Source organism: Cardiocondyla obscurior, linkage group LG14 (assembly GCF_019399895.1).
Source record: "Cardiocondyla obscurior isolate alpha-2009 linkage group LG14, Cobs3.1, whole genome shotgun sequence".
NCBI lineage: Eukaryota > Metazoa > Arthropoda > Insecta > Hymenoptera > Formicidae > Cardiocondyla > Cardiocondyla obscurior.
Genome location: NC_091877.1, coordinates 4,447,797 through 4,519,885, shown reverse-complemented (window position 1 = coordinate 4,519,885; position 72,089 = coordinate 4,447,797). Strand labels below are relative to the sequence as shown.

General features: G+C 35.6%; 5 protein-coding genes across 5 annotated transcripts; 3 read left to right on the top strand and 2 right to left on the bottom strand.

Annotated features, from left to right (window-relative positions):
• Nucleotides 1-16,482: 16,482 nt before the first annotated feature.
• On the bottom strand, nt 16,483-17,080 carry LOC139108211 (zinc finger CCCH domain-containing protein 10-like). The gene is made up of 2 exons (XM_070666302.1): nt 17,059-17,080; nt 16,483-16,967 (listed from the first exon to the last, which is right to left on the bottom strand). The coding sequence occupies exons 1-2, from the start codon at nt 17,078-17,080 to the stop codon at nt 16,483-16,485; spliced, it is 507 nt and encodes a 168-aa protein (XP_070522403.1).
• An 8,944-nt stretch (nt 17,081-26,024) lies between these two features.
• LOC139108210 (uncharacterized) lies at nt 26,025-26,591 on the top strand. Its single transcript, XM_070666300.1, has one exon. It carries the CDS (start codon nt 26,025-26,027, stop codon nt 26,589-26,591), a length of 567 nt encoding a protein of 188 aa, XP_070522401.1.
• Nucleotides 26,592-27,679: 1,088 nt separating this feature from the next.
• Nucleotides 27,680-28,252, top strand: LOC139108209 (uncharacterized). The gene has a single exon (XM_070666299.1). It carries the CDS (start codon nt 27,680-27,682, stop codon nt 28,250-28,252), a length of 573 nt encoding a protein of 190 aa, XP_070522400.1.
• A 9,043-nt stretch (nt 28,253-37,295) lies between these two features.
• LOC139108208 (uncharacterized) lies at nt 37,296-42,041 on the bottom strand. The gene has a single exon (XM_070666298.1). The coding sequence runs from the start codon at nt 42,039-42,041 to the stop codon at nt 37,296-37,298; it is 4,746 nt and encodes a 1,581-aa protein (XP_070522399.1).
• A 14,548-nt stretch (nt 42,042-56,589) lies between these two features.
• On the top strand, nt 56,590-67,797 carry LOC139108206 (fatty acid synthase-like). The gene is given in 19 exon segments (XM_070666297.1): nt 56,590-56,752; nt 57,011-57,255; nt 57,698-57,926; nt 58,010-58,428; nt 59,599-59,892; nt 59,962-60,175; nt 60,248-60,408; nt 60,481-60,798; nt 60,916-61,415; nt 61,491-61,795; nt 61,869-62,264; nt 62,345-63,372; nt 63,438-63,682; nt 63,816-64,509; nt 64,785-65,613; nt 65,730-66,183; nt 66,631-66,946; nt 67,133-67,390; nt 67,476-67,797. Coding segments are annotated over 19 exon segments (7,185 nt in total). The 3' UTR covers nt 67,593-67,797.
• The last annotated feature ends 4,292 nt before the right edge of the window (nt 67,798-72,089 follow it).

Below are 72,089 nucleotides of genomic sequence, written 5' to 3'. Positions count from 1 at the left end.
TACTCAATTATCATACAATAACATTTACACAGAATTTGTTATTTGATATCACTACTTTTTCTGAGACAAACTTTTTTAAAAGACGATTAGAGTTTATTTATACGATGGATTTATTATTTTGATTTTTCTGTTTTTCTTGAAAACAGCTACTAAATAAATTATTAATAAATGTTTAATAATAAATAGATATTAAAATATGACACAAATGTTATAAAATAATTGTAAATAGTCTTACTTTTGCATCATTTGGCTCGGATATTACAATGAATGATTTGTTTCCTAACCGGAATTGAAAAGGTGATAAATAATTTTTTGTCAGCTTTATCACAGTCTCTAAGAAATCTAAAAATATTATTGCATATTAAATTGGTTCATAATAATATTAATATTTTTTATTACAAATTGACTAATTTTCTATATTAAATTATTTATAAGAAGAACATGTATATTTGGTTTTCTTTACTTTTTTATAAAAAAATAACTTTTTTATTAAATTAATAATCCAAGAACGTTCTAAATTTTAGAACTTTAATAATTTTAAATCTTATTAATTTTATTTTACGAATTTAATTAAAAAAATTTTTTGTTGACCTTTATAAATTTTACAGTTTAAAATGTTAGAATATAAGTATTAAAATTTATACTGTATAATGTAGTAATATAATAATATATGTCGTGTAAACTGAGTAGACTCACAAGGATCGTATACTCACTACGAGAAAGAATTTAAGACTATAAAATAAGGAAAAGAGAAACCTTTCTGTTTCGGATAAGGTTTTTTACTTAAAAAAATGTTATGAGTAATGTCAGATTCAATTCTCCTAAATAAATTTACCAAGTTAAATTTTTTATCTTTGCTCAATTTGTTTCTGAAAATTTTACCCAACCATGTATGTTTTAAAATAAAAAATATTTCTTACCATTACTATTCCAAAACACATAATAACTACCAATAAATGGTAAATTTATTGGCCCTGGTAAATTATTTTGACTTTCGGTAAAAAACACTTTTTGACAATAATTCCAAAATAAATAAATAAAAATAAGAGTTATTAAAAAAATCAGTACACCGAACATCTTAAGTAATATTCACTGTAATACTAGTGCAACTTTATAATTCAAATGTAACTATTAAAATGAGAGTAATATTAACTCATGGACGACTCAATCAATCACTGTCTGACGATATGATCTTGTATCGTACTAGGAGACCGCGCGAAATAAGGTCGGCATTATAATAGCTCAAGTTTACAGTGTTTAATTCATTAGAAGATACTGAATTTCGACGCAAGCGCGATTTGCAAACAATTAAAAATTAATAAAGCGAATATTCTTGTTAATTGTTAGCTAGCATTTTTCAATCAGGCACACTTTTAAAATAATACAAAGAAATATAGATTTATTTAAGTTTAATCGAGGGGTAAACCGCTGGCCAAACTCTGTATGCAGTCGCAATTTAAATCTTTCAAAATTTTTAAAAACGTAACGTGGGAAATATCAATAATTAAATTTCGCAATTACATTAAACTTAATTTTTAAATTAAAATCGAATGTAAAATACACGTTGACAATTTAATTTTTTAAGGTCTTCTGCTAGGTCGCGTTTAATTTATAAAGCTAGCGTTGTAATAATACAATTTATAATTTATTATTTGCATATTTAAAGTTACTATAAAAATATTGTTGGTCCCTTTTTTTTTAATTTTTTTTAATAGTTGAATTATGATTATTCCAATTATATTTTTCTCTGGGTGTATGGCCGAGAAAAGAACGGTTTCGCTCTGAATGAAAAACGAGTCTTATCTTGCAAACTCATTCCGCTTTTGTTATTAAATAATAAGTAATAGTTATCAGAATTATGCGACCGCAATCTATCCATATTCATGTTATTCAACACCTTGTTATGTGCCTTGTCGGTTCATTTAAATACCGAGTATGTAACACAAGATGAATCGTCATCGTTATCGATCGTTAGTTGTAATGATTTAATTAGCATGCTTTTCGTAGAAAGCCGATACTCATCCACGATCTCACCTATCGACGCAATCCGGCTTGTGTTTTTCAATCCAATTATATCGGGATTACAGCGCGATCAAAATTATCTGTTGCGAATTAATGCGCATGTCTGGCTTTTCGGAGAAGGCGACGCAATAGGGGCGGGGTGAGTTTTAATGAGCGATTAACCCGACGTTAGGCAACGAAATTAATTATCTGCCGATAAATGCCTTCCATGGAGGGTGTATTAACGATCGCGATAAACTCGCGTGGCAGAAAACACGCGACAGTACAGATTATTAAACAAACGGGTTTGCGACAATTAGATCAATCACTTTATAAAGCCTAATTTCAAATATAGATGTAGATAACGTAGAGATATATCGTATTCTCTAAAAGAAATCAATAAGCCAATCGAATTATTTTGGATTAATTAAATTGGCTTATTGATTTCTTTTAAAGAATACGATATATAATTATTATTATTCAATTATATTATTATTACGTAGCAAGGTAAATTTAATAAATTAATAAATTATGTTAGAAAAAACGCTTTGTCCGTTTAAACAATAATAATAGCGATTAATTTATAATTTTATCTATTCCCGACGGTAGCTAAATTCCTACGCTTTTATATATAAAAAAACCTTAAAAAAAAAAACCTAGAAAAAACCTTAAATTTCATGCCCTATTAAGATATGAAAGTAAATTAAATTTAAAACATTTGTAATAAAACTAATGTTGTAAACCTTAATGTACATTTTAATAAAATTAATTAAAGTATATAAATGTATTAAATATTAATACATATTTAATACGCAAATAATGAAAACAATTTTAAATTACAGTACATTAAATACATTTTAATGTACGTGTATATTAAATTTTAGTGTAATAATTATACAGGGTGTCTCAGCCCATGTGTAAAATCCTATACAGATAGATAGGTCTTAGGGAGATAAATAAAAAAAGTTCTTTAACGTTTTGAAAAATTCTCAATATTTATTAAAAAAAAATTAATTTGTCTAGCGCAAGAGGACAAGGAAGCTATAGGTGAGTGAGCGCGATAGGCGACGGCGCCATTCGCCTGTCGCGCTCACTCGCCCGCAGCTTCCTTGTCGCTCTTGCGCTAGACAAATTAATTTTTTTCTCAATAACGGTTGAGAATTTTACAAATGACACAATATATTAATATTGTATATATCAATGATATATATAATTGATATTTATTGTATATTATATATCAATATACAACATCATCAAATGAGAAATAGTAGGCGGAAAGCGTATATAAGAATGAAAGTGAAAAAGGCAGCAACGATAACATAGATCTACAAGGGTCATGTTAATGAAATATGTTACACCGCGAGGGTGCCGTGGGGTTCGTTCTCCGGAGGGAAGTCTTTTTGGAATAAAGTCGTCTTCTCGTTATATTGATTAATTTCTTTTATTTCCTGCTTTTTTTTACAGACTTACACTTGCACTAAATATTCGGTATTATATAGTCCACGCGAGATACTTGTTAGCGACTAACTGTCCGGGCCGCGGCTGCCCCTATATATTTCCTACTGTTGCTATGCCAAAATTCATAGCAATCAGCGGAATCGCGGGTGACAACCGCGACTGTCCTCGGACTTCGCGTCCCGGCCGGAAATGCCGGGTTACCTTAATCGGCGGTATTCTGCCGATCAAGCTAAATGGTCGCGCGCGTGCGACATTCCGGCGTTATTCCCGAGCCTCTGTTGCTAAGGGCTCAGGATATAACATCCCTCCCCCCTAGGGAGAAGAAAAAGGGTTGAGTGTTTTTAATTTTTTGTTCAAGCCTTTTTCTTTTACAAGTTCCCTTTCCCTCGGGGAGAAAAAGAAAGACGTTGAGTTTGTAATGCGTTTTTTTTTTTTTTTTTTTTTTTTGGTTAGTTATAGTTTATTTTTATTACAGTATTTTTTTCTTATTATAGTAATAGTTATAATAATGACCGTAAGTACGGTTAATGTTGTACTTAATCCTACGGAATATATTATTATTGTTTTTGTTCTGGACGCAACATTATTATTATCTAGTTCGGAACGCATTTTGTTTAAATCTAAGCTTAGTTGTAGTAGTTCATTTTTATTTCGTACAATCGGTTCCCTTTGTATATTTTTTAATTGTGACGTAATTTTAGCAATGTTGGTTCTATCTTTAATTGGTATCATAGTAATATTATACGTTGGTATACAAATATTGATGTCGCTTTCTCCTAGAAGGGTTTTCGATTGTATCGTGAGGTCGTTCGTACTTAATTGGCACGCGTCTCTTAGTATTATTTTACTTGATCTGATTATATTTATTTTTTTACTTGGCTTATGTTTACATCGTAGTTCAATGGTCTGTGACGCGGTCGAGTATAGCCATGCTTGGGGCTCGTTTAGTGCCGTCCATATGCTAACATTAGATATGATATGGCGGGTTTCGCATTTCTCGGGTTGATGTCCCGGCTCGGCGAGTGCTAAGACTTCGCAAGGTGCGTTATCCGATATGTGGTACGTCGCGAAATTGTTTTCGCATATAAGTTTTTTATTTCCGCGGATACAATTATTAATTTCATCGCGGGTTAAGGTTATGTATTTGTTGTTTTCTTTGTCTAACGCGATATATTCGTGCGCGGTTTTAATTGTTTTGAAAATGTTAGCGTGGTCATACACGGGGAACGGTATGACCGCTTTTAATTCGTATGTCGTATCGGTGACGACTGGGAATTTAATAATTATCATAAGAGCATTGTGATCGTGGTAATGCGCTGTAATCGATATATATTTTTCGATTTGATTCCAGTTCTTAGGATTGGTATCGAACGGGAATTGTGACCTTTCGGGTAATTGAATCGTTGCATGTAGTAGCTCTGTTATGATCTTGTCAATCGGTAATAGCCGTGTGTTAATGATACCTTTTTTAGTCCAGGAGATAAAGTCGATGGTGTCTTGTATGTCAGTCAGTAGGTCAGTCACGAGTATTCTTAGTGTGTTAAGATGTTCCGTCATCTCCATTTGCCGCGTTACTCTATCTATCTGCTGACTTAAGAGGATGGTCGCGTTCGTTAAGACGCGGTCGTGTTGCTTGAGTTTAATCTCTAATTCTTGTATATGGCTTAGTGTACCGTTTAATATTTTAAGTTGATTTTTCGCTACGTGTTGAGTCGTTTGCTGGCTTGCAATTAGCAGTTGTAACTGCTCTTGAATAATTTTTTCGTCATTGGCGTCCATTATGCCGAATAAAGTTTTCCCTACTGTGCCTACTAAGTCTATGAGACCTCTTTTAACGTGTTGAATTTCATAGGTCGCGGTTAATCTGTCTAATGCGGTTATTAGTTTATTATTTTGCATTGTAACCAACATTGCTAAATTATGACATTTATCTTTTAATAATTCGCCGTTATATGCTTCATGTAGTTTATTACAGGCATTTTCCGCGTCGTCGACTTGGTTTTGTAATTTCTTAAATCTAATTTCAAAGTCGGCGATGTTTATTATTAATATTAATTTCCATGTAGTGTCGGATAGATGGAGAAGTCCGTGATCTTCATAATATAATCCGGGTTCGTGGGTGAACTGTGTAATTGTGTAAGGTGCGGTTTCGATTGCGCCCTTCGCGGTGGTGAACGTTAATCTGAAATGTTCACTGGTTAAATATGTGTGTGTAAAGGTGTTAGCATATCGTACTGGATAGGTGTGTGAGTTTCGCGGGTCGTCTTCATCGTGGGAATGAAGATGCAGCGTCGGCTAAAGGTACGTACTTTTTATCTTTGGTATAGGGTTTTATGCACGGATAACAATTACTTTCTCGGAGCTTCGGTTTATCAAAATTCGCTCTCGGCTTCAACGTTAAGGTTTTTCGTTTGTCTCATTAGTAAGCCGCTAACTGTCGTTATAGTAACGTCGTGGTATTTGTTTCTTAGAGAGAGAGAAAGAAAGAGAAGAAAAAAAAAGAGAAAAGTAATTGTCAATTCGTGTATAGTTGTAGATATGTATGTGTGTGTGTTCGTGTGGTTTATTGTTATTTTTGTGTTTTTGTTTTTAGTGGAATCGCAGTCTTTTTACTATGTATGCGAGAAATGCTATTTAGCATTTCGGCCTCGTGTTTGTTCCGAATGCGTGGGGTTGCGGAGTCGCCACCGAATTCGTTACTTGTGGCACAAGTTGGAGCCGCGTTTGCGGATGCAAACAACGCGGGACTTGGAGTGTCGCCGGGTAATCGTGGTCCCTGGTGACTTCATTGGTGAGTCGGATTATTTTGTTTTATTGTACTGTACATGGTTTTTTGTTGTTGCTATATTTTTTTTTTGCTTACTAATTTGTTTTTGCTTATGCTTAATGCTCTATGAACGCTTTTAGTCTATTTGCATGTACTTTTATTATTTTTCTGCCTTTTCTTATGCTAAAGTTAACATCGCTATGCTTTTGTACTACTATGTACGGTCCTATCCACAGCGCATCTAATTTCTTGGACCGGCCGCGTCGAACCGTTTCGTCGTAAAGAAGAACGGAATCTCCGACTCTGAACTCACGTTTTCGGGAATCCTTGTCGTAATTATCTTTTGTCTTATATTGAATATATATATCTTTTGTCGTATATTGAATATATCGTATATTGTATATATCGTCGCTCGCTCCTCCAGCACCACTCTCCGGTCCTTTCGACTCCGCAGCCGCTCCAACGTCCCTCCTCGGTTTGTGACACAATGTATTATGTCGCTCGCCGCAACTTCGGCACGAGCTTGACTTGCAATTTCTAACGAAATGGTCACTACTGAAGCAATTCAAACATAGCCTCAGCCTTCGAATCTCGTCAATTCGGCTCTCGACAGACAGGCCGAGGAATTGCTTGCACGTGTACAGAAGGTGATCCCCCTGGCAGAGATAACACCTTCCTTCTCGCGACGTCGCGGCCATCACCGTCCGCGCCGCCCTCGCACCTTTCGGGTTGTTCAGCTTGCCTTTGTCTCGCGCGTCGTTCCTTGCCGGCTCCTTGAATTCAACGCCCATCGTCGCTCGCTTCAAAAACCGGCACTGCCCTTGCAAAAACTCGAGCATCGTTTCCGTCGTCACGCTTTCTTTGGACTCCACATGCTCCTCCCAATGCCGCCTCGTAGCTCCATCCAAATTTCTTTCGATGAGGTGGATGATTAACGCGCCCCAGGATTCCGTCGGATGCCCCATTCCTTTCAATACGCGCATGTGTTTCTGCGTGTGGTCCCCCAGTTCTTGGATCGCGCTGGCCGACTCACGCCTCACTGTGGGCATCTCGAACAGGCACTGGATGTGTCGCTTGGCTATGCCCCGGTCATCGTCGTATCTCTGCTTCAACAGCTGCCATGCGACGTCGTAATTTTCCTCCGAGATCTCGATGGATTCGATTGTTTTTGCGGCTTGATCTTTCACTGATCCTACTAAATATTGAAATTTTTTAATTTTAGTAAGCTCACTCTCATGGATCAGCGTTCTGAAGGTGTCATGATACCGCTTCCACTCCTCGCTTTGATCGTTAAAAACCGGCAAATTAATCGTTGGTAATTTTACATGAGCCTCACGTACGGTCGTGCTCGACGATCGCGTGCTCAATCTCTCAAACAACTGGGCTTGCTGCTCCAGCACTCGCTCCAAGGCACCGCTATCGGCTCCTCCGACAGGGCGTTCCATAAATTGCCTAATCATCTGGGTTTGTTGGTTCATCATCTCCCTCATCATCGCATCGCTACTTGAGCTCGTCGAAGGCTGCGCGGCACTCGCGGGCGGCGGAAATCTATCGATAAGCTTCAATAAGTCGGACCTTATCGCAAGGTACCGCTCGTCAAATTCGATCTCCTCGTTTAGATCCGCCTCCGTATATTCGTCATCGGTTGTCGCGGCCACCAGTTCGCGACAGGTCTTCTGAAATTTCTGGTGAATATCATCCGCGACGGTCAATCTTGTCGACATGTCCGCATACTGCAAATGCTCGATATCCGCCGTTGCATTTGTAATAAAGGTTCGGATACTGGTCAGTCTTCCCTTAAATGTTCTCTTTTGTCTTCGATGATATGCCGCACTCATGTTTGCAATTCAAAGTTAACGTTTTCTTTATGATAACACTCGTCGTTGTTCGCGCTTTGTTTTTGTCCCGCGCGATCTATAGATCGTTCGGCCGCGCGATCCGTAATTTAACTCGAAGCCAACTCGAATATGAATGCACGCAATTTTTATTGCACGCAATGTAACACGTTGCCACTCCGATTGTATTATGCGCGAATCTCAGATCCGGCTCGAAGAACCATGTTTAGGATTCAAAGAAATCCGTTGCGATAAAAATGTTCAAATTAAAAATCAGTTTATTCCGAGATCGCGGTTACACGAATGCAACGTTAGTACAATATTAATTAGTTGATATAAAAGAATTACAAACTTAGCTAATATGCGGACCGAAAATTTAATTATAGCTTTTGCCCTTGACTTGGCGGGTTTCTTTCGACGACTGACTGCCGGTGTATTTTTCGCTCGATCCTCTCCTTCGTTCGCACACCGGCAGCGTTTACATAATTTTGAATATCGTTGGTTTAACATCCACGCGTCTCGTGCTCGCACATTACTTATAGATATTTCGCACGTGTACAATTCGTGTTCGTCAATTCCATACAGTCTCGGTCGAGTTCGGCACGAGATATCGCTTGTCGCCGTACGGACTCAGAGCGATCTTTGTCTCGGAAACGGTGTACACCTCGTGCAATTTCGACCTGATGCACAATTGGTCGCGAGTCATAGCGATCTCGTCCTCGAGACACCTTACGTAATCGTCGAACGTTATAGTTCGCGCCACGACTCCGCTCTTTACGCCCTTTGCTTTTTTGGTGTCTTTTCTACTGTCTAGCCTGATCGCATACATCTTAGCTCTGAGTCCGACGAACTCTGTGACGATCGCACCGTTACACTCGTCCTTCATTAATCCGGGTATTTTTTTGTTCGCGAGAGGTATACCATACGCGTTATCGGGCGGATAGTCGCTCGTGTCGAACCTCGCGATATCGCGTTTCATCATCTCGTATACGTCGTCGCACTCGACGCTGTACACAAGACTGTCCGTGTCGATATACATGATGCTACATTTGTCTCCGAAAGTCGGTATCATATACTCGTGATGAAACTCGTACAAGCATACTTTAGATACGTCGAGTATAGACATACCGACGTATATCGGCTTGGCAAATTTAATTTCGAGTTTACGCAATTCCACGGCTACCAAATTTTCCGCAAATACGCTTCTGCTGTGAAAATTCGGTCTGGCGATCATCGCCTCCACACCGCACCGTCCGTCCCACTGCGAGAGCAAGCGAACGTCGACGCGATTTCGTACGTTCCCCATCGTTTTACCGAACACAGCGTTGTTCATCAGTTTAAACAATTTTTTCTCAAAATCGTTGGTCGCGCGAGTTCGATGTTGCGTGTTGAGCTCGATGTAATCGCGCAACCATGCCGATTGAGTGAATCGCAGCACGCGGTAAACCTTGGTGACGCGAAGACCGTGACGCGTGCACAGCTGCAGATTGCGATAGTGGATGACGTATCGCTTCTTATCACACAGCGTAGCCAAAAGTTTTACATCGTGTTTCGCCCCCGGTGGTTTCTCTCGCGTGGGACAGAACGGCAGATCGGAGTGCGCGTCGTGCACGCTCACGGGATACTCGAGATCCACCTCGAGAATATAACCCGTGGGCGAGTCCGCGGCGATCGCGTCTACGTCGAGGTTCGCGAGGTCGTTGTCGTCGACCCATTCGAAATCCGTGTACGGTAACGGCTGACACATGGCTCATCCGTACAAGTTATTTACATCGTAATACACAATGTACGACGAAGGTTTTAACGAGTCGTACCCCGACCGCATGTATCTGTTATTGGCTCGCGCGTATCTGTTGGAGCATTGACTTAGACCGCCGCGTATACCGCGTTCGACGAACATCACCATGTCGATGTCGGTCAACAATTCGAAATTTATGCGCGTATGCTTGAGCATCGCATCCCACGTGAAACCGGGTAAGGTGTAGTAATGCGCGGGATCGAGTCCGTAACTCTCGACGCATCTGTCGCGAAAATTTTCAAATACGTCAGCCAATAACAGTACATCGGTCTTGAGGTACAGATCGCTGTACTCGCCCAGAGTTCGAACGGAGAACCGCTGCCATACGGTCTCAGCGTGCGCGTAATCTGACTCGGTCACCGTGTCACCGGTCAGCGAACTGAAGAATGAGTCGCGCGACGGTAAGCTTGACTCATTCAATTTTTCGACGCTGTTGACGTACTCGTACGGAAATACACCTTTTCGCGTCAGAAGATTGAAATTTTCTTCTGAAAGTGTCGCAAATTCAGCGCGCAAGATTCGCAATTTGTCTTTGGCGAGTAGAGACGATAATTTGTCGAGGCTAGCGTTCAAAAATTTGTACGAGTCTATAAAGCGCAACTTTATCGCAGTTCGCGAGTCCTGTCCCTCAGCCGTATCGTCAACGTGTTTCGTAAAGGAGATATATTTCTCCTTCGTTATCGGTAATAGATTAATTTTACCCTCGTACGCTGTGGCGATCTCCTTTATAACAAAGTGTGCATCGTAACCCGACAGATTGTGAAATACGGGGATGTAACGCGTGTCGCGGTATTGCAGGTTACATTTTGAGTGCGCGGGACCTCTATACCGACCGGTCAAATGACAATGATCGCGCACACGCTTCTCGTCCGCCGCAAACGGATTTTCGCATACGTGGCACAGCTTCGCGTTCTCGTGCACCTCGAGCTGCGCATTCGACAACGTCTTCATCGGGACAACGTTTGAGATTACGGTTTTTACGCGATGAGCTAATCTCACTAGCCGCTCGACGAACCACTGGACGCAATCAGGTTCGCGACGATATTCGTATCTCGAGAGCGACTCGTCGTACAAGCATCGGACGTAGTATCCCACGCTGAATACTTCGTGATGTTGATAATTAAACGTCGTTTGTTCGGGCGATAATGGTGGATCGATATTTCGCAGCACGCACTCCAGATCGGCGTAAACGATGAACGGCACGCGCTCCTTGTTGTCGTGATTAGAAAAGCTGAGCCATTTGTCGTCCTCGCTGGGTAGTCGTATAGCGCAGTCGTTTAATATTCCGCAATCCATGACGTGAGCCTCGAGCTTCTCGCTCGAACTAAAGTAATGAAGACACCTAAAAATAAAATATTTTTTACAAAATAATAATTTTAAAATAATATTTTAAAAATCAATTATATATTTAAAACCATACGTACCGATCACAAATGTGTTTCCGATGCTCGCGTCCGCTTAGTTGCGAACTGACGAGGCGTGATAGATTACTGATACACGCAAAGTGTCCCACTTTCTGGTTATCGTTGTCATCGTTGTTATCGCGTTGCACGTACAATAAATTTACGTGTCTCTTTTTCTTCTCATTGCTGAGGCGTATAGGTAGAACGTTTATTTCTTTTCCACGTGTCTTTGTGACGTACACGTTGATCGAGATATCATTCAATCGTTCGAGTTTCGCAACGTCTTTAAGAGTCGCGGGAAACTCCACACCCTCGACGTTCAGCACCGTTGCGTAATGCGGGTACGACGATTCCCGATCCACGTGCTGCTTTACGGGATACAGAGCTGCCACCACCGACCACGCGAGACACTTGTCATCCATCGATTTTACGCATATCACTGCTTTTTTAGCGACTATTTTCCGCGACAATGTAACGTGACATCCCGCACGCATCGGATTGTACTTGTTTACGTTGATCAACAAGTTCAAAATTCGCGACAACGCCCATCCGCTGTCGCGCTCCTGAAACTCCTCGAGAGAAGCCAGCGTGGGTTCGATAACATGTAATCGGTACCACTCGCGTACATCAGTATCTTGAAAGATCTCACAGTTTTTCGTGGTTATACTTTTGTTGGCGCGTTTGTCCCCGGCCGTGAATTCACCGTTGAACGCGGTGTTCACTTTCACGCAATTAGTTTTACGCACGATGTTCTGTACGCGCTCGCACACCGCGTTACCGGCGTCCTCCAGGAATCGCAGCGGCTCGATGTAGTTTGTGTTTATTACCACACCCGCTGCGATACGACTTTTGAACGCGGTCTCGATCTCGCGCCACTCGAGTTCACCAGCTGCGTTGTCACCATCACCGTCGGCAGCACTGGTGCTCGCATACTCGCTACCCTGGTGCACGTAACGTCCGTACAAATGTTTCCTGGCACCCAAAAGTCGCGCGATACTCGCCACCGTGGATTGCGCGCATCCGACGGATACGCGCGTTCGCTTGGCGCGACTGCGTTCCTCGAGTCGATTCACTAGGTCGTCACATCTCTCAAGCCACACGAAAAATTCTCCCAAGGTGGTCACGGCGTCAGCCTGCACCAGGAGTTCACGCTCTTCCTCGAGAAAACTTTGATCCATTTTTTAATGATTCTCACACCGATGCTTGCACGTTAATGTTTTTTTAAAAAACGACATTAGCAATAAATACAACAAAACAACGACATTAGCAATAAATACAACAAAACAACGACATTGGCAATAAATACAACAAAACAACGACATTGGCAATAAATACAACAAAACAACGACATTGGCAATAAATACAACAAAACAACGACATTAGCAATAAATACAACAAAACAACGACATTGGCAATAAATACAACATTAGCGATAAATACAACAAAACAACAACATTAGCGATAAAAACGACATTAGCAACGTGAGTATGGAAATCGAAGTACATTGCTCACGCATTCGTGCATACCGGGCACATATCGCACGAAATTACAACGAATGTTGCGGTTCTACAGTTCAAACACCACGTACCGCTCAGACTATCGTACGATCCTACGACGTGTTTACGAATCTTGAAGACGGAATCGTTGAAATCGTTTCGCATCAACACCAAACAAGAAGCGCACACGTTGTATCCTCGCCCGTCACAATAATAAAAATATATGGCACAAAATTTCGTACGCAGATTAATCGCGTTTAAATTCCGTAAATTGATCGTTTTGCGCGTAGTACTTTCAACCGTTTCATCGTTGTCATCGTCGGTTTCGCAAGCACTATCCTCCGACAGGGGATGAACCTCTTCGATTTCCTCACCGATTTCTATTTCTATTTCTTCACCGATTTCTTCACCGATTTCTATTCTCACGTCAACGTTCATTATCGTCGATCGCTCGTCCACTAATGAGATTCGCGCGTGGTTACAAGAGAGGCCTAAGGAATGCTTTATATTCTACCCCTACTCCTGATTAATCATGTGACACATTTTTTACCCTCTCTCAAATTATAATGAGTCATTTCATAAGTTTCACTTTGCAGTATTTTAAAATTGCTATCTTATCTCTGCCCGACAAAAGAAATGTACACCCGCTAAATAGCAACTACCCCGTTTGCAGAGTCTTTGAGTTTAGCCGCATAGTTTTTGTTATCTGAGCAGTCTATTTTTCAAAGATGTGGGGGAACGAAAATCGTTACCTTATCTCTTTCCGAGAAAAGAAATGCACACCTGCTAAATAACAACTACCTCCGTTTGCAGTCTTTGAATTTAGCCGCATAGTCTTTTGTTCTCTTAGCAGTCTATTTTTCATTGATGCGGGGTAACGTGAGTGGCAACGTGAGTGGCAACGTGAGTGGCAACGTGAGTGACAACGCGAGTGAGAACGATAATTTTTTTTATCAGTATAAAACAATTTGGATCGAGATGAGTTCTTCAACCGTCGAGCGATCAGTTCCTTGCAACCAGGCATCGGTAACTGATCGTCGCCAATTAACAAGTAACAAAAAATGTAAGTATCTTTTCTGATATTATTTTTAATATCTTTTCTGATATTATTTTTAATATCTTTTTTAAAAAAAATTTCCGATTAATATAAAATATTTTTTTCAGATGATTTCCAACATCAATATAAGGCAACTTACCCGCTGGCCGCACGAAGTACGCGTGATACGCGTACAATCACCCACGCTATTTTGGGTAAAGTTAACAAACGGAGAGAAGGCTCATTTGGAGATGCTTGAACAATTGACTGCATTTATGAGGATTGCAGCAGCCAACCTCATGCTGTTACCACATGAAGTTACAGTGGGAACCCTTGTTGCTATCCGAGAAGGTTTAAAGTGGCAAAGAGGAATCATCGATGATGTTAGTGCTACGTCGATTACGGTACATCTTCGCGACTGGGCTCGCAAAACCTGTAGACTACCTTATGAGTGTTTCCGACTGGACGAACGATTCTGTGAATTAAAGTGGCAAGCGATACCGTGTGTTCTAGACGGAATCTTGCCTCGGCGAGCCCAGATATGGACGGAGCAAGAGATCACACTCGCTAAAATAATCATGGAAAAAGCGCGGGGGTGGATTACCGTCAATGATATTCTCTCTGGCGATGCGGCTCTTGTTTCGTTAATTAGAGTCGGGCAAACAGAAAATGTGGACCCGGTAGATATGTCAACTTTATTCATACACCTGGGTATTGCAAGAAATTTCATCATGTGGATCGATACGCCGGCTGAATGAATTACACCGAAAGGGCCTTAAGTCCGTTCGTATATCCGCTTCTTTAAGCATCATTCATTGTGCATTTACGAACACACATATGGAAGCGGATAGAAACGCAGCACGTGATTTTCAGTCGGTCGCTCGTCAGTCGGTCGCTCGCCAGTCGAGGAGTACACATCTCAAAATTGCTAGTATTGTTTTTATTGCTTCTGTTGTTTTTATTGCTTATGTTGTTTTTATTATTGCTGTTGTCGTTTTTGCTGTTGTCGTTTTTTTGCTGTTGTCGTTTTTTGTTGGCTATTGTTGTTTTTTTTCACAAGATCTGTTTTTTTTTAATTAAAACAAAAAAAAATGAGTTGCCGAGATTATTTGATGAAGGTGTGCGCCAGGAGTGACTGCAAGATGTTCCACGAGGTCCGGCGGTGTACGAAGTCGGTATGCCTGTCAGGAACCACGTGCAAATTTGTCCACCTGACCCAGGATGAGGTGGACGAAATTAATAACCAAGTGCGGCTGATTTTAGAAACGGCGTTTTGCGAATTAAAACGCCTGGCATATCTACTTCGCGAAACGTACCCGCCGGATCAGAGGCCTCACTCATGCACAAAGAATTTACTTGGAGAGTGCATGTGGGAGTGCCTCTCTTGCGAGAATGGGACATTTCCCAGTAAGTTTTTTTTTTTTTTTTTTTTTTTTTTTTCTTTTTTTAACTTTTTAATTTATATTTTTTTAAAATTTACAGAGGATAACACGCCGAGATGCAACTTCTGTCAGGTGCAACATTTTAAGGGGGTCCAGGCCCTAATTTGTGGCCACTCTTATTGCACACCGTGCAAAAAAATTATACCATTTGCCATGCAAGGCCAAGTGCCTAAATATCTCTGCACGGTGTGCAAACAGTGGAAGGTGCAAATAAATCTATGTAAGTATATTTGAAATAAATTTTAATTATTTAATACATTTTATTTTATATGTTTTTTAATTCTTTTTTTTTGTTTCAGACAATGACTAAGGACTCCAAAAATTAATTTATAAGTTTAGGTTAAGTTAAGTTTAAGTTTTATTTTTATTATTTTCATTTTTTCATTTTTCATTTTTTATTTTTTCTTAATACACCTTTAGTTTATAAGTTTAGGTTAAGTTTTATTTAATATTTTATTTTTATTATTTTTGTATTCTTTGTATTCTTTTTTTATATATTTATTTTTATATTTTATATTATATATTCATTTTTGTATATTTTTTCATTTTTCATTTTTTATTTTTTCTTAATACACCTTTAGTTTATAAGTTTAGGTTAAATTTTATTTAATATTTTATTTTTATTATTTTTGTATTCTTTGTATTCTTTTTTTATATATTCATTTTTATATTTTATACTATATATTCATTTTTTGTATTATATTTTCATTTTTTATTATTAATATATTTTATACATAAAAATAAAATATGTTTTTTTAAGAAAATATTTTCAATCTTATTTGATACCATATACCAATTTTTATTTTCTTTATATATTTATTTTTTATTATATAGTCACTTTTATGTATTCATTTTTTTTTTTTTTTTTATTTTTTATATTTAAAAGTAATTGTACACAAGTTTATTAGTTGTAAGTTTTTTTAATCATTAAAATATATTTCATACATAAGAAATAAAATATGTTTTTAATATAATATTTTTTATCTTATTTAATACCAAAAAATTATCATACAAACATAAAAAAATTCAATTAAATTAAAAATTAAATTAAAAATAATACAAGTATAAAAAAAAAAACATAATCATAAAAATACATAAAATTACATTAAAAATTACATTAAAAATTACATTAAAAATACCTTTAAAATTACATTACATACAATCAACGCAAAAACGACAGAAGCAAAACAACATAAGTAAAACAACATAAGCAAAAAAATACAATATACGCAAAAAACAACATAAGCTAATGCAATTGTTCGTAACTAGCGACGGATCGGCATACCGGGCACACAACCGTAAGCATAGTGTACGGACGCGGGGGGCCTTGGCACTTTAGGGCACACGTGTAGCAATACACGTGCCCGCAACTGGACGCCCCGAACGTGTCTAACACAATTTCGCCGCAGCACACTATGCACTCAAGTTTTTCGTCGTGCCCGATATGCCGACGTTGGCAGTCCGTCCTGTTGCACCTGCCGGCCTTGTAGTCCCCGCAGATGATGGAATTCTGCAGGGTGCGTCCAACTTCGTAGCGTAATTTCGCTGACGATAATCCGGTGGCCTCGTAACGAGCCTGCTCCACACTCGTTACATGCAAGAATCTGCATTGCGCGTTTGTGCACTTCTTATTTTGGTAATTGAAACAATACCTGTAAGGGTGCACAAACGCGCAATAACTGTTCGAGCAGGCTCCTCGCTGGAAGTCGCGGCAGAGCTGTTGTTTTTGAGCTAAAAACATAAAAATACATATTATATATTATTTTATAACAGATTAAATTATTTTTCTAAAAATTATTATAAATTCTATTATAATACATACCTGGTTCCCCAAAATATGCCATTTTTACTATAAGTTTTCTTCACTGTCAAAACTTTCTTCAAAAAGAGCTCCTGCACCAACGGATGTGAGACTGAGAGTGAGGCATGGTCACATCGTCGTCGTCGTCGTCGTTCTCATCAATAAACAAAGAAAATAGACGCCGGGCCAACGAAAACGAAACGTGATACAAAAGATTCCAGACGCCAAAGATTTTTGTCGCATAGGCGTGTAGAAAGAATCGTCCATATCTAACGAAGGCATCTTGAAACGATTACTAGAAAAGCATGAACGACACTTGACCAAGAGAAAAACGCAAAAAGATTTTTTACAACGTTTGAAGCCCATACAAACGCAAAAGATTTTTTGACCACACGGGTATATAGAAAAGAATCTAGCGATAGCATGTTACGCATCTGCAAACGATAACTAAAGAATGCGAGTGAGAGCGTGAAAGGGTGTGAGCGAGAACGCGAATGGCACTTGAACGAGAAAATACAATTTTATATTTTAACGATATTATCTTATACAATCGATATAATGCGAGCAACGATGACGACGACGACGACGACGATGATGATGATTGCAATGAAGACGCCGGTGACGTTGGCTTTACGCAAAATTGTCCTTCTGTAATATTAAAATTTTACGGCTACTATTCGTACGAATAAAAATATTTTTATTTTATTTATCTTTATACTTACCCATTTACGGATTACATGAATCGCACAGCTCTTCGATGATTGTCTTGGGCAAGGAATCAATACCACATGAGCGATTGATAAACACGACATTAGCGAACCTATTAAAATTTTTTCTTATCGTAAGAATAATAAGAAGAGGAAAATACACTCGAGCCGACAGTTGTGCATCCTCATAGTGTCAACTTTTGTTTAATATTATATTTCAAAGCGGCATACTACGCATGAAAACTACGAGTCGTAGTCGATGGTGACAAACGCGTGAACGAGAACGAGAGGGAACGATAGGCGGCGCGAACAAGTGCGAGCGAAAGGCAACGATGGGCGCGCGATCCTTTGCGATCCGCCGCCCGCCGCTCGCCGCCGACGCCTTGACTAAGACTCGCGTGAAAAATGGGTAATATATTTTAACGCATATTCATAAAATAAATATATAATTTTGTAATCGGCACGTATCATTTTTAATCGCTTCTATTCCATCCTTCATTTTATTATAATTGTGAGTCCGCCCTCGTTCGTATGCAACATACGTATCTGAGTGAGAGAGAAATCAGATAATAAGGAGGAGCGATTAGCCGGGGGTGTACGTGCAGCGTCACCCGCATTCGAATCGTATGAGCGTGTACTAAATTGTTTATAAACAATAGGCGGCGCGAACGGGTGCGAGCGAGTCGTAGTCGATGGTGACGAACGCGTGAACGAGAGCGAGCGAGAGGGAACGATAGGCGGCGCGAACGGGTGCGAGCGAGACGGAACGATGGGCGCGCGATCCTTTGCGATCCGCCGCCGCCCCGCCGCTCGCCGCCGCCGACGCCATGACTAAGACTCGCGTGATCACCCCCAACACCCACCCCCACCCCTTTACCCCCTGTAAAAATAAGACCCCCCTTTCCCCTTTCCCTTTTGAAAAATGCCAACCCTTTGAAATTCGCGATGCCGCAGGAAAATACCGCGGCGCGATAACGCACTTATTTATTTTTTAAAAATATCAAATTACGTAATTAAAATATCAAATTACGTAATTAAAATATCAAATTTCATAACTTTTATGTTATTGTTATATTTATAAACAATCGATTCCGAGAATCGCAGACAAAGGAGCGATTCCTGGAAAAACACCCCTCCCCGCGTGACGTCATTACCTCTCGCCCTAGGTCACACGGACACACTAACACGAATTGGTCCAGAACCGGCCTATACCCATCTACTGATTCTAATGACTTGCTTATCTTAAATAACTCCTCTCACACTTATTTAAATGTTTTTAATAACTACTCCTCAACTATAGATCTCTCAATAGCATCAAACGGCATCTCTTTGGCCTGCGAGTTTGATATTTTCGATGACTTATTTGGCAGTGACCACTTCTCTATCTTTATTAAAGTTAATTCTTTCATTCAGCCCTTTTCCAGATATAATTATAAATTCAAATTAAATGAAGAAGAAATTGTGTAATAGAATTAATTTAGTTACGGTGAGATATCCTAGATCTTACGGGTAGCGCGGAAAATTTATCACGCGAGAAGCCGAGTCAACCTGATGGCCAGAATGGGCCACGTGCCACCAGGATGATTGCGTCCGCGAGCGTCGACTATTCACACGATATCAGCGGTCCTTGATTACTTAAATGAGCAATGAGTAAACCGGCGCGGTGATTAACACAAACGAGTAGTCTTAAGGAAATAAGACGTATTCCGCAAAATAAGCGTGCATAGCGAGAACGCCGTGAGCATATGCTCGAGCACGTTGCTACCACGTGCACAGACAGTGAGGCTGTATCCGTACTTTTCGTGAGCCGACTGCCTTTACAATGAATGAGAAAGATTCTCGCACTTCCTGACTAACACCGCTTGACCACCGGTCACTTTATGAATTGAGCTAACACCACAAAAACTATGAGAATTCAGAGACACTTCGAGAGCCGTCTGTACGCACTGACATTCGGAACAAAAAAAAGCATTAGAACCAGCAAATGCCGCACATGGCGCGGATTATCGATAAATTGCCGGTCTGCGACGTGGTGCCATCGCGTAATTATGCGCGACACTAATCAAAAGCGCGGTCTCTCCGAGCGTTAAATCGCGAACAAATTGAATCGTTAAGTTATTCACTAAAAATCAATTCTCCGGCCTTAATTGAAAATTATTCTGGCAATCCTTTGGTTGATTACAGCTCCTTCTCCAATTTTTTGGAAGAAAACATAAATTAAGTTTCCGAAAGACCTCAGAAAAAACAGGGTTCTTATATTCCTCGTTCAAATTTCAGCCTTGGCCCTTGGTGGAACGAAATTTGCGAAGCAGCTGTTAAAGAAAGAAAACAATCTTTAAAGGCTTTCAGGTCAAATCCTTCTATCTCTAATTTTAATAATTATAAAAATGCAAATTTTTGTTGTAAAAAGGTTTTAAAGAAACAGAAGACTTTAAGTTGGCGGAATTTATGCTCTGACTTTAATAAATTTACTCCTTCCGATTTCTTGTAGAGGTTGATTAGAGTGTTTGGGAATAGGAAATTTAACGCTTTGAGTGCTCCTCATTCAAATTTCATAACTGATTGTGAGGCCTCTATCTCTAAGATATGCCCCTCCTCATGTAATCCGGATCTTGAAAAGGCTCTTGCTGCTCCTCAGGTGTTGGATCAATCTAATTTTGTGTGTCAGGCATGGGTGGATGAGGCCATCTCTTTGGATGAATTTAAAATATCTCTTAAATCCCTCAAACTCAATTCGGCTCCTGGTTTTGATAGATTCGATAACAAAATTATAAGTGCAATTCCTAATTCTGTCCAATCGGTTTTGTTAAAAATTTTTGACCAATTCTTTGATCAGGGTATTATCCCTCATTCATGGAAAACCTCTCTTATAATTTTTATTCCAAAGGCAGGTGGTAAAGGGGTTAGACCTAATTCTCTCCTGTCCTGTTTATTAAAATTATTTGAAAAATGTATTTATCTCCGTTTAAGGTGGTATGTAGAGGCCAATTCCATTCTGCCTGATTTTCAGTTTGGTTTTCGTCGCTCAAAATTCTGTCTAGATAATCTTGTAACTTTGACAAACGATGTTAGAGCAGCTTTTATTCTTGGCAAGAATACGGTATGTGTATTTGTCGATATTGAAAGGGCATTTGATAATGTCATTCCTAGCATCCTCATTCAAGATCTGCAGAAGATAGGCATTCCATATAAAGTCAGGAAATTTCTTCTTAACATTTTGACTAATAGGGAGATTCTTTTTCTGATTAATGGTTCAGTGTCCACTTCTTGCTAACAAAAGGACTCCCCAAGTCTCTATTCTCAGCCCCATACTTTTTAACATTTATTTAAGAGAAATTGGCGATTTTATTGATTTGGACACCAAGATTATTCAGTACGCTGATGATATTGTTCTTTACTTTTTCAGCAAAGATTCCATTTTGGCCGCTGCCTCTGTCAATCGCTACTTAGCAGGTATCTGTAAATATCTATCTAATAAAGGTTTATCTTTCTCTCCCAATACATCTAAACATATGTTTTTTTCTAGGAAAAATCCCATTCGTCAGATTATTTCTCCTCTATCTATTAATAACGTTATTATTCCTTTTGTTCACTTAACTAAATTTTTAGGAATCTTTTTAGACTCTAAAATGCATGGAAAATTGCACCTTGAATTTAAATAATATAATTTCTTCTCTTGCAAACACCTCGTGAGGAGCTCATCTTCAGTCGCTTTTAAACATTTACAGGTCCTGCCTCAGAAGCATAATTGAATACGGCAGTTTGGTATTCAGAGTTTGTAATAATAAGTGCGTCCTTACTGCAATTCGAAGATCGCAATACAGAGCAATTAGAACCGCGCTAGGTTTCAGGAAGTCTACTCCGATAAACGTTATTCTGGATATAGCTAAGGAAACTCCCTTGCTTTCTAGATTCAAATATCTTACCTCTAAATATTTATATGAACTATTTTCGTTCAAATACAGTATTACTCTTAACAGCTTATATGGCATTAAGCACAATCTTTATTCCGTGGGTAAAAGGACCAGAGCTCGTAACAAAATACCGATTTTTGATTTATTTTGCAAATTGGAATTTCAGAGAAATAATGTGTTTAAGTCTGTCTTTTCTCCTTCATTTAATTATGAATATTCTGCCTTTAGTTGTTGTATTTCTTATTCTGCCTTGAAGATTAATTCACTTCCAAGTAATATCTCTATTAATAAAATTTTTAATGTTGCCATCTCTCATCTTACAGATAATGTCGTTTCTTTTTACACGGATGTCTCTAGGGATCCTTCTATTCCTGCTATTGGCTCGGGTATATATTCTCCAGATCTCAATTTCAAAATCCTTCACAGACTCCCCTCAGATACCTCTGTGTTTTCTGCCGAAGCATGGGCTATCTATCAGGCCCTTCTATTTATTATTCAGTTAAAAATTGCTAAAGCTGTAATATTTACGGACTCCAAGAGCTGTCTCGACGCACTATTCTCTCATCATATCATCATATCAGGACAATTATTTAATTACTCTAATTAAGTCTAAATTTGTACAAGCTAGGGATCTTTCTTACTCCGTTTCGTTTTTTTTTATTTCATCTCATGCAGGTATTGCAGGAAATGAAATTGCGGACTCCATTGCAAAATCTGCTTTACAATGCCATTTGCTTTCACATTATAAAATTCCATATTCTGATGTACAGTCACCGGCAATAATGGCCTGTCGCACTGCGGCTCCCGTACGTGAGGTGGGGTAGTGTGCGTGAGGCCTCACCGCGGATCGCGTACGTGAGGCGCGGAACGCCGAAAGGAGCGAGAGGACGGAGGAAAATTTGGTGGGGGGCGTTCTCATGCTCTCTCTCGCTCGCGACCCGTGAGTGAGAGAGAAAGCATGAGTGAACGCTAAGGAATTATTATAGGCGCACCTTCGCTCTCTCTCTTGCACGCGTTCGTGTTTATACGGGTAGACAAGGATAGAAGTATATCGCAAGAGTACGCTATTAATTCTAGCGTATACTTTAAGACATTTCGCGACTTTTAACAATCAAAATTAAATACTCATGTTTCACCGTGCCGGCGTGCTCATTGACTGATCTCGTTAAGTGAACTCATGGCCGACTCAAGAAAGATGGAAGCGGCAAAGAAGCGAACGGAATCATCATCGTCGGACGACTCATTGGTGGAAGTGCCTCCTTTCAAAGAAGCAATCAAGGCGGAGGTCGTGAAGCTGGACACGGTCAAAACGAAGGCGGTGCGGAGCCGCCCCGCTACCCCGCTTGCTCAACTCGAGGTTCCGGCGGAATCTCGAGCCTCATCCCGGCAAGCCTCTCCACCGGCTGCCGGTGGAATTACAACTCAAGATGCGGACTCAGCTTGGACGACTCAGGCAGTACGCCGAATTTAACGACGCTCTCGCCGCCGACGCCTCTTCCATTTAGCTGGAGGAACTCACCTCCATCGAAGGCCAGGTCGAGGAAACTCATCGGGCGTTCCTCAAAGATCACACCTACTTTGAGGCGACCTGGACGGCGGCACTCATTGATCATGAGTATTTCACTCAGAGCGTCTACGCAAAAGAAGCGTCGGCGTACTTTAACGTACGCCGGCTGCTGGGCCGACTCGAGCACTCACTGGTGCCCATCTCATCGTCCACTCAAGCGGCGGAGCCAACGCCGCAGAAACACTCAAAGCTGCCCGAGATTTTGCTGCCGAAATTCTCGGGCGACTACTCAACGTGGCCGGCCTTCCGCGATTTATTCAAGAGCCTCATTATAAAAAATGCAAGACTCACCGACGTCGAGCAAACGTATTATTTGCGCGGCTGCCTCCAATCATCGCCGGCGCAACTCGTCTCGTCGATGCCGCTGTCGGGCGCCTCATTTCAGCCGACTTGGGAGCTTCTCTACGAGCGGCATGAAAATAAACGAGCACTTATCCAGTCTTATCTGGATCAGTTATTCAATGACTCGACCTCACTTCAACGGAAGGCTGCCACGCTGGACTCAATGATCAACTCACTCGCGGAGGCAAAAAAAGGGCTCGACTCATTACAAATCGGCGAACATTTCTTCGACTACGTGCTGGTCCATCATGCAGCACGTCGGCTGGACAGGGTCACTCATGAGCAGTGGGAGGCGTCGCTTGGAACGACTCACGATTACCCGACGTTCGAACAATTTCGGACGTTTCTCACCAGCCGAGTTTGAGCCCTGGAGAGAATCGAAGCTCTTCCGGATCTGCCGCACTCATCGCCACCTCGAAGCTCGACTCAACGCAAAACGAGTAATGTGGCCACTCGTCCGACTTCAGCAGGCAGCTCGAGCTCATCCGGCAGCCAATTCACCTGTGACTGCTGCCAAGGGCCTCACTTCATTGTGATGTGCCAAAGATTTCGAGAACTCAGCCCACCGGAACGAAACAACATAGCCATCGATAAGAGGCTGTGTTTTAACTGCTTAGGCCGACACCATCTCAAGGCCTGCAAAAGCAAGCATGGGTGTAAGAAGTGTCCGCGCAGGCACCACACCATGCTGCACGAGACCTTCCCGAGCGAGGAACTCATCGCGGCTGGCAAGGCAGCTATAGCCAAAACTCATTGAAGAGGTGGTGCAATCGCCGACTCAACGCATAATCTCGACTCATCTCACTCAACTCTGTTGGCCACGGCCCTGGCAAAACTCAACTCTCCGAAAACTCAATATACCGTAAGACTACTCATCGACTCAGGATCCGAGCTCACCTTCGTGTCGGAGCATCTCGTGAAACAACTCAAAATTCAAAGGCAGCACTCAACAATCTCAATTTTTGGAATTGGTGGCAGCCAGTCAACTCATACGAAAGGAATTGTCGAACTCAAGCTCTATGCTACTCATACTTCAGCGACGGTTGTCATCGATGCTCACATTTTGAATTCTGTGACTTCAACATTACCATCATTTGAAGCTACTCAAGAAGATTGGCTTCACTTGCAGAAATTAACTCTGGCTGGTCCTGACTTCCTGACACCACGGTCCGTCGACATCATCCTCGGCGCGGATTATTACGGGCAAGTCATCAAGCCAAACATCATCCAACACTCACCAGTGACGCCAATTGCACAGCTTTTAATATTCGGGTGGCTCGTCCTCGGACCTGTTTGCGTACCATCTGGAAAACAATTCACATCATGCCACGCCATAATTCAACGACAGGAAGATGAACTTCAAGATTTGCTGACCAAGTTTTGGATACAAGAGGAAGTTCCTGCATCATCAACTGAACAACTCACACCAGAAGAACAGCAATGCGAAGATCATTTCAAGAAGACTCACGAGATTCGGACGGACGGTACGTCGTCAGAATACCACTCTGTTCATCACTCAAGGAATTGGGAGACTCATACTTCAACGCTCATTGATGTCTTCAACGTTTACTCAAGAGATTGTCAAGAGATCCTGAATATCATCAACAATATCGACAATTTCTGGAAGAATATCAGCGTCTTAATCATATGGTAAAGGCACCAGCAAATTCTCAACGTAACCAGTGTTACTATATGCCTCACCATAGAGTACTCAGACCAGAGAGCACAACGACAAAACTCAAAGTCGTCTTCAACGGCTCAAGTAAAACTTCATCGGGTCGTTCTCTCAACGACATTATGCATACTGGAGCGAAATTGCAACTTGACGTTCTAGATGTGCTCTTCTGGATTCGACATCATCGTCATCTGTTTGCTACGGACATCACCAAGATGTTCAGACAGATCAGAGTACATGAAGAAGATTGGAATCTTCAGCGTATTCTGTGGATCGACGAAGAACTCAACGAGACGCCGTTTCAACTCACCACCGTTACATATGGCACAAGGGCTGCGTCTTTTCTTGCAGTACAAACTTTGCTGCAACTTGCTGAGGACGAAGGACATCGATTCCCTCTTGCCGTGCCTTCCATCACCCATGGCAGATATGTCGATGACATGTTCGGTGGAGCAGATTCTACTCAACAACTTAAGAAAATTGCAAATCACCTGATCGGTTTGTGCAATGCCGGTGGTTTTTCATTGGCAAAATGGCACGCCACTCATGAAGACCTTCTCAACTCTATTTCTTCATCTCAAGACCAGGGTACTCATATTTTATTCGGCGATTGCGAAACCAAGATTCTCGGATTGTAATGGGCACCGCAACAAGATACATTAATCTTCTCTTCCAGAGAAAATTCATCATACTCACGACTCACCAAACGCCTCATGTTATCTGAAGTGGCTCAGATATTTGACCCGCTCGGTTTCATCTCACCAGTAGTCATCCGAGCTAAGATGTTTTTGCAAGAGCTCTGGCTACACAAAATCGGATGGAACGATCAATTACCATCTCAGATCCTCACCCGATGGCTCGTCATCAGAGAAGAATTCACTCAACTGGCCAGACTCACAATTCCATGGTGGTTTAATACTTGGAGCGACTCAACTGTGGAATTGCACGGATTCTCTGATGCGTCTCAACTTGCCATGGCAGCTGTCATTTATATCATCACACACTCACCGTCTATAGGGCCCACTAGTGCATTTGTTTGCTCGAAAACAAAGATCGCACCGCTCAAGAGACTGACTATCCCGAGACTCGAACTCACAGCAACGCTGCTCTTAGCAAGACTCATGAAATACGTTCAAGCCACTCTCAACGTGAACGTAGCCTCATCTCACATGTGGACGGACTCAATGACAACACTCACTTGGGTCAAATCACATGCATTTCGCTGGAAGGATTTCGTCCGGAACCGGGTAACATTAATTCAAGAACTCGCTTCCAACGCTCACTGGAGACATGTTCCCGGAACTGTTAATCCAGCAGATTGTGCATCAAGAGGCATGACCGTCGCTTAACTTCATCAACACTCACTATGGTGGACGGGACCGCCATGGATTTTGGAATCACTCATGGCCGGCTCAACCAACGCTCTCAGGCAACGACAGCGAGCTTGAAGCACGACCAGGGATTTCATTCGTTGGAACGACTCAACCGGATTACCAGTGGACGCTAATCTACAGGTACTCATCACTCAACAAGTTATTGAGAATAACAGCTCTCTGTTTCAGGTTTATCTCACGACTGAGACAAACCTGTGACGCGATTTCAACCACGGTGATTCTACCAAGTAAATTGGAAAAGGCGAGAAATTATTGGATCAGCGCAACTCAAGGAATTCACTTCTCGCACGAAATCAAGATTCTCCGCTCACACCAAGGTTGCCAACGACTCACGTACTCAACAGACTTACCGTTTATATCGACTTTGAGGGACTTCTACGTGTAGGAGGACGTCTCGACAATTCATCACTTCCACCAGACGCAAAACATCCTGCGATTCTACCGCGACACTCTCCGTTCACTCAACTTGTGATCGACTCAGCGCACAGGAGAACATTTCATGGAGGCACACAACTCACTTTGGCACACATCAGACAATCATACTGGATAGTCGGCGGTCGAGCTTCTGTGAAATCATTCGTACTCAAACGCGTTCGGTGCGCCCGCGAGAGGAGGATCCGTGCTCATCAACTGATGGGCCAATTACCTCTCTCAAGGGTCAACCCTTCGCGCCCTTTCACTCACACAGGAGTCGACTACGCCGGTCCTCTCATCATCAAGTCCTGGCGAGGCCGAGGTGCAAAGACTCACAAGGCGTGGATTTGCGTCTTCGTCTGCTTCACGACATCAGCCGTGTACCTCGAAGCCGTCAGCGATTACTCAACCGAAGGATTCATCGCCATTTACAGAAGATTCACTGCTAGAAGAGGCCTTGTACATACTCTCTACTCAGATTGTGGCACCAACTTTATGGGCGCCGCCACAGAACTCAACAAGTTATTTAGGCAAGGGACTCGAGCTCATCATGAACTGGCGACACTCTTCGCTCAAGATGGAACTCACTGGAAGTTCAATCCTCCTGCATCTCCACACATGGGTGGAAAATGGAAGGCGGTGGTCAAATCGATCAAATTTCATCTCCGACGGACCGTCGCAGACACACCGCTTACTATGGAGGAAATCTCAACGTTGTTGGCTCAGATCGAGGCCATATAAACTCTAGACCTCTTGAGCCACTCAGTGATGACCCTCAGGATCTTGCTGCAATCACGCCCGGCCACATTCTCATCGAAACCGCTCTCACCACCGTGCCTGAGCCACCACTCAACTATTTGGAAATCTCAAGGCTCTCACGGTGGCAGTTTATTCAACAGCGAGTGCAATACTTCTGGACTCATTGGTCATCTCACTACCTTCAACGACAATGTTTAATCACCAAGTGGCATCATCGAAACAACGAGAACAACATTGGTGCGCTGGTCCTCATCACGGATGAACGACTGCCGCCATGCAAGTGGCCCTTGGCCAGAATCATCGCACTGCACCCGGGACACGATGGACTCACTCAAGTTGTCACCTTGAAGACGGCAACTACCACTCTTATCAGACCTGTGGTGAAGTTGGCAATTCTGCCTCTCCCGCAGCCTCATCAAGAAGAATCTCAACCTGAGGATTAGACCCAAGATCCCGGATCCTACCCACGTATTGTCTACTATCGTACCTAAATCTGGGTTGTCACTGTTACAGAACAATCTTGTATTCAATCGTTTTGTCACGATTGTGGCAGTCATTCTATATTTGTCAGGACCTCGACACAATTCGCCGGGCCTCTCCTCTCAGTTCAACTTACTCAAAACTCGAGTAATCAGCAACCCTGTCGCTGATGGAGGCGGAATGTTAAAAAATTTAAATATGTTAATTAGTATTGTCACTGCCGCGGGGGCAGCACCTCGTGGCCGATCACCGGCGACAGATCGATATTGATCTGTCGTTCGATATTTTGCCTCCGATTCTCGAAGGCGTTGCCGGCTCGAGTATCTCAATGTTCACTCAGCTGTGCATCGTCTCGTGTGCAACAAAGTTCTCGAAACTCTAGAAGATTACTCATAGAACGACTCATCTGGAAGACTCAAGCCATTGTCTAAAATGCAACTCAGCCAGTGCATCTTCGCCGTGTGCAAATTCGACGAACTGACTGGCAGACATCATCCTGCAGCACGAGGCGTGTTGAACCTCGTGCTCAGTTACTCAAAGGATTTTGCAGCGTCTTAGCGTCAGAATTTATATAATTGTGATTGCAGTTTCATCTCAGTGCGAACTCTTACAAAACTCTCGACTCAACAGTAAACTCAGTGAAACTCATATTAACATCAGTGCGGATCTCACCGGGCGAACACGTACTCACCGCGTGCCGCCGCGTGGCTCTAACTCGAAGGAATTCCACCCGCCTTTTCGTACAATCTCAAACCGGCCACGATCGCGTAACATCCTCGTGGCGTTCGTATAAACTCATTTAAAATTTGTAAAGCCTCATTTTTATACAGAAACCATCATTCAGCCTACCTCGCTCACCCCTGAGGAAGCAGCAACAAAGACCGCCAGACTCTAAGCCGCAACCACTAGAAGTGAGTTAAAACATAAATCTTAAAAGAAAGAGAAAACATCACAACATTTAATAAAACCTCCCTGAAAACTATAGTGTCATATTCCATGAATTTGACGCGTCAACAACCTACCGAGAATTTGCGACCTGTTCCATCTGGACCATCAACACATCACAATTTAGCTAATTCGACCCCTTCGCGCTTATTAACAAATACAATTACTTACACTACACCGGATATCACTCAAACGGCGCCGTGCTGTAAATTCATTCCTACAGTTTCTCAATCTAATAACAGAAGTTTAATCTATCCCTCATTCGAAATTGATTTGCATCTATTCCCTTCTAATTCTAAACCTCCTTCAAAATCTGAAAATTATCATCCGTTTACAGATTTAGATTTTCTTACCTCGATATCCCGTCAACCTACCGTTGTTTCTCACCCCAAAAAAACTCCTTTACCTACGTTCCCGATAACAATCCACTAAGTTCCCGTTTTTATGAAACCAAAAATTATCAATATCCTCCTAACCGAAAACCTCCAGGGTGTTGCAATTGTGAATCTCAATTACCACATTGTGCCTTTCATATGTGTGGTTATCAAAGTGGAAGGGATCCCGAATTTCGTACACCGCTTCCTTGCTCGTCATGCTCATTTTCAATCGAACAGCTTGAAAGAAATTGTATTTGGACAGGCTCTCATTATATTCATTATAACAACAGAGCAGAGATAAGCAATTGTTTCTTCAGGTCAACCCATTCTCCATCCTTGATTCCTAGAACCTCTCATTTTTCCCAATTATCCCTGTCCTGTCGACACTCTCATGCACACTGCCATTCACACATTCATAAAGAAAACCATATGTAAAGTCACTCATACCAAAAAATTGTACACCCGCGAACATACACAAACATCTACAATAACATTTTTATTTAAAGCAAAAGACAAATATAATTGAAAATTACATTAATCTATTTAAGCAATAGTCTACCGTCAATGTGAAATCCTTTTCAATTTAAATAAAATCAATTACCATTCATTCACAAACTGGTTCTGGTTTTTACTTGCTTAAAGCTTGCGCGGCTCTATCCTAATAAATAAGATTAAATTTTTTTATTAAAAAAGGGCCATAGGCCGCACGCGTTTCGGAAATGGCGACAAAGCATCTATTAAGGCGTTGACCCGAGGTTCGAAACCTTGGCACGTGCGCCTCTGCCGCAACGATACGGTCCCTTCCTTTGTATCAGCGGCAATAAAAGTTTTTGCCCTGTTGCATCGGTAATCTTCCAATTTTCCTGAATCCCTCTTGACTTCAGGCTTCGGACGTAACATAATTAATTACTTCACGAAAAGAATAAAGTTGAAAAAAATTGGATAAATTGATTAACATCGTCCATAAACCTCAAGCCTACCGTAAAGCGTTAAATTAAATTCCGCTTTTAATTACTCGCGATGCTGACTGGAAAGCTTTATTAACGGTTTTGAGAGCATCTAACAGCAATATATTAACTTCATCTATTAATTACTTACTTCACTATTGTATGCGGTATGATTCCTTATAAAGCGTGGCACGTGTCGCTTAAATTGAATATGTATAGTATTCAAATAAGTTCTCATAAAATACATTTATTTAAACCACACATATACATATTGAATACAAAATAATGAATTATGAGGAAAAACTTAGTATATTCTTTATTTAAAATTTATTTTATTCTAAAAAATCTTAATTTATAATTAAGTTATAAAACTGGTTTATTGTAAATTATGAGACCATAAAATAAGAGGTCAAGGATAAAAAACTAATCTTTTATTTTTATTAATACAATATTTGAAACTTGCGGTATAAACTTGGGGTAATGTATTTTTTAGTTTTTTACTTAAGACTTAATATGTGATAAAAGATTTAAGTGTGAGAAAAACCTTTGTGCGACCTTAATTTGTACTGAAGAGATTAAATATAGTTAATAAAGAAATTTTATCAGACATTAACAGAAGAGATTTTCAAGTAATTTTGGTGCGCGGCTCTTAAATAGTAAGTTTTATCGGGTACGGTTGCGCGAAGAAATTCAGAATTTTTGTCGTGTTTCAGAATGGCCGGGGGCCCTTATTGCTCGCCGCAGCAGGTGGTTATGTGGAAGTGTGTGAGATCCTGTTGCTGCAGGGTGTCGACGTTAGCAGCGTTGATGATGTGAGTAGTGTTGCATAAATTCTGTTTTATTAAATACTTTACATAGTCTAGGATATCAAAAATGTTTTTTTTTTCCCCGTTAATTCTAAAAGCGTTTATTAGATTACATAGATTTAGTTAAACTTTCAAACGTAACATTTTTGGAAAACTTCAATCTTTTTTTTTAAACGTTACCAACAATAAACTAAAGATTTTTATGATATTTTTACCGATATACTTTCACACATTGCATTGTAGTATTCGTCTTTGCATAGTTGTTTATACCTTTCCAAAAAAAAAAAAAAAAAAAATTATACCACCGTGACAGAATTCGAGCCTGCAATCTTCGGATCCGAAGTGGGACGCCTTATTCGTTAGGTCACACAATCTGTAAGGAGTAGTTACCCTATACATGAAAATCTGTGATCAACTTTTATGAAAATCAATATCTTTGACATAATTATTTAATTTTCATATTTACATTCTTATTTGTGCTTTGTTTTAAAAAGAAAAATAATTTGTTATTTAATAATTAAAATTTCGATGAAAAAAACATGTGTGTGAAGTTGGCATCTCAACTGTTAGTATCTCATAAATAAACTTTATACTTTCTTGCATCCAGCATAGTTCTACAGTTCTTGATAAGTTTTAACAATGGTTTCGCAGAAAAAAAAAAATTAAAATCGATTATTTATAAATAAGATGCTAACTTCCGATTACATCTCGTAGCATCTAATCGTATTTCAATTCACTGATCACGAACAAAGAATAAGAAGTAAAGTTCCACTACTTAGAAACGTTTTGCCAATAGTTCTGACGATTCCGCGGAGTTTTAACATCCATTATCGTCGTACACATAAGTGTGAGATACTGTGTATTTCTCGAAAGTTTTAATAATTCTATTACAATTGTAATGTAAATTTGCATCTCTACTTAAAAATCTCTACTTAGTTAAAACTTTTCAAATTTCTAGCGTGTAAAATTATTATAAAATTTTATAGACAAATTTTATTATTTAGCACTACCATCTTCAAATATATGTTTGAGATGTTATGTAATTTTCGAGAGTTTTGCTTAATGTAAAATAGTTCTTATATAGTTCTGTGCTAATTGCTTTTCTAAAGAGTTCTAATGATAACGGCAATTAAAAATTTTTTTTAACATTTATTTTGCTACAAAATCTCATATTATTACGTGTAAGGATAAGATGCTGGTCGTAAAACGACAATTTTGGCGACATAAAATAATAATTCTTCTAAAATTGTCATATTCTAACATAGTTCTGGATACTATTATTAATATATTTTTTAAACAATTTAGAACTATTTTATTTGGCAGATTAATTTTTCTTACTCTTTGCATTACCCGGAACCAACGACTGGGACGTGGTAAAATTTGGCTCCATTTTTTTCGTTTTTTTGGGAGTTTTTTGTTATTTTTTGTTTTTTTTTTGTATTATATTATATTTTTATTTTATTTTATTTTATTTTTTAATTTTTTGTATTTTATTTTATTTTTTGTTGTTTAATATTTTGTAATTTTTAATATATTTTTTGTTCTTTTTGTTAATAATGTTAACTTATACCTAAATATTTTATAATTTTAGGTGTTTTTTTTATAAACCTCGGTGGGGGGAATATCACAATTATTTATCGTCTGAAAGTACATAAAACATTAAATGTGGTTAAATTTTTTTGCTCAAATTAACGCTCTCACAAATTGGACCAAGATCATCATATTCGTGCCAATATAGACCACATTTTGCGTAACCGATATAGTGACCCGGCTTCCAACCTACAACCCCGACTAATGTATATGTTCAGCTGTTAAGAATGATTGTTTGCGCTATTGATCTGTTACATCAAGAAAATGATTATTTAATTAATTGGATGTTCGGAGAAAATCCTCAGGAAAGATATTCGTGGGTAAGGTAGGAAGTTGACGTACCACCGAGTTTTACGTGGGATTCGAGATCCGAAACCACGCAATTTACGCGCAAATATATTAGTCAAGTATTTCAGATTAAGATTGAGCGCGTAGTTGGTTCTTTTTTAAAGAAAGGAAGTAAATCCTTATTTTCTGGGACAAAACCGGCAGTGGTCTTTCGCAAGTAAAGGATTATTAGGTTATTTCGAAATAACTAGTTCAGGAATTTCAAATATAAAAATTAACAAATTTAATATTAATCAAATACATCTAAAATATAAAAACAAATTTAAAGAATTGACGGAAAAAATAATAAAATACGAGAAAGGAATGAGTCTTAGCAGCAGATATAATTTAAACATATTAAAAACTGTGTATATTTACAATATAAATGTGTGTGATTTTGAATGTGACGCAGAATTATTCTAGTGTGATCTCCTCGATCTCGCACACCCTCACTGTTGACCGAGGAAAAACGAAATCAATCAGTCGCATCGGGGCCAGGAACGGAATTTCCACCCCCGGATAATAGATGAAAAAGTGAGAGTCAGGAGGAGAGCAACTCGCCTGCCTCCTGATCTCTTCTAGCTCAATGTGGTCAGGGCCGATGGAGAAGGCCCCTTTCGGAACAGGATCTGTCCACAGAATACAGGCCCTACGAAGGAGTTCCAGGAGAGGGTCTATAACCTCCCTTGGTTCTGGATGCTTCTCGAGAACCTCAATACTCGGGACGGGAGATGGTGGTTGATCGTGAGAGTCTTCCTTTTGGGAGAGAGATAGAATCATCCTCGCCCAGAGAGTCGACTTCCTCGGGAACGAAAGGAAAAGGAGGCGGGGTGAGAGGAGAGGAGCAGGCGCAAAATTCACCTCCAGAAAACTGTGAATCAAAGATGAGGGATGAATCTGGGGAGTAAGACGGAGTCGTGGGGCGGAATTGCTCCGATCCCGGCTCCGTGGACTGATTTGATAAGTCTAGGTTGTTGTCGCAGGTTTTGTCGGGCGGGAAATAACCAAAGAGTGGCTTCGGGTCTCCATGGATGTGTGATGGTGGTGGAGCGCCCGGTCGTGGGAACCACGGTCTCTCCTTGTGACGCGAAGGAGTCACGAATCTTCGTTTGGCGCCGCCGCGACCTAGTATTGTAGGAAAAACCGACAGACCAATTCCCTCAGATTCTTTATTTGCTTATTCCGCCGCGCCCGGCTCTTCTTCAACGTTTTCTTATTTGACGATTTCACTAAAAATTTACAGTTTGGTTTTAATTTTTATAAGAAAAGATTTAACGAATTTAACAAAAAAAGCGTCGAAAGAGACTCGTCACCGACGATTTCCAGAGCTTTCGGCTCGCCCATTAATGAATCTCCGCGGTTCATCTTAAGCAAAGCTCGCTTCCCGTTTTCTTGAAGCCGTGGATAATCGCCAAACTTCCAGCAACATTTCGCGGCGTGAACCACAATAAGTCGCTAGTTATTCGACGGCATATCACAGCCGATTTGGGAGCAAATCTCTTCGCAAATTTGAATCGCCACGAAGTCCAAAGAACATAATCAAATCTTTGAAACTCTGACTCAGACAATCTCTTCCCTCTTTTCTTAAATTTAATGAAAGGAACACTTTGGATTAATAAACATTTAATGGAATCAATTTTAGTTCGCGGGATAACGTAATTGTTTGTTGAGACTTACTTTTTGGAGATTTTCTGGAGTCTTCTTCTCAGTTTTTTTAGCAGTCTTGCACAAACAGGCACTCGCAATTTGCTTAATTAAATTTGTGCGCTGGATATCTGGTGAGCAAGAGAGCGTGCACCGCCGGAACACAAGATTTTATAAGCTCGGAAAAGGGGATGACTATTGCCGAATTTTCACTTTTCCGAAACTCAAAACTTTCATTTGCCGGGCCTGTTCCTCCACTTTTCCTATTTTACAATTATTGGGCATTCGCGCCCTATCCATTCTCTGTTTCTTAAACTTCTAAGTTTTTTGTCCTTAGTTTTTAGATTTTGGTGAGGAGTTTCCGAGATCCATTGGTTTTTGAAAATAAAATGTTTATAAGAGGCTCCACCTCAGCGAATCATCCCTTCCGAACCTTCCAGAATGTTACTAACATTTTTAGAGAAATGGTGGGAAAACTTTTACTATCGGTATGACTTATTGTGTTGCCTGAATTTTATTGCTTTTGTCTGCACAACATACTCCGGTAATTACGGGCCTCTCGCGCCCTTGGTTTTTCTAAGGCTCAGGATCCACGGTGCAATTACATTTAAAAAAAAGTTTTTTTTTTTTCTTACGATGGACTTTCTAATCAGAGTTTGAAATATTTATGAGCCTTTAGGTTTGATTTTTTTTGTCATGTCCAGACAAATTTCTTTTGTCTGGGTCTCGTTTGCGCCCGTTTACAATTTGTTGCATGTTTTTCATGTTTTCACGCAATAGCAAGTACCAGAATTGTTAGTTTTAAGAATTGTCTTTCTGGAAGGTTCTAAAGTTTTTTCCTTTGTGTTACAATGGAGTACGGTATACGTTTCCCTTAACTAATTTTCTAATACGTGTGGAAAAAAAGAGACGCGGAGTCGGAGACGTAACAGATCCAAGTGTAGGATTAAGAATTTTATTTGGAATCTCGTATCTGTTATCTGTTAAGACTGTTGTGTTGATAATCATATGCGGTCCATATTTGTTTCTGTCTTCAATTAGTAAAGAACACTTTTGACATGTTCGTTTAGTGTTGTGTCCATCGTCTATTGCCTCTTGCATTTTATCGAAGCCTTGAGATAGTATAATGTCTACGTTGATACTGAGAATAATGTTTTGCCCCTCGAAGTTATAGCCGCACTGACAGAAAACTTTTACATTGTAACTGGGTAAATCACTAAAAACGTATTATGCTAAGTGAGCTACATTACACTCGGTATCCAATCGTTTTATTGTTCTGGTGAATAATTTCATTTTAAATAATCCTAAGTGAGACAATATCTCCGCTCTCTCTCTCTCTCTATAATCATTCGCCATTATTTTTTGTTTGATCGTTAGTATTTTTACTACCAATCGTATAGTTTTGTTATCAGATTTATTATTATTTATTAAAACTATTATATTATATTTGCTTGTCTAATACATGCGATACATCATACTAAAAGATTTTATAAAAATCAAATTTTTTCTTTTACATCATAATTTTACATTTAGATATTTAAATAACTAGAACAAACCAGGCGCGCGCTACGCGCGCGCAATATTTTATTTTCATTTTTTATTTTATTAAATTTTTTAAAGATAGGATAGGATCTTATCTTCCATATAAATAAAACAAAATTAAAATATTTAAAAAAATTTTAATGTAATAAAAATATTAAAATAAAATTAAATATTTTTTAAATGTATCTGATAAACACCAATAAAAAATAAATGGTTAAAAAATTAAACCATCGTTTAACGTAACTAAAATTTGACATGAACAAATCATATACAAGCTTCGTTAATTCATAAACACGTATGCTGTTTTTCTTTTTATCTTATTTTGTATATCCATATATCCATACTGCTGTATTTCCTTATATTAATTATTAAAATAATATAGTGTATTATTTTATTTATTATTTTTACTTCCTTTTTTTAATATATTTATTTATTAGTATTATTATATTATTTTTTTACATTTTTTTTCTTTTGTTTTTTAAGTTGTGCTGTACATCAAAGTTTTTTAACCACACCGGTTGTATTTTAAAAGATTAATAAAAATACATCCGACAGTCCGAAGTCTGTATAAGTGAGACGGGAAAAATTTGTTGTACTGCACATTTATTTTTTAATTATTTATATTTTTTTTTTAAATATTATATATTATGTTATATATTATATCATATATTAAATTATTTTATATTTTATTATACTATATTATTTTCTGTTTTCCTTCTTTTTTCCCTCACCATCTATCTCTCTTCGTTATTTAAATGTTTTTTTTTTAATTTTTTACATTATCTTAAATTTATATTTATGTTAAAAAGATTAAATAATATATATGTATTATTCATATATTTCTTTATATACGTAATTTTTGACATATGTATTTATTCGTTGTTCTCCCAGATAAACAGTTAATGCTTTCCATGATCGTACTCGTGAACAAGCAACGTAAAGTTGACCATGATTAAAAACGTCTCTAGTTAAATCGAGTCCAATTTTTTCAAATGTTTGTCCTTGTGATTTATTAATTGTCATTGCGAAAGCTATTTTAATAGGAAATTGTCTTCTTTTAAATGCAAAAGGATATTCATTTTCGCAATATAATGTTATACGATTTATAAATACAATATCTCCCATTTTATCTCCTGTTAAAATTTGACATTTTAATAAATGATTTTCCATTTCTTTAATTATTAACCTAGTACCATTACAAAGTCCTTCATTAATACTAAGATTTCGAATTAACATTACAATACAATTTTTTCTTAAACGTAATTCATAAGGAGGAAGAGATGTTGGTGATAAAGTATTTAAATATTCTGGTGTTAAAGAATTAATAATATTATCATCATTTCCGCAATTTTCGATACTGTCTACACTTGTATAAATTCGTTCTTCAAATATATTTAATAATTCAACAACTTGTTTATTAATTTTTTCTACATCCACATTTCTTGGAGATAATATTGCACACTTAGCCATGTTATTAAAATCTTGTTTTTTTATTAATTCGCCAAATATATCTATAACAATATTAGCTTTAGCTGGTGCTATACAACATTGAGGAATTTGTATATTATTTTCTGAATCATTTACTTTACCATCTCCCATATCTAATAAAAATTTTGCAAATTCTATTTCCTCTGGTTTTACTCTCATATTTTGCGTTAATGATAATTTTGTAAAATATTTCCAAACATTACTATATTTTATAGATAAATTTACAATTTCACTTCGAGTACCTCGTACTTTAATTGGAAGAAGTTGTCTAAAATCACCGCCCAATATAACAACTTTTCCACCAAATGGTAAATTATTTTCCATAATATCTTGTAATAATTTATCCATTATATCTAATGCATATCGTGGAGCCATCGGTGCTTCATCCCAAATAAAAATATCTATTTCTTTTAAATTTTGAGCTTCTTTAGATTGAATTTTGATAGTAGATGTCGAATCAGCAAACAATGGAACTGGTAATCCAAAAGTTTTATGAACTGTCTTTCCAAAAGGAAGTAATGTTGCAGCAATTCCTGTAAAAGCCATTGTATATACTTGTTTTTGTCTAATTTTTGCTAAATAATATATAGTTGTATATACAAATGTTTTGCCTGTTCCACCTGGACCATCAATATAAAAACAATTATTATTATTATCATTATTATCTATTTTTTGTAAAATTAAATCTACAATTTGTTTTTGTTTTTCATTTAATCGATTATATTGTTCAGTTCCTATTTTCCTCATTTGTTCGTTTCTTTCATAATTTTCTGGATTTTCTTCTATATCATTTTCAATTAGTTCCATTTGTTGTACTTGCCAATAATCATAAATGCTTTTATTTTCTGCTATAAGCATAGTGTTAATTTGTTTTAAAGTTTTCTTTTCTCCTTGTATTGTACCATATCGTCGTGCATAATCTTCTGACATAGCTATTTTAAAATTTTCCCAAAGTTCTTTAGGATGTAATGGTTGACAATGTATTAAAATTCGTACAAATAATTTGCGTAGTTGTCGTGGCATCATCCATCTAACACCTTCATTCACACACCTAACCCATTCATCATCATCTTCAACCAAACCTAAAGCCAAACATGTTTCTGTAAATGTTTGATGAATTATACCATTAACAGTTTTTAAATCATCAAAACTCGTGGCTCCTTTAATTGTTAGTAACAATAATCGTAAATGAAATAACTCCGTTTGCGATGGACTCACAGAATACATTCGGCCAATACAATTAAAATAACCTTGACGTTTTTTCCAGTGTGATATATTTTGGCCATTAATTTTTTCTTTCTTAAATGTGTAATATTGTGGAATTTCTATATATAAATATTTTTTTGCTTCAATATCACGTAAGTTTAATGCAAAATAATCGATTAACATAGTGACTTGATTTAATGCAGAAGCTAATGCACTTTCAATTGAATCATTTTCAATTATTACATTTTGTTCATTTGGCAAATGAATAGGTAATCGTGTTATAACATGACTTTTTTCTTGTAATTTTTTATTAAGTATTCGCCAGCTAGCTTCTACAGGTCCAACATAACGTGCTTCAATAAAATCACGTATTTCATCATGATCAACAATTACATTTTCAGTTACTGGTTCAATTGTTATAGCTGCTGCATCATGACCTTTGTAAATATATTTATATAAATATTTAACGGATTTAATACTGGAAACTATTTCAACATTAATATGAGAATTAAATATAATTGATAATGCTGGACAATATGGCACCACATGACGATTATCTACTTTATATCCACCTGGTCGTTCATAAATTTTACCAGTATCTTGTCGACGATAATATGGATAATTATTTTCATCGACTTTAGTTTCTTCTTGAAATGCTCTTGGATAACGTTTAGAACATCGATTGTCTTTTAAACACCAATCTCCACAAGGTCCATGAATCATATGTTTCATAACTATATCATGTAAAGTACGATTTTTATATGGATCTGGAATTTCAGCCGAAATATATTTATCAATAATTTCTGGAATTGTTATTTTGAAGTTATGTTTTAACGTAATTAATAAATGTATATGTGGTAATCCACGTTTTTGGAATTCAATTACATATACATATGCTGCTGTCTCACCAAACATTTTTTGTTTAACAATTAAATCTATAAGATAATCTTTTTTAATATTAAAAATACGAGCGCAAATATCAGGTCTGTCTGAAGGTTGTTGACCAGGTAAAAGATTTTCTTGAATTTCACGCCAATTTGGATTACATGTCATTGTGATGAACAGATCTGGTTTTCCATATTTTGTAACTATTGCCATTGCATCTTGATAATTTTGTAACATATTTCGCGGTGATCCAATAAAAGAAGAAGGAAGTACAACCATTTTTCCTATTCGTCTATTTGAATTATTTGTGACATTTTGCATATAATCTATTAAACCTTGATATGTTTCTGAACGTAATTCTTTTTGATGAGTTTTACAAAAATCTATTCTATCCTTTTCAATTTTTACATAATTATCTACAAGCCATTGTTGAAATAATCGTCGTCCTAACAAAAAAGGATTAAAATTATCACGAATAGCCATGCGATATTTAATATATTGTCCTCTGGTTATTCGTCTATTGCTGTTTTTTTTCATTAAATTACAGTGCCATCCTTGTGTTCCATATGGATAAAATAATGGATATATCCATGGTTCAACATTAGGATCCATAGAACTTATTAGTTGTAAAGTTTTGGTATTTTTATTTCGTATTGTAACATACGATTCTGGTATTTCACCATCAGCATTCGTAGAAAAGACAGCAGCAACTTCATTTGTTCTTTGAAAATTATATCTACGACGATCCATTCCTGGTTTTAATGTAAATAATAATTTTAATTCTGGTAATACATCATTTGTATTACATAATAATTGTCGTTGATTTTCTATTTCTTCACCCATTATTTGATATGATTTAGCATATATATTATTTTCTCTTATTATTAATTCTATATTTTGTATAATTTCTAAATCTAAATTTAAATTTTTATTTAAACGACAATTAACCGCTTCATTTGAGTTTATAATAAATAGTTGTCCATTAGTTGGTCTTTCATTTTCTTCAGGATATAGTGCTGTATTCATTTGATAATAAATTTGTCCCTGTATTTTAAAACAATATGGACCAGGTCTTCTATTTCCGAAATTAATTAAATTAGCGTTAAATGAGGCAAAAGAAAATGATGAATTATAACTACGTACACATTTGAAAAAATTATTAGATTTTTCATGATTTCCTTCTAACAGATTACGTAAAAAATTAGGAAATTCAGGTAGTGGTTCTAGAAATACTGCTCCATGATCGCAACAATCATAAAATGAATTTCCTCTGTTTAAAACTTTTTCAGCTTTAAAATGTTTAGCATTACAATGAGTACATAATATATTCATATCACCAATATAATATTCTTCTAAATTATCTATTGTAGTATAATTTAAAGAAGGTTGATCTTTAAAACGTGATCGATAACGTAAATTTCGTTGAATTCTTTTTTCTCGTTGTGATTCCTGTGTAGCATTTTCAATAATGTTAGGTATATCAATAACATTAGATGTACTGGGAATACAAATATTTTCGAATATATGTGATACTTGTTTTTTATTAGACGTATTGGCGTTTTCAATAATGTTAGGTATATTAGTAACATTAAATGTACTGGGATTACAAATATTTTCAGTTATTTGATTAAGTGTTATACGATTTTGTTTAGTTGTTAAGTTTTTCTTGTGTCTATAATTATATTGATATAAAGCTTTCCTTTCTTTAAAAAGTACTATATCAATTTGTTCTTGACAATCAGTCCTTTTTTCTTGTTGTGATATTTGTTTGGTATAAGATGTACTGGCGTTTTCAATAATGTTAGGTATATTATTAACATTTGATGTACTGGGAATAGAAATATTTTCAATTATTTGATCAGGTATATGATTTTGTTCAGTTGATAGTTTTTTCTTTTGTCTACGATTATATTGTTGTAATGCTTTTCTTTCATTACATTCTCGTTTAATTCTTTCTGCATCTTTTTCATTGTTTTCTTTTTTACGTTTTGGCATTTTTTTAAATATATAAATTATACTTATAAAAACAAAAATAACAAAAATAACTATTAATGATTTAAATAAATTTTAAATTATTTTTAATTATAAATGTCTACGTTTTTCTTTATTTTAAAATAAACTAATTTTTATTATTTTTTTTCTTTTTATAAAAATTAATTATATAATATTTTATTTTTATTATAATATAATAATTCTATTTTTATTAAATTTTTTTTATTATAATAATTATCTACTATTATTTTTATCTATCTATTATCTTCTATTTTCTTTATTTTCTTATTATTATCATCATTATCATTATAATCATCATCATCATAAACATTATCATCATCATCATTAACATCATTATCATTATCATTATATCATCATCATCATTATTTTATATAATATCATATCATAATTATTTTCATATCATCATTTATTCATCCAATATTATATTATATTATATTTTTTTTGTTATATTTATTTCCCCCTCCCCTTTCCCCCTTCCCACCCCCCTTCCTCTTTGTTTTTTTCTTCTATTTGATTTTTTCCCCTTTTCTTATTTTTTTCCCTTATTTTTTTTTAATTAATTTCTTCTTTTATTTTTTTTCTTCTTTTATTCTATGCGCTTTTTTTTATTCTCTTTCTCTCTTGATTCTCTCTTCTTACCTTCTTCTTATATATTTTTTCTTTTTCTTCTTTTTGTTTTTTTCTTTTTCTTAAACAAAATGAAAAAAAGTGTTTTTTAATTATTGCATTAATTTACCTATAAATATAAATTAAATTGCTAAAATAATTTAAATTAATTTAAACATTTTTAATGTTCAATATAACATTCTTAATGTTGATTAATCATTTATTTATTTATTTATTTTTTTTTTTAATTAAATAATTTTCTCACCCAAAGTTTATTAAAAATTAAAGAATACACAGCGCACGATTTGAGCACGTTATTACTTAATTAATTAATTATATATTGTGTTCTGATTTTTCAAGTATATATATTATTCAAGAACAATACATTCAATAGACATTCAAAAACATTGTACTCTACCTTGTATCATCATTGTTTTCTGATGATACATCTATGGTCAGAGTAAATGTCTAACATTCTTACAACTAAAGTTCTTCTCAGATGCGACACGTCCCGCTCTAGCTAAGACGTCGCATCTTTCCTTGAATAATATTCCTACCTGAAGGCATACCTTTTCATGTACTAATTAATAGGCCATAGAAAAAATATGACTTCTTCAGGCAATACTACCAAGTAGAAGAATCCTACCTATTTCATTTATTAAACTACACACTCACATTTCATTCTTAACCGAGAGAGTGATCGATATGCATTCTGTTTTAGAAAACGCGAAACTATATTTCGTTCATGTAAAACCAAGAAAACATTTAATATGCAAGCGTTCTTTTTTTTCCCACCCAAAGTTTATTCGATCACTGTTATATTTAATAGTATAAATAATTTTTAAAAGTTATCTTTATTCTGAATAAATCTCTTTTTATTTAAGAGAGATTAATGGGAGATTTATGAGAGATTAATGGCTATTAATGCGTCCCTAATATTATGTTCGTAGCCTTGCGACAAACAATAAAACTCAATCGTCGGATATTGCAGAAAACTATCGAAATGATATTTTAATCTTTAAAATCCGTGGAAAAGTGCGATATATATAATATATTATTAAAAAAACAAAAATTAAAAAAATTAATACCAAGAAAACGATCACTCCAAAAACATGAAATTATATTTTATTTTTATATAACCAAGAAAGCGATTGATTTGCAATCTAGTTCCGAAAACGCGAAACGTCTTACCAGCACGAGAATTTGTTGTTATGAGAGATTAACATGTACGACTGTGCGACGATCAGATTGTAAATAAATGATGATTCCAAAATTGATAATTTATGATTTGCATTTTGTTTACATATACGCGAAACTATATTACAAAATCATGAAAAAGCAACCTTAAAAATAAAATTATATTTTATTTTTATATAACCGAGAGAGCGATTGATTTGCAATATATTTCCGAAAACACGAAATGATATTTCAATCTATAAAATCCGTGGAAAAGTGCGATATGTATAATATCCTTATTATAAAAAACAAAAATTAAAAAAATTAATACCAAGAAAACGATCACTGTTATATTTAATAGTATAAATATTTTTTAAAAGTTACCTTTATTCTGATTTATTCTCTTTATTTAATAATTCTACCGCTTTCTTTCTTTTACTCCTTCTTTCTTTTTCCTCTTTTTCCGAACTTTTCTTTATCCTGCTTTTCTTTCTTTCCTTTTTTTCCTTATTTTCCTTTCTTTTAAATTACAATATATTTCTCTTCACATCAAACTGTCGATTGAATGATTAAACAAATTATTATTTAAAAAAAAGAAATTTAACATTTCCATGACAACAAAACAAATCGAATATATCGAATCGAATCGCGCGAAATCAAAAAAAAATTTAAACATGAAAAATATATATATATTACAAATTATTAATAGAGAGAGATTAAGACTTATTATTATTATTATTTTATTTTTTTGATACTAACTTCCGATGCGGATAAGCATTCAGTACCCAATATTATACAAAACAAGAAATGCAATATCACATTTTTTCATATAAAAATAAAAAACAGATTGATATACATTATCATATTATTATATAATAAAACTGAGAGGGCGATCGAAAAACATTTATATTTTAAAAATAGAGACGGCGATCGATATACATTTTGTTTATAAAAATGCGACAATATATTTTATATTCTTGTAAAACCAAGAGAGCGATTGATATTCATTGTGTTAATAATCGTAATTTATCATCATATAGCAAATCATCATTTCAATACTGCACCATCCGGCGTAATGTAAATCAATCTCTTTAAAATATCTATCACCGTGTCGCATGCGGTTTAGACACGTCTTACCAGCACGGGAATTTGTTGTTATGAGAGATTAACATGTACGACTGTGCGACGGTCAGATTGTAAATAAATGATGATTCCAAAATTAATAATTTATGATTTGCATTTTGTTTACATATACGCGAAACTATATTACAAAATCAATGAAAAGCAACCGAAAACATGAAATTATATTTTATGTTTATATAACCAAGAAAGCGATTGATTTGCAATCTAGTTTCGAAAACGCGAAACGTCTTACCAGCACGAGAATTTGTTGTTATGAGAGATTAACATGTACAACTGTGCGACGGTCAGATTGTAAATAAATGATGATTCCAAAATTAATAATTTATAATTTGCATTTTGTTTACATATACTTGAAACTATATTACAAAATCATGAAAAAGCAACCGAAAACATGAAATTATATTTTATTTTTATATAACCGAGAGAGCGATTGATTTACAATCTATCTCCGAAAACGTGAAACGTCTTACCAGCACGGGAATTTGTTGTTATCAGAGATTAACATGTACGACTGTGCGACGGTCAGATTGTAAATAAATGATGATTCCAAAATTGATAATTTATGATTTGCATTTTGTTTACATATACGCGAAACTATATTACAAAATCAATGAAAAGCAACCGAAAACATGAAATTATATTTTATGTTTATATAACCAAGAAAGCGATTGATTTGCAATCTAGTTCCGAAAACGCGAAACGTCTTACCAGCACGAGAATTTGTTGTTATGAGAGATTAACATGTACAACTGTGCGACGGTCAGATTGTAAATAAATGATGATTCCAAAATTAATAATTTATGATTTGCATTTTGTTTACATATACTTGAAACTATATTACAAAATCATGAAAAAGCAACCGAAAACATGAAATTATATTTTATTTTTATATAACCGAGAGAGCGATTGATTTACAATCTATCTCCGAAAACGTGAAACGTCTTACCAGCACGGGAATTTGTTGTTATCAGAGATTAACATGTACGACTGTGCGACGGTCAGATTGTAAATAAATGATGATTCCAAAATTGATAATTTATGATTTGCATTTTGTTTACATATACGCGAAACTATATTACAAAATCATGAAAAAGCAACCGAAAACATGAAATTATATTTTATTTTTATATAACCGAGAGAGCGATTAATTTGCAATCTATTTCCGAAAACGCGAAATGATATTTCAATCTTAAAAAACCGTGGAACGGAAATTTGTTGTTATGAGAGATTAACATGTACGACTGTGCGACGGTCAGATTGTAAATAAATGATGATTCCAAAATTAATAATTTATGATTTGCATTTTGTTAACATATATGCGAAACTATATTACAAAATCAATGAAAAGCAACCGAAAACATGAAATTATATTTTATTTTTATATAACCAAGAAAGCGATTGATTTGCAATCTAGTTCCGAAAACGCGAAACGTCTTACCAGCACGGGAATTTGTTGTTATGAGAGATTAACATGTACAACTGTGCGACGATCAGATTGTAAATAAATCATGATTCCAAAATTGATAATTTATGATTTGCATTTTGTTTACATATACGCGAAACTATATTACAAAATCATGAAAAAGCAACCTTAAAAATGAAATTATATTTTATTTTTATATAACCGAGAGAGCGATTGATTTGCAATATATTTCCGAAAACACGAAATGATATTTCAATCTTTAAAATCCGTAGAAAAGTACGATATGTATAATATATTATTAAAAAAACAAAAATTAAAAAAATTAATACCAAGAAAACGATCACTGTTATATTTAATAGTATAAATATTTTTTAAAAGTTACCTTTATTCTGATTTATTCTCTTTATTTAATAATTCTACCGCTTTCTTTCTTTTACTCCTTCTTTCTTTTTCCTCTTTTTCCGAACTTTTCTTTATCCTGCTTTTCTTTCTTTCCTATTTTTCTTTATTTTCCTTTCTTTTAAATTACAATATACTTCTCTTCACATCAAACTGTCGATTGAATGATTAAACAAATTATTATTTAAAAAAAAGAAATTTAACATTTCCATGACAACAAAACAAATCGAATATATCGAATCGATATATTCGATATATATACTGTAGCATTTAAAAATAAAATAAAAATAAAAAATAAAAAATAATGTAGATTTACTGTAGCATTTAAATGTCTCTCGAAAATTTAGATTTACTGTGGCATTTAAATATTATATTATTATTATTATGTTATTATTATATTATTTTATTAGTTAATTATTTTATTTTTATTTAAATATTTATTGCAAAAAACTACCGTCAATGCTTCTGAAAATACAGAATGTAAATTAATTTCAAAAAGAAAGAAAACGTTTTTAAAAAAATAAATAAAAAAATTATATTATTATATTATTTTATTATTTTATTTAAAAAAAATAAAAAAGAAAAAAAAAAGAAATAAAAAAGAAAAATAAAAAGTAAATCAATCTCTTTAAAATATTCAAAAAGAAAGAAAACGTTTTTTTTTTTAAAAAATAAAAAAAATATTAAAAAAATAAAGATTTACAGTAGCAATTAATGATGACAAAACAGAAAAATAGAGAGATTAATAGAAAGAGATTAAGACTTATATATTATATAAGACTAATATATAATAGAGATTTATTGTTACTTCCGATGCGGATGAGCATTCAGTACCCAAGACACTATCGGATAGTTTCGCTCGAAGAATAGAAGTCAAAACATTCTGTGTTCCCAACAGACAGGCTAAGGCTATTAATGCGTTCCTAATATTATGTTCGTAAACTTGCGACAAACAATAAAACTCAATCGTCGGATATTGCAAAAAGTACCGTCAATGCTTCTGAAAATACAGAATGTAAATTAATTTCAAAAAGTAAGAAAACGTTTTTTAAAAAAAAAAAAAAAAAATAAAGATTTACAGTAGCAATTAATGATGAAAAAACAGAAAAATAGAGAGATTAATAGAAAGAAATTAAGACTTATATATTATATAAGACTAATATATAATAGAGATTTATTGTTACTTCCGATGCGGATGAGCATTCAGTACCCAAGACACTATCGGATAGTTTCGCTCGAAGAATAGAAGTCAAAACGTTCTGTGTTCCCAACAGACAGGCTAAGGCTATTAATGCGTTCCTAATATTATGTTCGTAAACTTGCGACAAACAATAAAACTCATTCGTCGATCTCTCGCAAATTTAGATTTACTGTGGCATTTAAATATTATATTATTATTATTATATTATTATTATATTATTTTATTATTTAATTATTTTATTTTTATTTAAATATTTATTTATATATATTTATATTGTTACTTCCGATGCGGATGAGCATTCAGTACCCAAGACACTATCGGATAGTTTCGCTCGAAGAATAGAAGTCAAAACGTTCTGTGTTCCCAACAGACAGGCTAAGGCTATTAATGCGTTCCTAATATTATGTTCGTAAACTTGCGACAAACAATAAAACTCAATCGTCGGATATTGCAAAAAGTACCGTCAATGCTTCTGAAAATACAGAATGTAAATTAATTTCAAAAAGTAAGAAAACGTTTTTTAAAAAAAAAAAAAAAAAATAAAGATTTACAGTAGCAATTAATGATGAAAAAACAGAAAAATAGAGAGATTAATAGAAAGAAATTAAGACTTATATATTATATAAGACTAATATATAATAGAGATTTATTGTTACTTCCGATGCGGATGAGCATTCAGTACCCAAGACACTATCGGATAGTTTCGCTCGAAGAATAGAAGTCAAAACGTTCTGTGTTCCCAACAGACAGGCTAAGGCTATTAATGCGTTCCTAATATTATGTTCGTAAACTTGCGACAAACAATAAAACTCATTCGTCGATCTCTCGCAAATTTAGATTTACTGTGGCATTTAAATATTATATTATTATTATTATATTATTATTATATTATTTTATTATTTAATTATTTTATTTTTATTTAAATATTTATTTATATATATTTATATTGTTACTTCCGATGCGGATGAGCATTCAGTACCCAAGACACTATCGGATAGTTTCGCTCGAAGAATAGAAGTCAAAACGTTCTGTGTTCCCAACAGACAGGCTAAGGCTATTAATGCGTTCCTAATATTATGTTCGTAAACTTGCGACAAACAATAAAACTCAATCGTCGGATATTGCAAAAAGTACCGTCAATGCTTCTGAAAATACAGAATGTAAATTAATTTCAAAAAGTAAGAAAACGTTTTTTAAAAAAAAAAAAAAAAAAATAAAGATTTACAGTAGCAATTAATGATGAAAAAACAGAAAAATAGAGAGATTAATAGAAAGAAATTAAGACTTATATATTATATAAGACTAATATATAATAGAGATTAAGATATTATTGTATTATTTTGATACTAACTTCCGATGCGGATGAGCATTCAGTATCCAGGACACTATCGGATAGTTTCGCTCGAAGAATAGAAGTCAAAACGTTCTAAGACTAATATATAATAGAGATTAAGACTTATATATTACTTATATATTATATTATTATTGTATTATTTTATTATTTTATTTTTATTTAAATATTTATTTATATTTATTATTTTGATACTAACTTCCGATGCGGATGAGCATTCAGTACCCAGGACACTATCGGATAGTTTCGCTCGAAGAATAGAAGTCAAAACGTTCTATGTTCCCAACAACCAGGCTAAGGTTATTAATGCGGACAGACCAAACCTCAAACAATTTCTTGACAGCTTTCTTTCTTTTGACACGAAGCTAGTCAAACGAAACTTTGACACGAAGCGAGCCAAACGAGAGACAGCCAATCAGCGTGGGTTTTAAGCGGCAACAATATAAACGGGAACAATAGAATCGATTTTCAGCTAATTCAGGCGTCTCACGCGTTTTTTATAATAAGGAAAGGAAGGATTTATATATAAAATAATTTATTAATTATCTTCAAATTTTGTATATAAAAATCAAAATAATATATGTTAACTTTAAAAACTGTCTTGTTTTTAAAAATTGTCGTACGACATGCACGGCACCAATATATTTGTGGATGAAAACAAGTTTCAAAAGATCAGCGGTGGGAATGTAACTGAGTGGAACGGTCGCCGCAGCGTTTATGAGATGATCAAACGGTTTCAGCAAGTACCTCATATGCATAATGGTTGGCGAATTCACTCTGTAAGCGGTGAACAGATTAGCCTGGATGAACATACTAAAAGTCCACAAAATCAAAGGATATATTCGCAGGGTAATAACATTTTTTGAATAACAAAATACGGTAGGATTAATGAGATTGTAGAAATTAATGTAGTTTAGTACAATTGCGAGAAAAAGAAATCGCCTACTTTAATTGGATTAAAATATTAACTATTGTAAAATGTCAACTTTACATATATTGATTTGAATAATCTATCCTAATCGATATTATCAGATAATAAAATGTCGGAGATAACGAAAGCAAGAGCAGCGAAAGAGAAGACGACGTCGAACAATCGAAAACAAACAAAGAGATGAATGATAGAAAAGTTATCTCAAAAGATGTACCTTATGACAGTATTGCGAGAATGCCGTACAGATAACGCAATCTTGTGTACAGTCCAACACCACTTCTGCACGATACACATAACGATTCTGGATACAGCACCCGCATGTATGGCTTTAGCAAAGGTGCATCACCCTCCTTGTCGGATAAGCTGGCGAAGATAACTGACTGAGTCAACACTTTTTAAATATATATTTATTAAAATTATATATTATTGTAACCCGCTACGCCACGCAGGTCATTGACCACCGCGTGCGCTAAATTTTTACGAAAAACTCAGCAAATTGCCAAACCGTTAGAATCTGCTGAGCCTACGATGCAGTCTTGTCAGCCTTTTCGACATCACGCACTATCAGCAGAAGGCAGTAGGGCATTCGGCCATTTCCTTCTGCAACTTCGCTGACAAGACTAAAGTAAATAATATAAAATGCACGTGTAAGTCATTAAGTTACGAGCTAGCAATCCGTAACTCGACCGCCGACAAATATAATTAAACACCGCACGAAGAAAAGAATAAAGATATTATTCAATCGACGGAGAATTAAATTAAATTTTTTTGAAATTATATTCCGCTCGCTCGAGAATTCGTCTTAGATCGCGATCATTCCGGTGTTGTTTTTGCTTGTATATTGTTCTTGTCTGTCTCTTTGGACCTCTTCGTGTTTATCGCTGCTTTGCTTTCTTTCTTTTCAGTCAGTCTATTCCAGTTTTATCCGGTTTTCCCTCGATCCTTCCTCGATTTCCTCGTTCTGTTTCCTCAAAACCTGGGCTCCGTTCAGCGAAAGATCGAGCAGTTTCGCTCGAACTCCGATACAGTTTCTATCAAAGGCAGCTCGTCTCGTTCTCACAGTAGATCTCTAAAGCGTTTGAGACTACTCTTCTTTTTTGGTTTTCACCGCGTTATCGACGATTTCAATTAAACTTGTAAATCGCGAAATTTAGCAATTTCTTTTGTATTTTTTTATTTTTTTTTGTTCTCTGTACTGCAAAGATTCGTGTCCGCGGTATCATCGGCTCGCGCATCAAGATCTCCGACGTTCGCATCAAGATTTCCGTCGATCGGGCGACTAATTCCGTCGCTCCTAAAGATTCCCGACGCGTTAGCCGAGTCAAAGAAGATTTCCGTTCGCCATTTCCAATCTTTGCAATTTAATTCACTTGTTGTTTATTTTTGATTAAGCTGTTAAATATATTATAGTTTTTCTTTATGTTAATTTTGCTTTCGAATTCTTTTTTTGTTGCGTCTTGGTAAATCCTTTTCATCGTCGTACCGTGCACTACGTCGAGCTCATTGCTAAGCAATTCTATCAAATATTACGTGATCACGCGAAATCTTGTACAGATATTACGACTTTATAATCAAAATAAGATTTATTCAACCTAATCTACACCGAATAAAGCGTCGGTCCCAGAGGACGGACCCCGTGCATCGCTCCGGTGCAACAATATATATATACAGGGTGTTTGAAATAAGGTTTCCTTCTCGGTAACTGTAGATAGATATCGGGAATACAAATCGAAAAGTAAGATATTATTTAGTAAAATTCGTAACCGTTACCGAGTAAGAAATTATTGAATTTTGACGAATTAGCGCGAAGCACATAATAAGTCGGGCGCGGCAGGTGAGAGCGGGTGGGCCTTAGGGAGAGAACGGTGGTGAAACGCCGCGCGACAATTGTCTATCACACCACGCATTGACTCCTCCCACCCCCACCCCACAATTGTCGCTCGGCGTTTCACCCCCGTTCTCTCCCTAAGGCCCACCCACTCTCACCTGCCGCGCCCGACTTATTATGTGCTCCGCGCTAATTCGTCAAAATTCAGTAATTTCTTACTCGGTAACGGTTACGAATTTTACTAAATGATATCTGACTTTTTGATTTGTATTCCCGATATCTATTTACAGTTACCGGGAAGAAAACCTTATTTCAAACACCCTGTATATACAGGGTCTCATACCATATGACGCATCCGTGAGAAATAGGTAGGTCTCCTAAATACTAATCAAAAAGTCTTTTACCATTTTGTAAAATTCTCAATCGTTACTGAGAAAATAATTACAAAATAATTACGCTACACATTTTAATTATTTTCTCAGTAACGATTGAGAATTTTACAAAATGGTATAAGACTTTTTGATTAGTATTTAAGAGACCTACCTACCTATATTTCTCACGGATGCGTCATATGGTATGAGACACCCTGTATATACAGGGTGTGTGGTTGAGTAGTGAGCATTTCTTAATTATAGATAGAACACAAAAATACAAATAGGAAAGTCCCGTACCATTTTGCAAAATTCTCAATCATTATTAAGAAAAAAATTAAAATGCATAAAATGTATAGGCATAAGAGCGACAAAGAAGCTGTGCTTAAGTGAGCGCGACAGACGACGGCGCCATTCCTAACCATTCGCCTGTCGCGCTCACTCACGCGCAGCTTCCTTGTCGCTCTTACGCCTATACATTTTATGCATTTAAATTATTTTCTCAATAACGATTGGGAATTTTGCAAAATGGTACGGGACTTTCCTATTTGTATTTTTGAGTTCTATCTATAACTAAGAAATGCTCACTACTCAACCAGACACCCTGTATATACTGGGTGTCCCAGACCAGTGTATTTTATTTTTAATGGTAGGTAGAACGCGTTGAGAAAAATCGAAAAGTTTAATAGCATTTTGTAAAATTCTTATTTGTTTCCGAAAAAATTAATAAAATATTAATAGGTAAGAGGGACAAGGAAACTGCGAGCTGTGCGAGCGAGAAACAAGCACCGGCGTATCGTCGCCTCGCCTCACTCACGTATCGTTGCCTCGCTTCGCTCGTGTATCGTCGCTTTGTCTCACTTGCGTATCGTTGCCTCGCTTCACTCTCTGCGCGCTAACTCCGCCCATTCTCTTCAAAATACTCGCCGGTGCTTGTCTTTCGCTCGCACAGCTCGCAGTTTCCTTGTCTCTCTTACCTATTAATATTTTATTAATTTTTTCGGAAACAAATGAGAATTTTACAAAGTGCTATTAAACTTTTCAATTTTTCTCAACGCGTTCTACTTACCATTAAAAATAAAATACACTGATCTGGTCCATCCTGTATACATATACAGGGTGTTCCATAAATCGAGGTCAATCGCTCGGGAAATGAATGAGGAACCAAAAACAAGAAAAAAAGTCAATATAAACATAGGTACAAAAATGCGTTGTTTCCAAGTTATCGCCAGTTTTAAGTCGCGTGCGCGCGCGCGTGTGTATGGATCTAAAAATTATACAAGATGTTCGAAATATACAATATAACAGCAACACCCGCACAATAATCAACCACAACTCATTTACCTTATGCACAGACAAGAAACCGTGGAATTCAAGGTCGCCAAGGAATAATATAACCAACAGTGGTTGCACAAATGAAGCTTGCGGCACGCGTAAGAAATCATAATAAATCTTGTGCAATACCTCGTGAACTCGAACAAGCGCTTAGATATTGATTGTTCGACTAAGAACGTGAGCACATTGTATTTATCAGCCACAACAAAAGAAATTTGAGTAAAGTTCTATCGCTTCACAATAAGAGTTTGTTCACGGAAAAAGAAAGTTTGATAAAATTAAAATTTAATTATCTGTAATGGATCGTTCAACCGTTACCGAATTAGTTGACATGCATTTAATGTATGGTCTCGCTCAAGGTAATGTTACAGAAGCAAGAAGGTTGTATATCGAAAAATTTCCTCGGCGATGCGCATCGAATCGACAATCTTTTCAAAATATTGATAGAACGTTGCGAGAAACTGGGCAGTTAACACAGCGTCGAAAAGAGGGTAGGCCTCGAATCAACGCTAACACAGAAGAAAAAATTTTGATCGCATTCCGGGTTGACCCTTCTACTAGTATCAAAAGCATCTCAGGAGTATTAGGTCTACCAACAACTACAATATGGAGATCTCTTAATAGAAATTCCTTGTATTCCTATCATGTACAACGTGTTCAAGGATTTACTGAAAACGATTATGGTCCACGTATCATTTTCTCTCAATGGTTCGTGAATAAATTAAAACAAATGCCTAATTTCAGTTAAATAATTCTTTTTACAGATGAAGCAGCATTCAATAGAAACGGTATTACAAATTTTCATAATACACATAAATGGATGGAAGCAAATCCCCAAACAATTGTTGAAAAAAAATCAATGACAGTTCAGTTGTTTGGTTTGGGGAGAAATAATTAACAATTCACTTGTTGGACCACATTTTTTGAAAACAGATTAAATGGAGAAACTTATGTCAAATCCTTATGTCGTCTTTTTGAACATACGACATAATATGTGGCTTATGCACGATGGTGCACTTGCATATTTCAGTTTGATTGCTAAACAAGAATTGGAACGCAAATTCGGTCGACGATGGATAGAGCGTGGAGAACCTGTACTCTGGTTTCCTATGTCACCCGACCCCAACCCGTGTGATTTCTATCTTTGGGGTTATCTGAAATCCTTTGTTTATAAACGGCCAGTTAATAACGTTCATGAACTTAAACAAAAAATAACTAATAAATTTGGAAACATTAGAGAAAATCCCGAAGTGCTACAAAGAATTCGGGACTTCTTAGAAAGAAGGCTTAGAGCATGTATTAATGTAGAAAGAGGTCAATTCAAACACCTTATATAATTTTTAGATCCATACACACGCGCGCGCGCGCGCGATTTAAAACTGGCGATAACTTGAAAACAACGCCTTTTTGTACCTATGTTTATATTAACTTTTTTTCTTGTTTTTGGTTTCTCTTTCATCTCCCGAGCGATTAACCTCGACTTACGGAACACCCTGTATACACAGGCTGTCTCGTTTTAACTGTTCACCCTAAATAACTCCCTTATTTTTGGTTTCAGAGAAAAATGTTTTAGACAAAAGTTATTTGGTTCAAGAAGGGACAACCGATGGTAATCTCGTCTTTGACTTTGAGGTCAAATTTGTAGGTTATTTAAAAGTCAACTTTAAATTCTTAAATGGAAACCCCAACTTTTTATTGCAGATTCTTATTCTTCATCGAAAAGTAAGTAACTTCTGTCTGAAACATTTTTCCGAAAAATGTCATGTTATTTTCATAAAATAATTTTTTAATTAAGTATGCTGCAATCCAAACTGTAACTATCTCTGTAACAAACTGGATCAATCTCGGAGTGTAACTTGTCTTGTAAACGTTTATTGATTGTTAGTGTTAATTTTTAACACAGATTAATGTTGGGCGTACGAGCAAATGACCAAATCTTCTAACACTTGTCAGTCATTGCAGGCATACCTAACCGATTATTACAAACGGCAGACGGATATTGCATCCATTGACTTTTTCTTGGTAAGACAAGAACTTTCAATATTTTGTCAAGTCTTTTTCTTTTTTAAATTATGGCTGGTTATCTTCCAAATAAAATTGTGAATATCCGCATTTTGGGTGAGGCAGAAATAATTACTCAGCAGCAGATTGGCTTTATGCTGATAGATTTCCAGACCGACGCCATCCTGACAGGAGAGTAATAAAACGACTTAGCGATAGAGCTGAGCAGGGTTTTTTTAGAAGAACCCGGCGAAAATCGAGTCCTAATGAAGTAACATCGTTGACTGTTATAGGTGCCGTGGGTTTCAATTCTTAATGGCGTTTTATATGCAAATATTATTTACATAACTACTCCGAGAACTTTCAAATGACCTGTTATGTTTGTAAATTTTAATAGTCTCCACAATTGTGTGATAAATGTACTATAACGGAAGTGGCAGTGACTAAAGTATAAAAAATTTAAATAAATTGCTACATTAATAAAAAATATAACGCATGAAAATACATGTTATGTAACACTGAAACAATAAATAAGAGAATCAAATAGATTTGATGTAGTTACACTCTAACTTTAATCTTAACCATTATATTATTACAATTGTGACTGTTAGTGATTTTCTTTCTATTTATTATTGGTACATATATATATATATATATATAATTTTAAATAATTTTTTTTTATTTAAAATTGTAACGTATGACTTTGTAAAATAATTAACATTTTGCTATAGAGTATATTTCCTTCAAAAATAAAATTAAAATACTATGAATCGACCGACACCGGAATACAGCATTGATGCAGAAGAAGAAATCGTTATTTCTGGTATTGCGGGTCGATTTCCTGAAAGTGTTAATATACAAAAATTTAAAGAGAATCTTATGAACAAAGTGGATCTTGGTTCGAGCGATCATGGACGTTGGAATCATAGTAAGAAAATTGTCTTTTTATGTTAGGATATATTTGATCAAAGTATTAAAAATGAATTAAAATTGAATTTAAATTGAGAAAACTATATACAACTGGATTATTGTAGTATAATAATTGTGTGAACTTTGTATACTTCTTTCCAAATCGGTAAAATATATATTTATTTAATATTTAATAAAAGAGATAACGATAAATATAAATCTAGTTAATCAAAAACTTTTTATTATTTATTTGTTAATAAATTCATTTTTTATTCAGCGCTCAATATGCCTGATCGAATTGGTAAAATTAATAACATAGAAAAATTTGATTCACAATTTTTTGATATATCTACTACTGAAGCTCATATAATGGATCCTGCGACTAGAATGTTGTTCGAGCATACTTATGAAGCATTTATCGATGCAGGGATAAACCCAAAAGAATTATGGAATACAAGAACAAGCGTTATTACAGCAATTTCTATATCTGAAACTCGAGGACATATGCTTTTTGATGCTCAGGTAATACATTTAAATAATATATTATATAAATAAAAAATAAGAGATTTTATTGTAAAAAGTAAGACAATTTCATGCAAGACAGATGTTTTAAATATAAAAGTCTGTACATCTTTGTTGTATATGTTATGTATGTTGAGAGACAAAGAATAAAGAATTTGGTGACAGAAGAATAAAGGATATATATTTCAAAACGTACTGCATAACGGTCGGAGAAGATCTAACTCTCCGAGAGAATGACAGTCATGACTTAGGGTACATTTAATTCGCATTGAATGATCGCGTTGCATTTTGCTCAGAACGCCATGCGCGGATAGATAAACGTTCTCGGAATTTTACATTGCAAATATATTACAGTATAAATTATTAAAAATAAAATATTAAATATATTTATTTATTTACTTCAATATTTACAATATATTTAAAAACATATTATTGTTATTAGCTTTCTCAATTGCCTATGATTAAAAATTATATGCCAATAGCAAATGTAATTTCTCATTGGCTCGGCGTTACCGGACCATCACATAATATTGATACTGCGTGTAGTTCAAGTAATTATGCCATAGTAAAAGCTTATGAGTTGATTCGGGCTGGAAATTGCGACACAGCTATTGTCGCTTCCTGCAATCTGTGCTTTCATCCTAGAATACAATTTCAATTTTATCAACTAGGTATATATTTATTATATTTTAATACATTTCTATTTATAATTTTATTTTATGAGACAGGTAACGTTTTTATTAACTTCTTTTAGGAGTTTTGTCTTCTGACGGTTATTGCAAACCTTTTGATTCAGAAGGCTCAGGATATATGCGCAGTGAAACAGCCGCAGTACTATATCTGCAAAAGGCAAAGAATGCTCGAAGAATTTACGCAACCGTTGTGCATGGAAAAACAAATTGTGATGGTTTTAAAGCAGAAGGTATTACTTTCCCGTCAGTCGAAAAACAGAAATTGTTATTAGATGAATTTTACGAGGAATGTAAAATCTCACCCGATGAGTTGGCTTATATGGAAGCTCACGCAACTGGTACTTTTGCCGGCGACCCCGTAGAAACTATGGCCATTGACCAGTCTTTATGCGTTAAAAGAACTACTCCTTTATTAGTAGGCTCAGTAAAATCAAATCTTGGCCATTCTGAACCTGCAAGTAGTCTTTGCCATGTTGTAAAGGTATATATGTATTTCCAATAATTTTTGCAAAGTATGTAAATTGTGGTTTTTAAGTATATATATTTTCTTATAATACTTTTTATCAACTAGTCGCAATTATAATTTATATTATATACATACAAATGTTGTATATTATATACAACATTTTGTTGTAACCCGAGCCCCATTACAACATCTAAAAATATAACGGAATAGGACCTTGCAACACAATTCCAGTAAAGCTGCGTCAGCAGCTCACATTTAACAAAAGAAATGAAATAATTAAGTAAGAACAGATAATCGAGGAAAAAAGGTTGCGAGATCCTATTGCCGAAACGGCTGAAGTTGCATCGGCCCGGTAACCGAGTGACGGCTATGCAACCTGCTGACAACGTAAAAATAAGAGAACCTTTAAATACCCGCGGGCCACTGGTCGCGGGCAGTAACTCCTAAAGATAAGACGTGCAGTGACCGTTGCACGTAACGTAACTCCAGACGCGTGTCAACAACCGAAACCTCGTAGAGACGGGGACGCCGTTAATTCAACATAGAGTAGATTGTAGTAGAGTCTGTTATATCCCGAGCCCTTGGCAACAGAAGCCCGGGAATAACGTTGAAATGTCGTACGCGCGCGACCATTTAGCTTGATCGGCAGAATACCGCCGATCAAGGTAACCCGGTATTTCCGGCCGGGACGCGACATTCCGAGAACAGTCGCGGTTGTCACCCGCGATTCTGCTGATTGCTATGATTTTTGACATAGCAACAGCAGGGCATATATAGGGGCAGCCGTGGCCCGGAGAGTCAGTCGTGAATAGAAATTATAATTAAGTGAATCGCGTGAAGTGGCCAGCTGTAATTTGCAAGAGAAGGAAAATAAAGGAAAATAAAACAATTTAACAAAAAGGGGACTTTATTCCTGGCTCTCTGTTCCGGCCCAGCATACATTCATCTTTCCGGAGAACAAACCCCACGGCACCTAGCCGGTGCAACAAATCAAATAAAACGCAAGTGTATAAAAGAAATATAAAAAACCTTTATTAAATTTTGTACGGTTGTATAATTATCTCTACCGCGCCTTCCACCCTTCCGACGGTCCCGAAGGACGGACCCCGAGCACCGGTTGCGGTGCAACAGTTTGTTAATTAAAATATATATTACTGCTAATAAAATAAATGTGGTTCTTTAAAGGTACTACTAGCGATGGAAACGGGTATAATTACGCCTACTATACACTTCAAAAATCCACGAAAAAATTTAATTGGTGTTATTGAAGGAAGAATAAAAATTGTTACCGAACCAACTAAATTGCAAGGCGATAAGATATGTATTAATTCTTTTGGTTTTGGAGGGGCTAATAGTCATATATTATTGAAATCAAATTCGAAACAAAAAATTAATAATGGCACGCCGGATGATGATTTACCTAGGCTTGTCGCCGTGTCTGGACGTACGGAAGAAGCAGTTAAAACCATTTTTAATGATGTAAGTTTTGTTTGTTTAAAATTATTCTTTGAAAAAAATAGAATTATATATTTTTGTTATTGAATGCAGGTGCAAAATCGGTTAACAGATGCAGAATATATATCTTTATTACATCATATTCATAATTATAACATAGATGGCCATTTTTATAGAGGATTCATGATAACGAATTGTAAAAAAATTAAGTCTTATAGCTCAATTAGTAAAGTAAAACATTCTTTACATATAAAAAGGCCAATTTGTTTTATATTTTCGGGATTAGGATCTTAATGGTTTGGAATGAGTAAGTAAATATATTATTGCAAAATACTTAAATTAATTATGTTTTATACTAACAATTTTATGATTTTAATAGGTCGAGATCTAATGAAATTCCCAGTGTTTGCCAAGGCAATAAAAAAATGTGATAACGTTTTAAAATCTTACGGCATATTACTTACAGATATTTTAACAAGTGATAATAGAAATATTTGTGATAATATTATTAAATTGTTGCTGGGACTCGTTGGATTACAAGTAAGAAAATAATTTCTATTTAATTTTTTACTAATAAAATTATTTCAAATATTAATTCTTTATACTTTACAGATTGGAATAATCGATCTTTTAACATCAATTAGTATTGTTCCTGATTTTATAATTGGTCATTCGATTGGGGAAATAGTCTGTGGATATGCCGATGGATGTTTAACGGCAGAAGAAACGATTCTATCGGCGTATTTCATCGGCTTAGCGCTTTATGAATCGAAAATATGTAACAGTTCCATGGCTGAAATTAATCTTGAATTTGAAAAAATGAAAAATATATGCCCTTCGGACATTGATATAGCCTGTTATAATAGTTCGTCCAATTTTATTGTGAGCGGACCAACAAATTCTGTAAATGCATTTACCAGCAAGCTACAGGTATACTTATTTGCACATTAATTGTACCTTATTGTTATTTAAAAAATATTATTTGCTTGTTTTATTTTAATTATTTTGATGAAATGCTATTCTTATAATTTTTCTTTATTGTTTCAGAATAACGGTATTTCTGTAAAAAAGCTTTTCTGTGGTAATATACCTTTTCATAGTCGTTATATTGTCTCTGCGGCAATTAAATGTAAGAAATATTTAAATCGTGTATTATCGCAAAAAAAGTCTCGCAGTTCAAAATGGTTAACTACATCTGCTTGTGAATGTGCCAACGTATCTTTACCATTATGTACAGATTATTATATGAATTATTTCTTATCGCCTGTAACTTTTACAAAAGCAATACATTCAGTTCCGAAAAATGCAGTAATGATTGAGATATCGTCTCACAGTATTCTTCAACATATTATAAAAGATTCATTACGCTCCACAATAACAAGTGTAGCGTTATATACACCGAATACCGAAAATAATAATATTGAGACACTTTTAGAAGTCATTGGAAAACTTTATATTGCGGGACTACAACCACAAATTGCAAATCTTTATTCGACGATACAATTTCCTGTAAGCCGCGGCACTCCAATGATTTCTCATCTTGTAAGGTAAATAGAAAAATGCCTTATTTAAATATACTATAATTATATTAAACCAATTTATTAAATTAACAACGTTTGCAGATGGGATCATTCAAAAAACATGTTTGTAATGTCTCATAGCGAAAAGAAAATTATTAACGAAAGAGAAATTATTTTTAACATCGACACAAATGACGAAGAATTTCTTTACTTAACAGGTCATGTCATTAATGGGAAAAATTTATTTCCTGCTATGGGATATATTTTCTACATTTGGGAAATGTTTGCATCACTAAATAAGAAAGAATATACTGAAATGCCTATTATATTTGAAGATATAAATTTTATTCGCGCTACAGTGCTAACACAACAAAATAAGATCGAATTAACTTTTTCGATTCAAAAAGGTGATTGCGTTACGTTCTTTTTTATTAGATTTATAATATGTTATACTTATAATAAATTTAAATTTATGTTTAGGTAGCAATAGGTTTGAGATTATTGAAGGACACACCACAATTGTTACCGGAAGAATACGTATTCCAACCAGCGATGAAAATACAAGAATATCTGCTAATTCAACTAAATATGTCGTTGATGGAGAAATGAATAATAAAGACATTTATAAAGAGTTAAGGCTTCGTGGATACCAATACAGTGGCATATTTCGTGGATTAAACCGTGTCTCAGTTACGAAATCAAACGGCTCCATCGCTTGGGCGTTCAACTGGATAGCATTTATGGACAGCATGTTACAAATGATGATTCTGGGACAGAATACGAGAGATCTTTTGGTTCCAACAAGAATTTGTAAATTAACAATCGACCCAAAATATCACCTACATCTAATTCAGAATACTTCAATTAATAATAGACGTAAGTAATATAAATTATTCAGCAAGTAACATATATGCGTTCAAGCTTTTAACAATTTAATTGTATTTAAAACGTTTCAGAGCTTCCTGTTAATTATTACAAGCATTTAAATGCTATAACATCCGGAGGAATAGAAATTTATGGAGTTGTAGCTACATTTATACCTAATCGATTAAAAACAGTTAATATCGTTCTTGAAGAACATACTTTTGTTGCTCATCGTGATTTAGAATCATCTATATCGCTACAAAATGCAATAAGAATGTCGATACACCTTGCACTTGAATGTTGCAACATGTTAAATGTTAAAATTATCGAATTTCTTGATACCGATGATAAATTAACATCAGAAGATTTGAATTCTCCTCTCATTAATAAAATTCTGAGCGACTTGCCTCAAATTCGACATGAGACCAAACTTGTTACGAATCACAAAAATCTTCAAAATATTTCATTACCCGACAATACTTCTGTAACGGAAATGACTAAATTATCGAAAAATGAAAATTGTTTAATGGTCTTTTGTTTTAATATTTTAAAAAAGAATAAAGAGGAACTATATAAGCAGCTATTGTCTCTGTTAATGCCTCAAGGCTTTCTACTGACTTTGGAAGAATCTACTGACTGTGAATATTCGTATTTAAAAAAATATAAGTTAAATATTATAATAGAGCGACAGATAAATAACAAGAGACTTTTATTATTAAGAAAAACGCAAAATGTTGAGAAAAATCAGTATCATGTTGTACATGTTAACAATTACGATTTTACATGGGTAGATACATTGAAATCAATTATAAATATGCAAAATAAATCTGATAGCGATAAAAATATAATACTGGTTGCAGAAAAGAATTTTGAAAGTGGATTACTAGGTCTTGTTAACTGCTTACGAAAAGAACCAGGTGGTGAAACAATTAGAAGTGTATTTATTCAGGATAGTAAAGCACCTGCTTTTTCTCTACATGAGCCGTTATATATGAAGCAGCTGCTATTGAATTTGCCAATTAATGTTATACGTTCTGGAAATGTATGGGGATCTTACAGGCATTTTCCATTATCAGCATTGGAACCAAAATTCGTACAGAATGCTTATATTAAACAGAAGGTACAATAAAAATGTTATTGCAAGTTTAATTATAAATAATAATTAATTATATTTATTCACAACAGGTGCAAGGAGATATGAGTACATTGTGTTGGACAGAAAACAAAAAGCTTGTTGAAAATGAATTTAAAGATCTTGTTAATGTTGTTTATGCGTCACTTAATTTTAAAGACATTATGTTAGCGACTGGTAGACTTACAATTTCCACACTATATGATACACCGCATGATTTTGAGAATTCTCTTCTTGGTATGGAATTTGTTGGTTTTAACACGCATAATGAAAGAATAATGGGAGTATGTTTAAACGGGTAAAATATAAAATATTAATACATATAAATTAATAATAATATATATAATAAATATTAGACATAATATAAAATAAATGAATCAACTTATGGTACATTTTAATGTTAAATATATAGATCTAAATATTTTTTGCAGAGGAATAACAAACGTTATTTTGGCTGACAAATATCTCAAGTGGGTCATACCAGATAAATGGACAATGGAAGATGCAGCAACTGTTCCAATTGTGTACAGTACGTGTTACTATGCTTTGTACATAAAGGGTAAAATGAAAAAAGGAGACAAAGTGTTGATTCACTCTGGCACTGGAGGCATTGGTCAAGCTGCAATATATCTTGCGCTTTCCGAAGGCTGCGAGGTATTTACTACAGTTGGAAATGTCGAGAAACGGCAGTTTATTAAAAATACCTTTCCATCTATTCCTGAAGATAATATCGGAAATTCTAGAGATACAAGCTTTCAACAGATGATTATGCAACGTACAAATGGTCGTGGAGTGGATATTGTATTAAACTCCTTGGCTGAAGAGAAATTGCAAGCATCTGTTCAATGTTTAACAAACGGTGGTTATTTTCTGGAAATTGGCAAATTTGATATGTTATCCAATACTGCTTTAGATATGTCTATATTTAAAAAAAATATCAATTTCTGTGGTGTTTTATTGGATAAATTATTTTTTGCAACTGCAGAACAGAAGTTAAAATTGTCTAAGAAAATAACAGAGGGTTTAGAAAATGGTGTTATTAAACCGCTGAATAGAAAGGTTTTTGAAAAAAATGAAGTCGAAGCTGCTTTTAGATATATGGCAAGTGGAAAACATATTGGCAAGGTACAATTTTATTATATATATATATATATATATATATATATATATATATATATATATATATTTAATAACATTTCTTTAATTTATAGATAAAAAAAAATAGATAGAAAAAAAATTAATAATATTTTATGTTTCGTTTAATATAAGTAACATTAATTAAAAACTTTTTAATATTATTGAATTATTTAAAGGTTTTATTTCTTGCAATATTAACAAAATAAATTAAATTATAAAGTACCTAATATTAAAATTAATAATAAAATATTAATTATTTACAGATAATAATAAAAGTTCAAGAAGAAAAAGGGTTTTTTAATAATCCTTTACTCGCTTATCCACAATATTATTGCCTAGAACACAAATGTTATATTATTCTCGGTGGACTAGGTGGCTTTGGTTTAGAACTAGCAGATAAATTGATTAATCGAGGTGCGAAAAAGATAGTTTTCACATCAAGAACCGGAATTAGAACGGGTTATCAACAATCAAGAATAAATCTTTGGTGTTCTTATGGTGTTGATGTGCAGATTCTTACGATTGATGATAATGTAACACATGAAAATTGTAAAAAGATATTAGAGTTTGCCGAGACAAAAGGACCAGTGGATGCGATATTTAATCTTGCAGTTGTTTTGAATGATTGTATATTTCCAAATCAATCCGTACAAACATTTAAGGATTCGTTTAAATCAAAAGCATGGATGACGAAGCAAATAGACGAATTGTCAAGAATTATCTGCCCGCAACTTCGACATTTTGTTGTATTTTCCTCCGTCTCGTGTGGAAGAGGAAACGCAGGCCAAACGAATTATGGAATGGCTAATTCCGTAATGGAAAGAATATGCGAAAAACGTGTGAAAGAAGGATATCATGGTTTGGCAATACAATGGGGAGCTATTGGCGATGTTGGGCTCGTTGCAGATATGCAAGAAGAAAATAAGGAATTGATAATAGGCGGTACATTGCAACAAAGAATATCCTCTTGTTTGGATACATTAGAAATATTTCTGCTGCAAGATCGATCTATTGTAAGCAGTATGGTTGTTGCCGAAAAAAGAAATGTTAACAAATCATTGAATATTTATGAAACAGTTGCTCAGATAATGGGTAAAATTAATTTAATATAAATCTAAACAATAGTGTAATAGTATAAAAATTATAAAGCGATTGTGGACTTAGAAATTAATAAATATATATTATTTTGTTACTTTATTTCAAAACAGGATTAAAGAACACAAATGCTGTTTCACCAAAAGTTCCTCTAGCTGAAATGGGAATGGATTCAATGATGACAGTTGAAATTAAGCAAACATTAGAAAGAGAATTCGATATTTCTTTGACAACGCAAGATATAAGAATGCTAAATTTCTCTAAACTTAAACAAATGGCAATTACACCCGAACAAAGAAAAATATGGGACTTAAGTGAAACTGATACAAATAATTTGTTTCAAAAAATGGAAAATTCAGATTTTGTTCCAAATATACTTATAGAACTTGTTACAAAAAAAGAGGTTAATGGAGACAACATAATATTCGTGCCAGGAATCGATAACTGTTCAAAAGTATTTAAATTCACATCATCAGAAATTAAATATACAGCAACGTGTTTGCAACATGGTGTACTTAATATTCCTAATGAAAGTCATTCAGTGATGAAATCAGCCGCTTATTTACTGCCTGTAACAAATTTTGCATTAATTTAAATTTTTATATAAAATACATGTTTTATAATTTATATAAAAACATATAGAAAAACAAATAAATTTAAAAAATTACATTTTTTTAATATTATTGCTACTTATACAGAGTGTCTGAAATAAAACTTCAAATATGAAAACTGTGGGTAGGGAATCAAATTTGGAGACAAAAAGTCCTTTACGAATTTGTAAAATTTGTAACCATTACTGAAAAAAAAAATTAATTTGTATAACGCATGAGCGACAAGGAAGATGCGGGTGAGTGAGCGCGACAAACGAATAGCTAAAAATGGCACCGTCGTCTGTCGCGCTCACTCACCCGCATCTTCCTTGTCGCTCATGCGTTATATAAATTAATTTTTTTCAATAATGGTTACAAATTTTACAAATTCGTAAAGTCTCCAAATCTGATTCCCTATTCACAGTTTTCATATTCGAAGTTTAATTTTGGACACCCTGTATACTAATTCATATTTATTTGTTTTAGCATGTATTAAAAAAATAAAAAATCAGAAGGAATTTTTCATAGTGGGTTATTCATATGGATCACTAATTGCCATTGAATTAGCAAGATTATTAGAAGCTAATAACTTGTTAGGACGATTAATACTAATAGACGGAGCTCCTGATCTATTGAAATTATGGATAAATAAATTGATGCCTGCTACATCATTAAAAGAATTACAAAATCTAATAATTCTTCGGTTATTAAAAATGTATACTAAAATTGACGAACAAGAGGTAAGTATAAAATAAAATAAAAATAAAAAATAAAATTCTAAAGAATATATTTAATATTTTATTCTTATTATATAAAAATTATTCATTAAAGTTTATTGTCATTAAGAATTTAATAAATTTTTTTAACTTTGATTGATAAAATGCAAATATTATAAGCCACATAAAATACAAATTTTTTATTTGCAGTTAATGTTGGAATTGAACAAATGTAACACTGTGGAAGAAAAGTTAAAAATAGTTCACACTCGTTTCCCGATGGTCATAAATATAAATACATTGACTACCGAAAATCAAAGGCTAATGTATTTTACGGTTTATAATCATATAATTGCTATACTAAATTATAATATATCTTCGTTACCTCGCCTCAAATCACCTATAACATTGTTGAAACCCACATTTCCAATTATTTCATTTCCAGAAGAGGATTATGGTCTGCACAGGGTAAATTCAATTTTGATTAATATTTCTAAGCTAGTAAAATTTAATATACATATAAATAGCTCTATAACAAAAAATTATTTTTCAGGTCACTGAAGGTAAAATTCAAGTGCATTCCATCGAAGGTAATCATATTACAATAATGAGCCACGATAAACTAACATCAATTATTAAAGAGTGGATGAAAAATAATAACACAGACTAATATTATATAAACGTGATAAATACATTACTATAAACATTTATATTATAATAAATAAATAAATAAATAATTATTATATGTATATTAAAAAACTTGTAAAAAATTATGAATATTTACAAGGATTGTTAAGCAACTCGGAAATTTAAAAAAATATGATACTTTATGTGCATGTAAAGTAATTCATCTGTAATACAAAACTATTTTTTGTTTGTGCTAAATTTCAAAAAGGTGAAACCACTCCTTACAAATGGAAGGGTTTTTTGCTTTTTTTCGATATAACTCGAAAACTATTTAAGATATCAAAAAAAGTTTTATACAAAAGTTTTATAGTAAAAACAACTATATTTAACTGCAGTAACAGAATTAAATAAAAAAATTTTTTTAACAAAATTGTTTATAAAAATACAAAAAAAAATTTTTTTTTTAAATTCTATTATTGCAGTTAAACAGAGATGTTTCTGCCATAAAATTTTTGTATAAAACTTTTGATATCTTTGTTACATCGTGGTACGGTGCGGTTGTGGGTCCGTTCGCCGGAACGTGTGCCACACCGTTGAGAGGAACCGGGTGTGGGTTAATAAAGACTTTCTTTGGAAAATGTGTTACACTGTTTATTTCGTCGTCGTTACACTCGATACGCGTTACGTTACTTCTGATAAGAATGCCCGCAACGGCTTCCGAGCCGTCGCTCATATACTCCGCCGAGTTGCAACCTCAGCGAGTTTCGGCCGCGGTGGTTGACCGGAGAGGTTCGTCAACCGCACGGGCTTATTTTAATTGTTAAATATAGGTTCATCGTCTTATTTCGACATCGGGCGATAATCCCGAGGTTCTTGCCCGATTGCGAAAACGCAGGCGATTTCCGGAATGGTTTGCAACCAGAGCGCATTCTTCAGAGTGCTGCTCAGGTTACAACATTCCTCCCCCTTTGGGGAGAAAGGAGTCGGGGTTCGTATTTTTTCCGACTCCTTTCTTTTATGGTTGCTGCTCGGCCGAAGGTTTGCGTTTTTTACATTTTCTTAAAACTAGTACAACGGCGAATACAGTTATCGTAATTACACTTAATATTGCGCTTGTTTCTGTCGTATAATATATTAATATTTTCGTATTTATAACGTGGTAATTATTTTCTAGGTCTTTATTCATTTCGTCTAAATCTACGCTTAATTGTAATAATTCGCGCTGATTTCTTATGACAGGTTTACGCTGAATCTGCCTAAGTGCGTTAGTAATTACTGCGGTGTTATTCGTACGTATTGATGCGTGAGTGAAATTGTAGGTGGGAATATGCGTGCGTATTTCCCTTCCCCCCATCGAGGAATGCGTCTGTATGGTGACGTCTGGCGTGATTAATTTGCATACGCCGTTTATTTTAATTATGCCTGTGTGGCTTATTTTCGCCCTTTTTACCGGCCTGTCTTTACAGCGTATTTCTATTGATTGTGTGTCTACTGTAGAATAAATCCATGCTTGAGGTTCATTCAATGTTATCCACAGGCTTACGTTTGATAATATATATCGTGTTTTGCATGACGTTGGTCGCATTACTGGTTCTATTAGTGCGGTGATTTTGCATGGTGCGATATTTGATACTTGATATGCTGGGTAGCTATTTTCACATACGAAGTTGTCGCGATTATTTTTGCAGGTTTTAATTTCTTCCGCGCTTAATATTATGTACTAATTATTATCATTATCTATTGCTATATATTCGTCGGTGGTTTTAATTATTTTAAATAAGTTCGAGTGGTCGTGTACAGGAAATACGGTAACCTTTTTTAGGCTGTATTTAACGTAGTTTACTATTGGAAATTTTAACACTGCTACGAGTGTACAATAGCTTTGATAATACATTTTGAATAAACAATATTTTTCAATGGTGTTCCAATTAATTTGATTTATTTTGAAGGGGAAATGGGCTCCTCCTGACAAATGCGAAGTGGCTTCTAATAATTCTGAGATTATGTCGTTTATCGGTAATAATCGAGCGTTTAATATTCCTGTTTTTGCGTGAGTAATAAAGTCAATCGTGTCCTGCAAGTCGGTCAGTAAATCATTTGTCAGTATTCTCAGGTTGTTCATATATTCGGTTACCTCTAGCTGTTGCGTTACTGTATCTAATTGCTGACTCAGGAATGTCGTTGCATTCATTACAATGCGATCGTGGTGCTCGAGTATAGTTTCTAATTTCTGTATATGACCAATTGTACTGTTGATTATTTTAATTTGGTTTTTTGCTACGTGTTGTATTGTCTGTTGATTTGCATTTAATAATTGTAATTGTTCCGTAATTCGCTTATCGTCTTCTGCATCCATTACACCGAACAATGTTTTCGCGGCTGAGCCTATTATATCTAGTAGGCCACTTTTTGACCCTTGGTTTTCGTACAGAGATGTTAATGCATTTAATGCGGTTGTAACCTTATTATTCTGCTTACAAACTATAGAATATAAATTGTGACATTTTTGTTGTAACATTACGCCGTTTACTTTTTCGCGGATTTTAATACACATATTTTCTGCTTCTGTCATTTGTTACGTCAAGAAGGTTAATTTTGTTTAATTAATTAATTGGAAGGAATCTTCGGGAATGGACTTTGACGGTAAGGTAGGAAAGTGACGTACCACCGAATTTACGTGAGATTCGAGATTCGAATCTTCACAATTTTACGCGCAGATTATTTATTTTAATATCTCGGATTTCAATTGAGTGCGTAAGTGGTTCTTTTTAGAGAAAGGAAATGAATCTTTATTCTCTGGGATAGAACCAGGCGTGATTGTTCGCTTAAGTAGGATAATTCAGGGTAATAATGAAATAATTAAATCATGATTTAAGTAATGCAAAATTAACAATTTAATTCTAAATATAATGACTCTAATTACAAATAAAAAAATTGATCCATAAAATGACAGTAAAACAATTTAGAAAATTTTAATCAGCTCGTTTTAGATATAAAAATAATGTCAAAGTTCTTACAGTAAAAATTAAGTAGTATGAAAAAGGTTGAAGCCAGATGAACAAGTATAAATTTAACATAGCGGAGGTCGAGTGAGTATTTACAATATGTACATGAGTGTGTGTGTGTGTGTTTGTTATAATGATTTAGTCTAATGTTATTTCCTCAATCTTCACCACCCTCGCTGTGGATCTCGGAAAAACAAGATCTATAAGTTGCATCGGGGCCAGGAAAGGAAATTCTATCTCGGGATAGTATATGAAGAAATGAGAATCAGGAGCAGACCGAGCTGCCTGACTCCTGAATTCTTCCGGCTCAAAGTGGTCAGGGCCGATGGAGAAGGCCCTTTCCGGGACAGGATCTGTCCACGGAGTACAGGCCCTGCGGAGGAGCTCCAGGAGAGGATCTATAACCTCTCTTGGTTCTGGATGCTCCTCGAGGATCTCAATACTCGGGACGGGAGATGGTGGTTGATCGGGGAAGTCTACTCCTGGGAGAGAGATGGATGCATCTTCGCCCAGAGAGTCGGCTTTCTCAGGTTCGAATGGAAAAGGAGGTGGTGAGAAAGAAGAGGAGCAGGCTCTTGGCTCACCTCCGGGAAACCGTGGTTCGGAGATGAGGGAAGAATTCGGGGTATACGAAGGAGTCGTGGGGCGGAATTGTTCCAATCCCGGCTCCGTGGACTGATTTGAAAAGTTGATTTCACAGGTTGAATTTTCGGTCGGGTTGTTTAGGATCTCTTCTTCCGGGACATATCCGTGTAACGGTTCCGGATCGCCGTGGATAGGTGACGGTGGCGGAGGGCCCGGACGAGGAGACCAAGGTCTCTCTTCGTGGCGCGCGGGAGAGACGAACACCTCTTCGCTTGGCGCCGCCGCGAACAAGTACCATATGAAGAAGCGGCGGACCAGCTCCCTCAGATTTTTAATCTGCTTATTCCGTCGCGCCCGGCTTTTCTTGAAAAGTTTTCTTATTTAGAGATTCCACTAAAATTTATAATTTATTTTAATTTGATTGAACAGAATTTTGGAAGGTTTAACAAAAAATGGAGTGAAAAAGATTTGTCACCGACGATTTCCGAAGGCCTCGACCCGTCCATGAGTGAATCCACGTAATCTATCTTTGGCGAGAATCGCTTGCCGATTCTTTAGTCGTGGACAGTCGCCAAACTTCCAACAGTATTTCACGGCGTAAACTACAGAAAATTGCTGGTTATTCGACAGCGTATCCTGGCCGATATTCAGAAGCAGGCATTCTCACACATTTAACAGATCACAGGAACAATCCGAACAGAATCAAAACCGCGGAACCTCGACTCGGACATTCTTTTCTCTCTTTGATAACACTTAGAAAACAATTAGTTTGGAAAATACATTTAGTGGAATCGTATTTCGCGGGGATACATATTAAAACGTTGAAATTTACTTTTTAGGAGATCTTCTAACTGCTTCTTTGATACCTGGTGGTTCGTCTTGCACACTCACGTCAATTTCAAGTAAACTGTATCGGTTGTAGCTGAGATGCAAGAGAGCGTGCTCCGCCA

What these genes read in the sequence shown, in the direction of transcription:
- LOC139108211 (XM_070666302.1), bottom strand. Translation starts at nt 17,080, where the DNA reads ATGGCATATTTTGGGGAACCAG. An exon ending in GGCATATTTTGGGGAACCAG is followed by an intron (nt 16,968 to 17,058) that starts GTATGTATTATA and finishes TTATGTTTTTAG; the next exon opens with CTCAAAAACAACAGCTCTGC.
- LOC139108210 (XM_070666300.1), top strand. Translation starts at nt 26,025, where the DNA reads ATGTTTTTGCAAGAGCTCTGGCTACACAAAATCGGATGGAACGATCAA.
- LOC139108209 (XM_070666299.1), top strand. Translation starts at nt 27,680, where the DNA reads ATGGAAGGCGGTGGTCAAATCGATCAAATTTCATCTCCGACGGACCGT.
- LOC139108208 (XM_070666298.1), bottom strand. Translation starts at nt 42,041, where the DNA reads ATGCCAAAACGTAAAAAAGAAAACAATGAAAAAGATGCAGAAAGAATT.